The sequence below is a fragment of the Pinus tabuliformis genome, chromosome 1_2, assembly GCF_031772625.1.
Source record: "Pinus tabuliformis cultivar Carrire ecotype Pingquan chromosome 1_2, CPIR1, whole genome shotgun sequence".
In the NCBI taxonomy this organism is placed as follows: Eukaryota; Viridiplantae; Streptophyta; class Pinopsida; order Pinales; family Pinaceae; genus Pinus; species Pinus tabuliformis.
This window is the reverse complement of record NC_142298.1, coordinates 297746336-297818424: the sequence shown is the minus strand read 5'-3', so window position 1 is coordinate 297818424 and position 72089 is coordinate 297746336. Positions and strand designations below refer to the sequence as shown.

At 36.8% G+C, this 72089-nt stretch overlaps 1 pseudogene; it reads left to right on the top strand.

Moving 5' to 3' along the window:
* The first annotated feature begins 36875 nt into the window (after nt 1-36875).
* LOC149205516 (protein DWD HYPERSENSITIVE TO UV-B 1 pseudogene) lies at nt 36876-38304 on the top strand (annotated as a pseudogene).
* Nucleotides 38305-72089: the final 33785 nt, after the last annotated feature.

Genomic DNA, 72089 nt, shown 5'->3' with positions numbered 1-72089 from the left:
TCTCCATCTTCTAGTGACAATTCTTCTTCTTCTTCTTCTCATCACTCAAACATGCATCATAGGAATACATAAAACAAACCATTTTTTAGGCTAGGTGTAAAGTTTGATTTTCCCACATATAATAGAGAATGTAATGTAGAGAAACTTAACAATTGGATTAGAGAGATCGAGGTTTATTTCCAGATTCAACAAATCGATGAATATGAGGTGAAGAACCAATTAGCATCTCTTTGGCTGAATGACAATGCTCTCGTTTGGTGGGAGAGAAAGTTGCAGAAAGGCAGTAAAAACTTGGGTAATCTCCTTTCTTCTTGGTCCAATTTTTTTCTGCATTAAGAGATCATTTTTAGCCTTTGGGTTATCATAAAAGGGCTTTAATGGAATGGTAATATTTAAGGAAAGGAAAGGGTCAAAATGTGCAAAGATTCATAGAAGATTTTAGAAAACAAGCATTGAATTTGGGCATTTCACTTGATTCACCTAAACTATAACAAAGTATATTGGTGCTTTACATAGTTACATAAGACTATTTGAGCCTACTACTATTGATAGGACCATTGTGAAGCCCATTCACCTTGAAAGAAGGGGAAATAATGATAAAGAAGAGCATCCAAAGAAATCATCTTTCAAAGCTCATAATGGAAAGTTCAAAGGAAAAGGCAAGGGAAAGGACAAGAGGGTAGCTACAACCAAGAAATAGGAAGGAGAAAAGCCATCTTGCACAAATTGCAAGAAGGAAGGCCATGATGATGACATTGTTGGAAATTACATCTGGAATTGAAACCAATGAGATTTGGTTTAAAAGGGAAGGCCAAAGATGATGGCAACCACACAACAAGACCTTAGATCTGATTCTGGTGATGAGACATTGATCATAACAGTAGGCACATAAGGTACTCTTTCTCTTCATGCTAATGAAAATTATGAATCACATGCAAGTCATGGAAAATTTTAGGGGTGAATTTGCCCCCTTGGGCTAAATTAAAGGGTTTTATATTTTTATTGGGCGAATATTTTGTATCATAGTAGATTGTTACAAATCGCCTCAAATTTATTTTATAAAAAAATTAGGTATGGAGGTTGCCCACCTTATTTTAAGGGAGAGGGTAAAAAAAGTAAATTTAGCCCTTGAAATTAGGAGTTACAATCTTCCATTCGTCCTCATTTTCAAGAAAATGTATTTATGATAGCTATAAATAAAAATATAAATACAGTGGAGGTATGGTAAATAAATAAAAGCTTTTTTACACTTACTCCAAAGGTATGGTAAATAAATAAAAATAGAAATAAACTAGAGGTATGGTAAATAAATAAAACCTCTTTTTATATTTAGTCCATAACCCTCTTTCTACTTAAGAAGGCTCATAAACGAGGTTTCATTTAAGTGAATCCTATGGACCAAATACCGTATTTATAAAAGAGGTATGGTAAATTAATAAAAATATAAATAAACTGGAGGTATGGTAAATAAATAAAACATTTTTTATATTTACTCCATATGTCACCTTATATTTATGAATAAGCAGTGTAAATAAATATAAATATAAATAAAGTGGAGGTATGGTAAATAAATAAAACCTCTTTTTATACTTCAAAGGTATGGTAAATAAATAAAAATATATATAAACTATAGGTATGGTAAATAAATAAAACCTCTTTCTATATTTAGTCCATAACCCTCTTTATATTTAAGAAGACTCAAAAAAGAGGTTTTATTTAATTAAATCCTATGGTCCAAATACCATATTTATAAAAGAGGTATGGTAAATTAATAAAAATATAAATAAACGAGAGGTATGGTAAATAAATAAAACATTTTTTATATTTACTCCATAAGCCACCTTATATTTAGGAACACTCAAAAAATGTGTTATATTTAGATGAAGCCTATGGGCGAAATTATTATTAATACCATGCAAAAAAACATTATTAACCCTAATATTAGTATTAATAAAAACAAAGATGGCACATGGTATTGACCCATGGTATTCACATGGAATGCAACCTATTTAAAGGGGGGAATTAAACTAGCATAGATCCATCTTACTCTAGATCAAATATCATGATATGCAAACTAACATAGAGTGAAAAAAAATTTGATCCTCTCGGGGCTTGGTAGATCAAGAGTAAAAATGGATCTTGTAATTTAATGTCACTTAAACATTTTAACTTGGTTAAAATAAAAAAATAAAATAAAAATCAATTATTAATTTTATTAATTTTTATAAATTACTAATAGTAGCTTTTAAGCTCCAGGTTTATGATAACCCATGGTATTGACCCATGGTAATACCATGGTATTCATGTGAGCATAGACTATTTAAAGGGGAAATTCTGTCAGCCTAGATCCATCTTAATTCTGGGTCTACCAAGTGCTGGGGGGGATAAATAGATTTCACCCCTCTAAGAGTGGTAGATGTGGGATCTAGATGGATATAGGTTGGTTTTTATGATAATGAAGATATTAAATAGACTTAGGAAATTATATTGTAAAAAAAATCTTAAGGTGAATGGTTAATGCTACATTTAGTCACTTCACAAAATTTAGTAAAAAATATCGATATCTCCATTAATATTGGTTTTTTCTGATTTAACAAAAAAAAATTCGAAACAATGAAATCTTAACTCTTTCTGCATCACCCTCGTAGAAGAGAGATAGTCGCTGCCCAGATTTCCCACAATTTTTCAAACATTCTCAATATGATATCTTCATGAAAAAGTTAAGGTATTGATCTTGGATTAGTTGTTTGAAAAATATGTTGGTTTGTACAACCTTTCATCTTCTCTATTATTCTTAGTTTGTCGTAATGATCTGTAGGGGTTTGGTCACTACACCATATTGTCTTAAAATGCGGAGATTGTGCACCAAAAAGGAAATTAATACACATGTTACAACATTATTAAAAATGGTATGAAGGTAGTGAATTATGCTAATAAAAAATTTAGATTGGGAGAGATGTAATTAAATTTTATTATTTAATTGAATATTTCCAATTAAAATAATAATAAATCTACATTTATATATTGACTGGAAGGCTTCTGACAATGGTCACTTCTTTCCATTAGATCCCCTTCGGGCCTTTGGGATACCTACTACTTCATAATATTATATAGTTGGGGCTTGCTACTTGTTGGCGTGTTGGGATAAACAAACTTGATGTGTTTTTTTTTTTAATCTCGCAGTTGGAGTCTATGGAATAAGAAAGAAATTTGATAGCTTGGAAAAAGTGGTAGCTTGACAAAAGTGGTAGAGAAAACATTAATCTCTCCTACCATGACAAACATGGCCACTAAAACTTGCAACATTGTTTGTAGGAAGTGAAAATTATGTTTATTTTTTCCAAACATGTATGTTAGTATATTACAGTTTAATGAATATGTTTTATTATTATCATATATGGTTTCATACTTTAACAAAACATTCACCAAGACTTCATAATGTTTTATTATTCAATGAAATATTTTTCAAGATCTTACAAGATTTTATAATTCAATAAAAGATTCGCCATGACTTTACAAGATAATATAATCTGGTGAGAGATTCGTAAAATATATATATATATATATATATACATATTATATTAGTGATAAAATCGCCTCCCATTTTTCCTATGTATCATGGGGATTCGCCCATTTATTATACATATAAATTTATAGTGGTTCTTAAAGTTTTCCCTGATGCAAGTACAAGTTCTTTAAATGATCCTCCTGTTAATGAACGAAAGAGAATTGAATTGTTCCACATTAGAGTCATAATAAAACATACTAAAGTGGAAACCTTGTTTGATTCAGGCTCACAAGAAAATTTGATTTCATAATCCTTAGTTAAAATGTTAGGATTAGAGACCAAACCTCATCTAAAACCATACTCGCTTGGTTGGATGTGTGATAAAGCAAAATTTCATGTAACCAAGCAGTGTAGAGTTATATTTGTGATTACATCCAAACTGGTTGATGAGGTTGGTCTTGATGTTGTACCCTTGGATATATGTAGTATTGTATTAGGGAGTCCATATTTGTATGAGAGGAAAGAAGTTTTATTTCGCCATGAAAACAAGTATCACCTCACGAAAGATGGGGTGGAATACATTGTTAGAGATCATCGCACCAAATTTAGTGTCAGTCTTGTAAGTGCAGGTCAGATGAAGAGATTTATTAATTCTAGGAAATGGTGTATGCTCATGGTTGTGATAGGAAAAGATGTTGAGGCATATGAATCTTTCCAAGATTGTGATCCCATTCATAAAAAGGAATTGTATGAAATTGTTTCTAACTATGATGGGGTTTTCATGAACCAAGTGGGTTGCCTCCAAAGCGTGAGATCCAACATGAGATTCACTTATAGTAGGATTCTCCTTTACCAAACATTGGTATGTACAGGTTTTTAGCTATCGAGATGGAGGCAATAGAGAAGTAGGTACAAGAATTGTTGAACCAAGGGGTTATAAGACCGAGTTCTTCTCCATGCGACTCATAGATCGTGTTAGTGCTGAAAAAGGATGGCACATGGAGGATGTGCGTAGACTACAAAGCACTCAAAAAAATAATGGTGAAGAATTGGTACCCTCTCCCTTGCGTTGATGATTTGTTAGATCAATTGATAAATGTTATCTATTTCACAAAACTAGAATTGCACAGTGGTTATCATTAGGTCAGGATTATAGAATAGGATATATGGAAGATTGCATTCAAGACAAAATAGGGGTTATTCTAATGGCTGGTGATGCCATTCAGACTATGCAATGATCCGACCACATTCATGAGGGTGATGAATGATATTTTCAAGAATTTTCTTGATGATTTTGTACTTGTGTATCTTGATGAAATTATTATTTACAGTAGCACATGGGATGATCATGTGTGTCATGTTAAGAAAGTGTTTGATGTTTTTCAAAAATAATTTTTTTATGTCAAAATGTCTAAATGCGACTTGGGGGAGACCTCTTTGGTTTAATTAGGTCATATTATCGGTGGTGGAAAATTGAAAATATATCCTTTTAAAATTGATGTGATTGTAAAGTGGCCTAAACCCACCAATGTTACAGAGGTTCATAGCATTTTGGGTGCAATACAATACTGGAGAAGGTTCATTTCAAACTTCTCCCTCATTGTGTTCCCCTCACATGCATTGACAAGTGTGAAGCAAACCTTTCAGTGGGGAGGAAAGCAACAGAAATCCTTTGATTCACTGAAAGAGAAGATCAACACCACACCAATTTTTGGCCTTACCTGACCTCCAACAACCTTTTGAGATTAAGACTGATGCCAGCAGATACACCATGGGAGAAATTTTGATGCAGAAGAGGAAACCTATATGTTACCATTTAGAGACATTCTCCCAGTCTGTTGTGAACTATCCCACATATGATAAGGAGTTGTATGCCTTGGTTCAAATCATGAAGAAGTGGAAGCACTATTTGATCAGCAAGGAGACCGTCATTCACAGAGATCACCAGCCTTTGCAGTACCTTCACTCGTAGACCAAGCTTCAACAGACACGTCATTTCATATGGATGGGATTCCTTCAACAACTTCACTTAGAAATAAAATACAAGAATCGAACCAACAAAAAAGTGGCATATATTCTTTCTCGCCATCTTATTTCTGCATCTATAGTTTTTCAAAATGCCTCTTTATCTTTTGAAAGTTATGTTGAACAATATGTTGATGATGATGATTTTAAGGATATTTATGCAAAGATGACTCATGGATCACAGGTGGATAATTACCATTTGCAGGGAAAGTTGTTGTATCACCTTGGAAAAATTTGTATCCCCGCCAATGAACGAATACATGTAATTAGAGAGGAACATACCTCTCTTGTGTCAGGTCATTTTGGTGTAGGGAAAACTTTGTGTCATTTGCAAAGGTTATGTTATTAGCCTCACATGAAAAATGTTGTGACTCGATATGTGAAGGGATGTGCGTTGTGTTCAATTGACAAGCCCATTAATAGAAAAGTAGGGCTCTACACACTACTCCCTATTTCGAGTCATCCATGGGAAAGTGTGTCGATTGATTTTGTAGGCGGGTTTCCTTTGTCTAGGACAGGTCATGACTATTTGTATGTCGTTGTGGATCCAATTATAAAAATGTGTATTAATGCCTTGTAAAAAGAAGGTCACTGCAGAGCAGACTGCTCATCTCTTCTTCTAATTTTTATGGGTCCACTTTAGGCTGCCCACATCCATTGTGTTTGATTGAGTTCACTTTCTTGGAGAGTTTTGGATAAGTTTGAGGAGAATGATGGACACCAAGCTAAAGAGGAGCATGACATTTCATCCACAGACTGATGGAAAAATAGAGGTTGTCATCCGAACAATGATACACTTACTCCAAGGCTATTGTGTCAAGCATCCCAATCTTTGGGACGAGCAACTTCCTTGTGTCCAACATGCATACAACCGAGCAGTTCATTCATCCATGAAAAGCTCATTATTTGAGACATGATTTGGTTATTTACCAAAGGATCCCTTAGACATGGTCTTTGGGAGAGATGAATATTCTAGTGGGAAATATGTCAAGGAAAAAGTGTGGAAGTTCATTCAGCAGATTCAGCTGATTCAGCAAGCAGTGCAGGAGTAGTTGGAGAAGAGTCAAGCTCAATACAAAGCCTGACATGACAAGCATTGAGTTGATCACTAGTTCTAGGTTGGAGACAAAGTGTGGCTCCACATCAACAAAGACAGAATGAAAGGAGAAGGAAAGAAGTTGCGACCAATCCGATATGGCCCATTCACCATATTGGAAAAGATTGGAGACAATGCTTTTCATCTCGATTTTCCAGCATACAGGCATATGTACTCAGTGGTGAACATTGAAAACTTGAATCTTTATGAGTCTTTGTTGATCATGGACACCAAAGAGGTAGGAAAGGTTCCTATAGTGGACGATTTTTCACCTGAATACTTAGACAGACTGCCAGAGGACATCATTCTCGACGAGAATACCATGACTTCACGATAGGGAGACGCATAGTACCTTCATATTGGCTTCAAAGGGATGCATCCAAGTAAGGCTTGATGGATTGAAAATGAGAAAGTGATGGATAAATTCCCTCACTTTCCAATTGACTGATAAAGCTTTTGGTGGTCGAAAAGTTCCTTAGTGGGGAGGAATAATCTAGAAGGATCCATAAATACAAGTGGCCTTGAAAATAGCTCAAAAATAAAAGTCTTCAGATGGAAGTGAAACTAGGACCAGGTCTTAGTGCTCGTCGCTCTGATTCCAATAGTGCGAATGACACTCAAATATGAGCACTTATGCTCAAGTTACAACTAGTCAAAGTTCAGGTCAAACTTGGGAAGTTGCAGTCTTAACGAGGAAAAAAAAATGGCCGAAACCAGGCGCATGGAATCTGACCACTGGAATGGGTGAATTTATCGAATCATTTATTTGTCCAATATCCCTTATTTTCTGATCGACGATTTTTTACTAATAGGTCCTAATATATGTAGAAATTAAAAAATAATTATAAATAGGGTGGCGCGCTGCCACCCTCACCACCCCCAAACTGCATTATGGTATTATTAATAAAAAACCATTCTATAATGGGTTGGGGCCGCGGGTAACCCAAACCCCGCCCAACATCTATACGCCAGGATACAATGATACAGCACCGCGTGGAGGGGAGTTGACTGGGGTTGAACTCACCTGACCCACATTACAGCACCGCGTGGAGGGGAGCTGACTGGGGTTGAACTCACTTGACCCACGTGGGTCGGGCCCCAATGGGTGATCCCATTCAAATACATAACCATTACCATATCATACCACAAACAGAATGTGACCACCCCAAAACATTAACCATCGGCACCAATTACATAATGTTTCCGCTTTACAACAAAACTATATGCTAAGTTGGTCGGGCGGGGGTTGGAACCTTCGACCTCCCCCATCGACTTCAATGAATTTACCAATCCTCCCAACGGCCCATACATTTTGGGATCCACCCAATGAATATATATAAAATAAAATTATTTAGTCGACCAGGCAGTGGAGGTAGAGGATGGACAACGAAACCAAGAACGGTCTAGGGTGCAGAACCCTGAGCGAGGGTATAAAGTTGATGCTGAAAATATTCCCTTAGAGGGCCTGAGGTGTCAATGTTAGAATTGGTAAAGCTCATAGTCTATTTTTCACATTTTCTCACCAGGAATCCATATGTGTAGTCCGTTTTTCTAACTAAGCTCTCCATTTTTAGGTCAACATCTGGATTGGAGGTATAAGGGTCATTTTTTGTAAAGTTGTTTGTAACTAATTTCTTTGATGCCACCTAATAAAAGAAGTCCCCCCCCTTATTGAGAAGGGCCCAGATACATATCCCACATAGGGTGAACTCCATAATCAAATTGTTGTGTCCTTGATCTTATGTTTTCTGCTTATTTTCATGTGGTTTTAAGTTACTTGGTTAATATGCTATTTTCTATGCAATTATTAATGCATCCTTGAAGTTAAAAGATCTGGATAAGAAGCTCAACAAGCTCACTATTAAAGATATACTTCCCATTCTTATCATTAATGAATTGTTGGATTAATTACATGGAGAAATTTACTTCACCAAGTTGGATCTTTGTTTAGGATATCATCAAATTAGAATGAAGGTTGAAAAAAATTCTGAAAACAACATTCAAAACTCATGAAGGTCATTATGAATTTTTGGTCATGTCGTTTGGCCTTACTAATACCTTCCACATTTCAATTTTTTATGAATTCTATTTTCAAACACTTCCTTAGAAAATTTGTGTTAGTACTTTTTGATGATATAATAATCTACAACAAGTCTTGGAAGGATCATGTTCAACATGTTGACAGGGTGCTCAAACTATTGGAGAAGAAATAATTATATGCAAAAACCTCCAAATGTTTCTTTAGAGTTTAGGAGGTGGAATTTTTTGGTCATATTGTATCTCATGAGGGTGTTAAGGTAGACCCTAACAAAATTAAAGCCATTAAGGAATGGAAAAAACCCACAACCCTAAAGCATCTTTAAGGATTTCTTAGGTTGACAGGGTATTATCACAATTTTGTTAAGAATTATGGGAGAATAGAACCGCCTATAACAACATTACTGAATAAAGATGCATTTCATTGGATTCCAGAAGCAACTAAGGCCTTTGAATATCTTAAAGAGGCAATGTGCCAAGCACCGGCCTTAGCTACACCAAAATTCACAAAAACCTTTATTGTGGAAAATGATGCCTCTGGAAATGGAATTGGTGTTGTTCGAATACAAGAAGGAAGACCCATTTCTTTTGAAATTTTTCCAATCAAGAGAAATCATTTACGCAAACCTATTTATGAGAAGGAAACATTGGCAATACTACATGCACTAAAGTAATGGCGACCATACCTAATGGGAAGACACTTCAAGGTCAAAACATATCATGATAGTCTTAAATGCTTCTTGGAATAAATATTATCTTCATAAGATCAACCAAAATGAGTCACAAAGATGTTGGTTTATGACTTTGAAATCATCTACAGAAAAGGGAGGAAAAATGTTGTTGCAGATGCACTCTCAAGAAAGAATGAGGATGTGGAAGCATTGCTCTATGCCATTTCTATTAGCCAACCTAATTGGATAACTAAAGCAAGGGATGAATGGAAGAATGACGAAGAGGTGTGGACACTCATTCAAAAGTTGCAACAAGCTCCCAACACATCTGATACATTTATCTAGAAAAAATATTCATTATGGTACAAATATTGTTTATATATCTGTAAGAATTCCCAACTCAAACAAATGCTTTTGGAATTGCACACCTTCCCCTTAGAAGGGAATTCAATATTTTTAAAAACTTACCACAGGGTCAAGAAGGAATTTTTTTGGGATGACCTTAAATCTGATATTCAAAAGTTTGTGGCAGAATGTTTGGTTTTCCAACAAAATAAAGTTGAGAAAATTAAGACTAAGGTTTTGTTACAACCTTTAGCCATTCCAAGTCAGCGTTGGGAGGATGTATCCATGGATTTTATTATAGGTTTACCCAATTCTGAAGGAATGAGTGTCATCATGGTGGTAGTTGATAGACTTACCAAGTATGCACACTTTTGTGCATTATCTCATCCTTTTAAATCTAGTAAAATTGCTATTACATTAATGAAAATAATTCAAAAGCTACATGGAAACCCAAAGATTATTGTAAGTGATAGAGATCCCATTTTCTTTGGAAATTTTCGGACGGAACTATTTTCTTGTCTTGGTAGTCAATTAGATCATAACTCATCTTATCACCCTCCATCTGATGGGAAAGATGAGATAGTGAACAAATTTTGGAAGGATATATTTGTTGCTTTGCATCCGATAAACAAACACAATGGGTGAAGTGGTTACCTCTGACTGAATGGTGTATAACACTTCCTTCCACACCGCAACAAAAATGACCCCATTTATGGCACTTTATGGAGATCATCCACCGTACATAAAAATTCTAAGGTTCAAGCAGTGGAAGATCACATCGAGCATCAACAACAAGTTCTCTAACACTTAAAGGATAACCTCACTCTGGCAGAGAATTGAATGAAACAATAGGAAAATCAACATCTTAGTGAAATAAGTTTCGATGTAGGCGACTGGGTATTTTTAAGGCTACAATCATACAAACAAATGTCCCTCAAGCAAGCTAAAAAGGATAATAAATTATCGCCCAAGTATTATGGTCCTTACGAAGTGTTGTAAAATATTGGTACTATGGCATGGAAAATTGGAGATGCCTACATCTTCTCGAGTACAGCCATTTTTCTATGTTTCATGCTTAAAGAATGTTATTGGTGACAAGCTCCCAGTTCAAACAGTATTGCCAAAACTTGACGTAGAAGGAAAAATCATATTGGAGCTTGAAGAAATCACGGAAACAAGAACCCGACAACTAAAAAAAAATCAATTTCAAAGTATCTCATTAAGTGGAAGAACTTACCTGCTGAAGATTCCACATGGGAGGATGATAATTTTATACAGAAGCATCCATAACTACTCAAGCATTGAGGACAACACTTTTTTAAGGAGAGGGACATGGTGGGTCACTATAATATTAGTGTAGGCCCTTATTGTTATTGTTGTGCCCATGTAGCCCCCATATTGTTATTGTTGTGTCCCATAGAATCCCACTATTATTATTATTGTTCCCTTACATTATTATTATTATGTAGGCTTTGATTATATTGTGACCCCTTAGAATCCTATATATACCAAGGATGTCTTGTCATTTGTACCATCCAAGAATTGTTCATTTGTGATGTAAGGAGGTTGTGCCCTTGAATATGATACTTTTCAAGTCGTTGATCTATCTTTTCTTCTATTTTGTGATCTAGCTGCATAACATGAAGGTTTTGGACCCTCAATCTCCAAGTTGTAACATGCCCTAAAAATGAGCCTTGCAAGCCAATTCCTCCAATTTTTCCACAAAAAAAACGTACCAAGATAGATGACAATTTATATAATGATCCATTTTGGATAATATCCTTTCATACAGTCAACATGGTTCAAATAATGTTCCAAAAGTAATGTACCTATGGAAATGGTAACTAAATGTCATCTTTAAATTCTTTTGGCTATGGGCCATTCCTATCATTACATGTTCAATGAGAAATGTATGTATGGGGACAATGAAAAAAAATCATATGATTTTATTCAAATTGAGTTGTGCTCAACAGATCATGTTCCTAATGCAATGAAGCTATGAAAACAATGATTATTAATCACCAATTTAGAATTTTGATGATGACATATATGATGATCCACGTTCATTATTTTTGGGTATCAAGAATGATGACTCTTTTATCATTGTGGAAATAATGAAACTTTTTATGATAATGGTTTTGGTGATGGTTATTTTTAATGATGAATAAATTTTGACCATCATTTTTGAAGTTATGCTAATGAATTTTGAATGTTGGCAATGACCTTTCCTATATAGTAAGTCATAATTTTTTATGGATCCTTATTGTATTCTAATTTAAATACTTATACAAATGCATCTCTTTAATGTAATGGAATTTTTTGTTTCTATTTTCAACCTTTGGATAAAGTATATATCCATAAATGTATGTCATATGATAACCATGCACATACAATGATAAAATGTTGTAAATTAATATTAGAATTTGATATATACACATTGGAATATAAATTCAAAATATTGAAATATAAATATACACCATTGTAATTTGGTGTTGACATCTTTGGATACAAAATTCACAATTTTAAAGTGAGAATTCACAATTTCAACATCTAAGTTGGCACTTTCTAAGTCCAAATTCATAATTCCAAATCAATATTGACCCGTTTAGAATCGAAATTCACCCTTCAAACACTTTGGGAATTTGATTCTCAAACTTTTAGATCTATTATTCACACTCTTTGATCCATTATTCACACTAGAGGAACTTAATATTCACACATCTAAATACAATATCCATACTTTCGTATTCAAAATTCTAGGTGCTTAGAGAAAACTTAATGAAACAAGAATTTAATTAATTCCAGTTTGTAATGGGGCATCATTTTTTAATGTGAATATGATGGAGGATTATGTAGGTTATAAGTGAGATAGAAGGGAGGGATAATAGAGGGGTGAACCTCCTTCCCCACTCCATATACTTACTACTTCTTAGCATTAGATTGTCAAGTTCCTTGTGACTCTATCTTATCATGAAGATAGGTATGCATATATGGGATGAGTTGGAGGAGATTTTAAGGATTTGTGCTAAGTAAGAAGCTAGACTATTATTTTTGGTAGAAATGTGATTTCAAAACTCTATTTTAGAAAGGTCATATATCTCTCTTGTGTTGTAGAGACAGGATCCAAAACTATTATAGTTGAGGATGTTGGAAATATGTTGTCATTGATGGAAACATGGTGTCAATTGGTGGCAAAGTGTTAAAGGGATGCCTCATAAGATTAGGTTCCAAGCAAAATAAAAAGGTTTAGGATAAACACGATAGTAGTAATGATGCAAATAATTTGGAGCCAATTCTATAGAAACGTATCATCTCAAAGGCATATGAAACCCACTTGGATGTAAAGAGCTCAAAAAAAGATTTCCAGTGATTTGTGGAAATTCAAAAATGGCCTCCTGGTTTGCGATATAGAGTTAGTCAAAGAGGTATGACCCCAATTCAAAGTTTAGCAGGGTAGCAGGACTTGAATCCTGGAAGCCTGGAACCATGGAAGGCCCGAAAGCCTCTAAGAATTATAATTTTCCATTTTAAAAGTGTCAGGCACCAGGGATTCATTTATCGACAGAATGAAAGGGGACAAGAACCTTCCAGTTTCCCAAAACTGTCAAGCACAAAATAATTTCTAATTAATAATCAGGCATCACTAGTCGGTTGACAGGTGGAGTATTAGTGGTGTAGAGGAAAAAAAGGAAGAATGGGCCATACCAGGAACCCCAAAAACCCGAAATCCCAAAAGAAATTTAAATAGGGAGTCAATCTCACGTAGTTGTGTGGGACCAAGAGTGGACCAAGTGTGCAATAGACAATGGGTTCTATGGCAAAAAACAGAAAGACACCAAACAAAAGGAGCTAAGGGAAAATTTGACGGTATTGGAAGCAATTTCTTTTATAAAATAAAAGGGACATGAAGTTGTTTTGGAAGCATGTTTGGTAGTGAATTATTAAAAGGCCATTGATCCTATAGTAAAGTGCAATGGGCATGTGCATGGATGAATGATTTAGCAGCTAATCTTAGGAGAATTGTTAATAGAGCCTTTGGACTAGCAGATGGATCAATCAGCAACTTTAGTTTAGTGGCACTATTTGGCAGTTAAGACAAATTGCATAACGTGAATTGCATGAAAGAGTTGACAACTCGATTTGGCACTAAAAGAAGACTTGGAGTTTCAATAAGAGAAAAAACTATTAAGAGGCATATTTAGCAGTGTTGACAAATATGGATGATCACCAAAATTAGAAAACCCTCACTAAAACCTATTAAAAGGACATAATGCTGAAATCAAAAAAAAAAAAAAAACTCAGTTTAGTTTGTAGAAAATGATGGTTAAGGTTTGGAAACTTCATGCACATAGTTAGAGGATAATTTGTGAACAAGACAAAGGGAAAAATAAGGATGCATGTAAGATTACAAGTGAAGTTAGCAAAAAACTGGAAGCCAAAAATATCAAGCCGAAATTATTTATAAGCAGGCTTGAGAAAATTCATTGAAGAAAGAAGAAGAAAATAATAGAGTTCTCATGAGCAAGTTGAGGTGAAGTTGTTGGTGTTCTCAGTAATCAAAGAATTCTGATGGTATTGGTGATCAAGGAGAAAATTGTTTTACTTTGAAAGTAGAGAAAGCATTCATGGATGTAGCATGAAAATGGATGAAAGATGAACCAATGAGTGTCAAGCAAGTTGTAGCTTGCAAATCAAGGGTTGGTGCTCCTTTCAGTGGGTGCTGCTAAATATTTGGGGTTGTAGCTCCATTTAGTTGTAGCAGATAAAGCAGAGAGTCGTAGCTTCCTCCTGGTTATAGCCAGATAACTGTAACAAGTTGTAGCTTTCCTTGTGAAGCAATTAAAGAGAAATTTTGAAGAATTTATTTATTCCTTGTGTGTTCCATTGTGATTGTTGATATTGTTTCTTGTCATGCTAATTTTAATTAATTGTTGAAGTACTTAATGACGTACTAGTATTCTAACACAAGTGAAATAAAGTTTTTAAAGTGGTAAAAGTTCTACAATATTGATTCACCCCCCTCTCAGTATTGTCCTGGTTTCCAACAATTGGTATCAGATCCAAGTTACTTCAGATTGATTAAATAGCCGGAAGAAAGATCAAGGACCATGGAAAACCAAGAAGGAGGGTTTAAGAACAAGGAACCTATGTTCAATGGAACAAATTATGTGTTTCAAAAGGTCAGGATGAAGACCTAAATTCAATCACTTGGAGCTAATGTGTAGGATGTTGTGGAAGAAGAATATACCAAAGATCAGAAGACGAAGTTCACATGCAATGCTAAATCATGAATCCTCTGTTTGTTGGCCTACTTGATTCAAATATTGTCAAATTAATGGATTGCACATCTTCCAAATTTATCTAGGGCAAGATGAATAGCTACTATGAAGGAGATAACAAGGTAAATAAAGCTAAAATCCAAGGGTATAGGATGCAATTTGAGTCTTTACATATGCATGATGAAGAAGATATTGCAAAGTGATTTTTAAGAGTTGATGAAGTTGTGAATACCATAAGGGGGCTTGATGAGAAGTTAGATGAAGCTATAATAGTTCAAAAGATGTTGATATCTTTTCCGAAAAGGTTTAATCCCAAGGTATCAACCATTGAAGAAATGACCAATATGAACTCTCTTACTCTAGATCAATTACTTGGAATACTCACTACCTATGAGATGAGGATTTCTAAAGGCAAGTATGCAGCCAAAGAATCAACCTTCAAAGAAGAAAAGAATTGCAAAGAGGAGCATGATGAATCATGATGTGAATCAGATGAAGAAGAAGCCAACTTTGTGAGGAAGCTCAAGCAAAGTTCAGACAAGTATAAAGTTAAGTTTCCCTTTAAGTGTTTTAATTGTGGAAAAGTTGGTTACTATAAATCAAAGTGTCCTAAAAAGAAGAAGAAAGATTACAATCCTAAAGAAAGATTCAAGAAAGTTCAAAATGACAAAAATAAGGCTAAGAAGAGGGGTTTTTATGTTCAAGAAGGGAGCTCCTTGGAAAGTGAACTCAACCAATCCTTAGATGAGGAAATAAATGATGAGAGCCCTAAAGAATTTATGATGTTGACTATAGAAAATATGCAAGTCGAGGCTATTAACTCTAATCATGAAGAGGGAGAAGTAGATCTTGAAGGAGAACTTGTAAGTGAACATGAGGAAATAGAGAGGCTAAAGAAGAAAAATAAGTCTCTAAAGGAGTCTTTGATAAAAAAGTTGAAGTTGTTGAGCCATTTATTTTTCAAATAGAAGAAGGTAAGAATATTCAAGATTCATTGAACAGTTGAATGAAAAATATCAAGCATGTGAAAGGCTAGAAGGAGAAATCATGTCGCTAAAGAAGGAGCTAGGTAGGACCAAAACAAAAATTAATTTCAATTATAAATTTAGTAAAGGGACTAAATATTTGAATGAAATATTGGAAGCACAATGGGTCTCTAAATATCGTAATGGTCTTGGATTTGAAGTAGATTCCAGCTCAAAAACTTAATTAAAGGACAAGAAACAAATTACTTTTATTCCAGCAGCAAAAGAAGGGCTTGTGCAACAACAAAAGGAGATTATGCAGCCCAAGAAAAATAGGCAACAAAAAATAAGAATGTTGGCCAAGCAAAATGTGTTGCTAAAAAATCATCCCAATGCAAAAGGAAACCTTCTAGGTATAATAACATATTCCCAGGGTATTGTTTCACATGCACAAGTTGCGACCACAAGGAAACAAATTGCAAAGTCAACCCTTCTTATAGGAAACTCATATATGGAAGAATATTTTAGCAGAGGAAAAGTAGAACCAGGTATAATAATTATTTTTCTCCTCTGAACTATCTGGTGCAATGTTTTAAATGTAAAACTTTTGGGCATATAGTAGTAAATTATACACTTAAGGAGAAGAAGAAAGAATCAATTGAATAGAAGCCCAAAGTCTGGAAAGAAAAGGAGAAAACAATGCAATGTGATATTTCTTTGTATGCTCAGAATGAAGGGACCCATTGGTATGTGGATAGTGGTTGTTCCAGGCACATGGCAGGGGAGAGAAGAAAGTTTTTCACATGGAAGGTAGTTGGTAAATGTAATGTGACTTTTGGCAACAATGCTCCAAGGAAAATTGTTGCAAAAGGAGTGGTCAGTCTATCAAATGGAAAAGGTAAAGCCAAAAATTTTTATATGTTGATAGGCTGAAGCATAAGCTGCTTAGTGTATCTTAGATGTGTGATCAAGCCTATGATGTGATCTTTAAAGCCAAAAACTTTCAAATCAAGTCTATAGGCATAGGCAAGATAGTTGCTAAAGTTGTGAGAATGGATAATAATGTCTATGTGCTCAAAGATAAGACAAAGAGGTGTTGCTTATCAAAGTTTGATAAAATATGGTTGTGGCATAGGAGACTTGGACATCAAAACTTTGATCATATAGTCAAGATGAGCAAGAATAACTTTGTCAAGGATTTCCTAGGTTGTCAAAACCATAGAATACAATTTGTAAATATTTCCAATTGGGCAAGAAAACTCGTGTTCCATTCAATGAAAAAGAGAATTCACCATCAAAGCCATTGTAGCTAGTACACATGGATTTGTTTGGACCATCCAGAACACAGTCACAAATAGGTAAATTATATTTTGTGATAACAATTGATGATTTCAGCAGGATGTTGTGGGTTTCCTTCCTTAGAGAGAAATATGAATCTTTTGAGAAGTTTAAAGAGTTCAAAGGCATGGCCAAGAATGAAACTGATTGAAAAATAAAAAGCATAAGGTCTAAAAATGGAGGTGAGCTCACTTCAAAATAATTTGATGAATTTTGCAAGAAAAACGACATCAAAATGAAATTAATCATAGTGGAGACTCCCCAACAAAATGGTGCAGCAAAAAGAGCAAATAGATTGATGCAACAATTAGTCGGAGCCGTGATGAGCAAAAGCAATGTTCAACAAAGGTTTTCGGTAGAAGCTATTCATATAACATTGGTTATCCTCAATAAAGCTCATTTTGGACCAAACAGTGACAAAACTCCCTATGAGTTGTGGCATGGTAGACTCACAATGGTTAATCACTTCAAATTTTTTGGTAGAAAATGTTATAACAAGCGAAATGATGAGAAACTTGGCAAGTTCGATGCAAGAGAAAATGAAGGTATTTTTCTGGCATATTCATACAATAGAAAATGACACATATGCTATAACAAAAACACCAAGAGGATCGTTGATTGTATTGATGTCAAAGTGGATGAATATGGTGAGCATGAAGAGAAATAACCAGTAAAAACCAATGCTAATGAACCAATCAACATTACTGAAGAGTATAATGAGCCATATACAGAGGAAGAAAATGATGAAGAATCCTCCAATTCTCAAGAAAAATATCCTTCAAGGTATGTGCAAAAAACATCACTCAGCTGATCAGATTGTTGGAGAATTAAATTATGGTGTGTAGAAAAGAAGGAAGTTGCTTAATCCCCCTGTGCAAACACATGTTCCCCTGCTATCCATGAAGGAATCAAAGGATGTTTTACAAGTCACTCAAGACCAACATTGGTTAAAATCAATGCATGAAGAAATGAATGAAATGGAGAAAAATCGAACCTGGGAACTCGTTCCAAGACCTGCTAATAAGAATGTCATTGGCACAAAGTGGGTTTTTAGGAATAAATTGAATGATCATGGAGAAGTGGTAAGAAACAAAGCTAGATTGGTATGCAAAGGCTATGCTCAAATAGAAGGACTGGACTTTGATGAAACTTTTTCTCTTGTTGCTAGATTATAAGCAATAAGAATGTTTTTGGCATTTTCTTGCTTTAAGAAATTCAAAATATATCAAATGGATGTCAAATCTGCCTTTCTCAATGGAGAACTACACGAGGAAGTTCACATAGAGCAGAAATAACGTATTTAGTTAACAAAGAGACCATATTATGTTTGCAGACTCAAGAAGGCTCTGTATGGTCTCAAGAAAACCCCTAGAGCTTGGTATTCCAAGCTAGAGAACTACCTACTCAAGTGTGGATTCAAAAGAGGTGCAACTGACAACAACTTATATGTCAAGTCAAAGGATGGAAAACTTTCCATGGTGGTTGTATATGTTGATGAAATTATCTTTGAAAGTGATTCAAATTTTTTAACCAGTGAATTTGCAGCTAATAGGAAGGTCGAATTCAAGATGTCTATGCTTGGAGATATTTCCTACTTCTTTGGATTACAAATTTCGCAGACACCCAAAGGAATTTTCATCTCTCAAAACAAGTATCTCAAAGAAGTGCTGAAGAAATTTGGCATGAAATAATGCTCTTTACTAAGCACACTAATGGTGATAGGTTGAAAACTTAGCAATATGGATGAATCTCTAGCAGTAGACCAAGCTTTATACGGATCTTTTATTGGTAACCTCTTATATTTGACAGCTTTAAAGCCATACATTATGTAGCTCATTTCTACAATTATAATATTCCAAACAACACCTAGACAAAGCCATTTACTAGTAGCCAAGAGGACTCATAGATATCTCAGAGCGACAATAGATTATGGATTGCAGTACCCGAGAGGTAACAATTTTTCATTAACTATTTATACTGATCTTGATTGGGCAAGTGATGTAGATGATCAAAAGAGCCCAAGTGGTGGTGCTTTCTTTCTTGGAGAATGTCTAGTTTCATGGTTAAGCAAGAAGCAAGCATCCATTTTCTTATCTATAGCTAAAGTAGAGTACATTGTAATAGCCTCTTGTTGCACTCAACTATTGTGGATGAAGAAGACCTTGCAGGATGTACAAGTGTTCTATGATCAACCTATTCGCATTATTTGTGATAACATAAGTGCAATAAGCATGTCAAAGAATCCAAATTTTCACTCCAAGACAAAGCATATTCCAATCAAGTATCATTTCTTATGAGAGCGAGCTGCAAATAAGAATTTGAAGCTAGAGAATGTACCTACAAAAGAGAAAGTTGTCGATATTTTCACCAAGCCACTTCCTAGAGAAAAAAAATTGAGTATTTGAGCTGAAGATTGGGAGTTGTTCCTCTTGCCTCCCTACACTAGCTCTTCCTTTAATAGGAAGAAAGTCAGTTGTTGTACTTTTAGCATATCAACATAAAGCTGCCAGATCCAAATGATCCTCGTGATAGAGAAAGATTATTGACAAGAGGAATACGGTGACAGGGGAAGCATGTTGGTGCCATTGCCATTGATGCCAAAGGGGAAGAGATCCATAGTCATAAAACATAAAAAAGTAAAAGAAGAGGTGATATCACATCAACAGAAAAAGAACTAAGAGAAGTGCATCTCAGGGAGAAAAACACTCAAAGGAGACAATTTAAGTTGATATGTTTTGATAAGGATGTTTTGTTTTATCTTGGTGTTTCTATCAATGCCAAATGGGGAGAATGTTGGAAATATGTTATCATTGATGGCAATAGGGTGTTAATTGATGGCACAAGCATCAAAGAGATGCCTCAAAAGATTAGGTTCCAGGCACAAGAAGAAGGTTTAGGATAGGCATGGTAGCAATAATAATGCAAAGACTTTGGAGCCAGATCTGGAGTAGCAGATCATCTCAAATGTAGATGAAATTCACCTGGATGTAAAGAGCTCAAAAAAATATTTCCAGTGAGGTGGAAATTCGAAAATGGCCTCCTTCTTTGTGAGATAGAGCTAGTCAAAGTTATATGACCCCAAGTTAAAGTTTAGCAGGGTAGTAGGCCCAAAAGCCTCGAAGAATTATAATTTTCCATTTTAAAAGTGTCGTGCACCAGGGATCCATATATCGACGGAATAAAAGGAGAAAATAACTTCCTGTTTCCCAAAATTGTCAAGCCCGAAAGAATTTATAATTAAGAGTCGAGCATTTCCAGTGGGATGACAGGTGGAGTATTATTGGAGCAAAGGAAGACAAGGAATAGTGGGCCATACTCGAAACCTTGGAAAATCAGAAGCCTGGAAGAAATTTAATTTGGGATTCAGGCTTACGTGGTTTTGTGGGACCAAGAGTGGACCAAATGTGTGATAGACAGTGGATGGTGACGCAACATAAACATTGATAAGTGGGCCATACCTGGAAGGCTATGGGCCCATAACCTTTTAAGAATTAGAATCTCACAAAAGCGTTGGGTATTTGGGCACCAAGGCTCCACTCTAGAGAGAATATATATGTGATGCAAAGAATATCGAGGAGGATATATATATATATCACAAGCCAAAGGAGTATCTAAAGAACAAATTGTAGAGGCATTAAGGTGGGCCATGCCTAGAAACCCACAAGTGCATAACAGAATTTTACAAAAGTGCGAGGCAGAGGGGCTAAGAGCATTAGCATTGGAATTTGATCATTTCATGCAGGCATGAAGACTAAGGGTGTAGAGCAATTAACAAAGGGAAATATGCGCCCAAAAGGCTTTAAACAAGCTTAGTGCCTAAAGGCCTAACTAGAGGTCATAGGACTTGGTCCTATGGAGAAAAGCGAAAGGCACCAAACAAAAGAAGCTAAGGGAAAATTTGGTGGTATTGGCAACAATTTCTTTTATAAAATAAAAGGGTCGTGAAGTAGTTTTGGCAGCATGTTTGCCAATGAAATATTAAAAGGACATTGGTCATATAATAAAGTGCAATAGGCATGTGCATGAATGAACGAGTCGACTAATAATCTTAGTAGAATTGTTAAAAAAGCCTTTGGGCTAGCAGATGAACGAGTTGACAACTTTAGTTTAGTGGCACTGTTTGCCAACTAAGCCAAACAACAGAACACGAATTGCATGAATGGGTTGGAAAATCAATTTTGCACTAAAAGAATACTTCGAGTTTTGATAACATAAGAGACTATTAAGAGGTAGATTTAGCAATGTTGAAAAATCTGGAGGATCACAAAAATTAGAAATGCCTCGCTAAAACCTATTAAAAGGTCAGAATGTTGAAATAAGCAATTAAAGTCAGTTTAATTTGAAAAAAAGGAAGCTAAGGTATCAAAACTTGATGAAAATAGTGAGAGGACAATTTGTGAACATGAAAAAGGCAAACATAAATATGCATGCAATATTACAAGTGAAGTTAGCAAAAAGAATTGAAGCTAAAAATATCAAGCCAAAATTCTTTATAAGAAGGCTTGAGCAAACTCATTGAAAAAAGAAGAAGAAGAAGAAGAAGAAGAAAACAATAGAGTTATCATGAGCAAGTTGAGGGGAAGTTGTTGGTGTTCTCAGTAATCAAAGATTGTTGATGGTATTGGTGATCAAGGAGAAAATTGTTTTACTTTGAAAGAAGAGAAGACATTCATGGCTCTAGTATGAAAATGAATTTGAAAAATTTATTTGTTCCTTGTGTGTTCCATTATGATTGTTGATATTGTTTCATGTCACGCTAATTTCAATTAGTTGCTGAAGTACTTAGTGGTGTCCTAGTATTCTAACATAAGTGAAAGAAAGTTTTTAAAGTGGTAAAGGTTCTACAATATTGATTTAGCCCCCCGCTCCCCCTCTAAGTATTGTCTTGGTTTCTAACAAAGGAGAAGAGTTTCCTTCACATGGAGATGATCAAGTCAAATTGTTGGAATCTTTCCAATGGGACAGAAGTGGATGATCAAGAATAGAAGAAAAATACATGAGAGGGTGAGGAGATCATTATGCCTAATTTAAAGAGAAATCATGGGTGACGAAGGAAAATGCATCTTTCCCCTCCACAATATAGCTATGGAGATGAAAATTAGAGATGCTTCATCTTACTAAAAGTTAAACTTAGTTTTCCCCATTCCTCTCAATAAAGAAAATTATTCTACTAACTAAAAATGAGGAGAGACTTTTCTGTAAGTTCTACAACCTTATATGGAAAATAATTTTGATGGGGGAGGGGAGAGAAAGAAAGAGTGTGGATTATTATCATCCTCAATGCTCCCATTTATGACACATACAATACTATATGAAGAAAAATATTGTTTTCTTAAACCTAATCCCTATTTTCGACTATAAACAAATTCATGGCCATAACTATGAAGGATTCTAGATAGAATAGGTGTGGGTTAAAATGTTCAAAGGAAAAACATAAAACTATAATTTTTGAGATAAAACTTGATAATGTAAAATCAAAGAGAATCTTCTCAATATAAATATAGCATAGATTGAAAATAAATATAGCATAGATTGAAAATTCATATTGATGAGAGATAATTTGTTAACACTTATAATTTTCTATTTTCAAGCTTTATAATTTTAGTTTCTATTATTTTTCCTTCTATGGCTTATTAGGTTGGTTATTTTGAAACTCTATTTTGATTATAAATTGCTAAAAACTCTTTTTTTAATCGTCCAAACTAATGATGATAATGATTTAATAAATAGAGGGGTTACATGCCTTTGATTTAGATATACAAAAACTAAATGTATTGAGTTTCATGTTTTTGTCTGAAAAGATATATATTTTTTTAATTTTTTTGTTAATTTAAAATAATTGGCACCTTATGAGTTGCATTTATATAATTATTTATAATTTAGGAGGACTTCATCGGTTGTTGACGAGACCCAACTCTCTATCCTTCTAAATATGGTGAACAAATTATCATCACGTAGTGAATAACAATAGCACAAAACATTAGTATATATACACTGGATATTAAGAATAATATTTCAATAAATAATATCCACCGTCACCACCTTCTTGGTGAAGGAAGAAATACGTACATTTATAGTTAGAATTACCTGGTGTTATAAAAGCACGGAATTTTAATCTACTAAATAAAGTGATGATAGTTACCAAAGTAAGTGATGTTTTTTTTTTCCTATCAAGTTTATATTCAGATAAAATTCCACGTCCATAAATATCTTCATGGCCAACCTATCTTGCTTAAAAAAGACCTTCTATTTGAGAAAAATCATCTTACAAAATATCTATAAACAATGGTTATACTATTTTTCATATTTAAAATCATAGTGAAGGTTAGACTTTTTTTTTTTGAATCTTGATCCATTATGAGCATGTATAGGTATACACCTATATGGGAAAATAAAATAAAAACAATAATTTAGTAATACATTAAAAAAAATACAATTTAGTTTCATAAATTATGGAAAACATTTTTAATATTGTAAATAAAAAACAAACAAAACAAAATCGACACTTTTTATAATTAGGTGTAAATTATGTCGGAAACTTTTAACCATTGTTTAAAATTTCTAAGATAATATGCAAATAATATTTATCAACAATATATTAATTTATGCATTTAACTTATTTTAAATAGTTTCAATGTTTACAAGTACCAATTTAAAGGAGGAAACAACTCGTAGTTTACCAGCACCTACTAGAAAGAGGCACCAACCTCCTAATTTATAGGTTTCAACCTGAAGGAAGCCACATCTCCCTTGTCTTGCTCCACCTTGCAACCCTTGCTTTAATAAAGAGAAATAAGAACTCTTTGTCACACGGAATAAGTCGATCTTGCGGACAAGATAGACCTTCCTAGAATCTAAAGAAGACCTAATGACAAGCAAACCAACCAGACACTATCTTTCTCTAAATATGCTTTGATTAACAATGGCAAACAAGTGTTTTTAGGGCCTACCTTAGGTCCAACGCAAGCTTGTGGATGCCCTCGCTCCTTCGATCCAAATGAGCTCCTTTGTCGCGAATGTGCAAACACAAACAAGGCAAACAAATTAAATAGCACCTGAAAAGCCAATTGCATAAAACATATTTAACATGAAAGTCAACGAGTCCATGAAACAAATAACATGAGATACTTGTTGAGAAAAATGAGTTTGATTGTATTAATTCAAAAGAAGAACTTTACAACCTTTGTCTTGACGTTGTACAAACTCCTCCCAGGGTCCAGCAAGAAGTCTCCTCTACTTTGACAAGTTTCACTCACTCCCCAATGAAGCCAAAAAGGTATGTGATCTCTCCTCTTAAGCTCAACTAGGAAGTCTTGATTTCACTAGCATTTACCCTAAAAAATGTTCAGCTTCTAACCTCTTCAGCAACTAGCCCAATGCCTGTATTTATAGTGCAATGGAGGGAGGTTACTAGGTCCTCCTTCAAAGGGATAGCTCCTCTCATCAAGGGATTAGTTCCTTCTCTTTTGGGATGCATGAACCACCTCAGAGCGAACAATCCACGTCGAGATTCCTTCTAGAAACCTCTAGAATTAACCCAAAGTGAGTTTTTTAAGATAAAACTTGCACCTTTTGACTTTCACAGGGGTCCGCACCTACACCGTTAGGGACAGAGCGGGCAGGTCCGCAGTTTTTGTACACAGAAGGTGCGGGACTGCATGTGACAGTGAGAGAAAGTGCGGAACCAGAGTTACATTGATTTTTAATGTCTTTCTCTCATTTTCAAAGCTTGATTTGAAGAGCTGAGGTCTGAGACTTGCTTAGGAGGACAGTACAAGTGATGATAGACCCATACTGACTGCAAATAATCATGGTGACGATATTTTTTGTAACAGATTTCCCCCTAAAGTGTGAAGTCTGTAGTAGATGAGGACTTCTTATCATTTAGGAAGAGTGAAGTACTTTATCATTTCGAGGATCATCTTGTGGAGGGCCTGGTTGGAACCTGTAAAAACATTCAATGCAAGATATATATATGAGATCATATCATCGCTGAGATAGGCATTCCCATACTCAGATCAAAACTGACTAGAAAAACTAACTACTGCTCTGATATAGGAATGATCTTGTAAAATATCACAAGTAAAGACTCATGTGGACACAGTATGGACGCAGCCATCTGTTTATGAATAGCCCATTATATAATGAATACAAAATTCCTCACAGCCTGGGTTGTGGAAACTAGATCCAGGGTCTTCATTTCTACTTCCCGAAAAAGTACGATTCTATCCATGTGAATGAATGTGTTGATGTCAAACATGGTAGAAACCACTTGATTACCAGTCAATGATGTAAACTGTTAACAAGTGTGAGAGAAACCACCAGTGATGTCAATGGCTCTCAAAGTACCCAGTATAATCCATGAGATGTGAATAAATGTGTTGATGTCGAACATGTCACGGAATCCTTTGATCGAAAGTCAATGATGTAAACTGTCATCAAAGGCGAGAAACCTGCCATTGAGGCATGCAGATCTCAAGGTACTGACGATTCCTAGATCATCTTTCTAGATAATGAGCTGATGTCGATAGAAAGCGATCCGTCGTAGGCAAGCCCACAACACGAAATCATAGATCAAGTTGAAGAAATTTAGTTGCAAGGACTGACTCAGGGATGGTCAAGATGGATGACAGATATTTTGCAGATGAATGGCTTATTGGCAGTGACCTCTTGAACACATAACGACACGACAGATGGCTTGGTGACAATTGACCCAAAGTTAATACCCAGAAACCGGCTGAAGACTTTCAATGTGGTTTGATCAACTGTCAGGCAAAGGATTTCCCAACCCAGGTGAATAAAAGTGTCGTGTTCAAGAGTGGTTACAAAGTATGACAAATAGGCTCATTTTTCTCTCTTTTCCCCCACCATTTATGGCAAGTACCTCTTTATTTTTGACAAGCTTGAGGAGGATAACATTTGCTTGATTATAAGCTCATCCTTCGGATGAGTCCAACTTAGTTTAAATTCGAACCCTAAGAAGGAGTGGTTCGTTCCTGTTTGTAATTGAACAGTCCTTTACTGTGAAATATTAACGAGTCCAGTATAGGAGAAACTCGGCGTTTTTCAATTTTAGAGAGTCTGAAAAAACTTAAGAAGACTCCAGGGTTGACCTTTTTCGTAAATTTGTGTTTCCCAAGCCCGAAAAAGTATAAAATAATACTTGAGAGAACCGCTTGATCTTTTACGACCAAGGAGTGCTTTTTGTCATTAGTGCCTTTGACCCGAAAAAGTAAAAAAACGATCAATGACACGTCGTTTTATAACCAATACCGAATTTGAAACGACAAAAATTCGGCAATCTTTTCATGTTTTTACGGTCGGAAAAGAGTTGTAAGTGGACCATCTTTTAATTTCGTTTTAACGAGTTTAAAAGAAACACTCGACAATCTTTTCATGTTTCAGGAATTAGAAAAGATCTTAAAGGTGACTCTACATGTTTTTTCGTCGAAAATGATAGATTTCGCCTGAATAATCCTTTATTCTGCACAAAAACACAAACATTACTCATACCTGTTTGAAATGGATAAAAATGTTGCAAAAATACCTTTCCAAAGTGAAACATAAATAAATTTGCAATTTATTTACTCAAAAAACTTATAAAAAGGGTCTTTGTCAATTCATTTTTACCGTTTGAGTTTGGGTGAGAAAATAGTGCTTTTGCTCAGAAAACTTCCCGTGAAGATTGCAAGAAATCCAACCGTCGGAATCGAACGTCGTCTTCTCCAGGTAATCCACATCATCCCACTCTTCATTTTTAACCTTTTAATTTTTTGTTTTAGTCATTTATTTCATTTTTGGGAGGGTTTTTAGGCACAAAACCTGTGCGCGGGGGCCCGCAGGTTTACCATTACGGGCCTGCGGACCCCGACTTTTTCTCCATTGGGAAAAAGCTCGGGGTCCGCACCTTCCATGTAGACAAAGTGTGGTCCCACGCACTGTGTCTAACCCGGAGGGTGCGGTCCCCATCGCAAGGGTTTTTAACCCAAAAATTCTCAAAAATGGACCACACAAAATAATATTTAGCAATTTAATTAATCTTTCTAATTGATGCAGAGAGTACATCATGCTAGATTGGCATGAACGAGAGCATGAGGACGTGGATGCTGCCGCATGGAATCATCAACCTTCACTTGATGCTTTGAGGGCGTGCGGCTTGTACAAATTCTGGGCCATTCTTGGCATGAGGGCTCAGGTGGATTTCTTACAGTGGTTGGTTGACAGATGGAGCATACAGGACCAGTGCTTCTTCATTGGTGGCCACCAGCTCAAAATCAAGCCGGCGGACATATATTTCTTGACCGGTTTTCCTAAGAGAGACAAAGAATTGACTCTATTTGGGGCTAGGCCAGGTGGCCAGTTTGTCTATAGCCTCAGGCTAGAGTACTGCAACAGCCAGGCTAGAGACAAAGGGATAGACATAAAGACCATATCCCGTCCTGAGCTCATGGTGATTGCGTTCACTGTCACCAGACTTTGCGGAGCTTCCGCATTACATATTTCCACCGGATCCCAGATGCGTATGGCAGTTGATTGCTTTCGAGGCACCATCTTCAACTGGTGCGATGCCGTGTTGGCCAATCTGAAAGGCCAACTGACCAGGGCCAAAAACGGACAACTAAAGACCTTTGGTTATGGGGCTTTGGTTGTGAGTTTTGGCCTGGAGAGGGTTCCTATACTGATCCCGCAGCACCTTACTGTTGGAGCTGGGCTTCCTCGAGAGCCCAAACTGATGCGATGGGTCGCAGTTATGGCCCGTCACCTGGACGAGAGGAGAGAGGTTGCTCGATTCAAACCTGAGTATTTCCAATGGCTAGAAAACCAGGTCTTTTCTATTCGGGACTTCTCTTACGCTGGGATAGATTTTCGTGGTGACCCAGACATGGTTCTTCCACCAGGAGAGTAGTGGGATGAGTCAGGTAAAATTCTTTTCAACATTTTTCCTATTTTAATTTTTTTTGTTATTTTTTCATCGTCTCAAAACTGATAGTAAAAAATTTCAAATGCAGATGTGGGTCCACAGCGACTAGCCGCTCTCTGGCCTTATGAGAGGAAGCAACCAGTTGCACCCGCACCAGCCCCACAGGACGAATCAGCAGAGGTTTTGGTCGAGTTGGAGGGTCATCTCGAGCGCTTGACAGGAGACATTCCTGAGACCACTATAGATGACATTCCTCGTCGACTTCAGCGCTATGTGATTGGGGTCCCGGGACCTTTTAGGAGGTTCCTTTGCAAGGTGGCCCGTGCAGTGGTTTCTTATAGAGATCATCACCAGTGATAGGATGATCGCCTATTGTGGGCACATGTGACATTTTTGTTTTTTGTACTTATCATTTTTACCGATCATAAGGTGTTTTTCAACCTATGATCGAGGACGATGTATTTTTTGACACACTCCTATATATATATCACTATTACCTGCTTATCTTGTAAATCATGTTATGGAATGGTTTTAAATTTACGTGTATGATTATTGCAAATGTCTATTTAACATTCGAGAAGCAATTGCATCTGCTAATGTATTTAAAGATCTTGGAATATGCTGATATTCAATATAATCAAATTCACGTTCCAAGAGACGCACTCTCAAAAATAATCTCAATAACACTGGATTTCTAATGGCATACACTCTATTAAGCTGTAATACAACGAGTTCAGAATCTAACCTCACTATCAAACTTCGAATCCCAAATGAAATAGATTCAGATAATAACTCAATCACTGCACTATACTCGGAAATGTTGTTCGTTGTTTGACCGAGGCTTACCCTATGCATAGATACTAACTCGTTAGAGGGCGAATAGATAACCCAAGCTGCGGAAGAGATGTTCTGAGTATTACGACAAGCACCATCAGTGAAACCAATGTATGTTTGGAAAGGCATCGACATCTGCAATATCAAGAGTAAAACCAAGATAAGTAGGAATAATGACGAAAAACACTCTCTAAGCTAAGCACACTGTTTAAACTAAAACACACCAGTTAGAAAGAAAAACTATCCTAACTACAAATCTCCATACCCATTCTTTTAAGCATAATACCTCTTCAAGTAAAGGCCATTTCTGGGTTTACCCAAAGAGTCCCCGTCAAAGTCTACCAATTCATAGGCCCCTTTGGCTAGCTTTCGCTTAACAACATAGGGACCATGCCACATAGGAACGAATTTTCCAGTGCCTAATTTATCATTGGCTTGATCATAAACTAAGACTAGGTCTCCTTCCGAAAAATTTCGAGGGGTCACATTTCGATCATACTGAGCTTTCATTCGTTTTGCGTGAGTCTCGATTGCCAATGCAGAATCACGTCGATTCTCATCTAATTGAGCCAAGTATAACAAACGCTTTTCTTCTTCGGAAGTGGCTGGAAGTAACTCGATGGCCATTTGCAGTGACGGGATTTTGCATTCAATGGGTAACACAGCTTCCAAACCATAGACTAGCTGGAAAGGAGTGAACCCTATTGATGTTTTTACTGAAGTTCGGTACCCCCAAAGCGCTGAAAATAGCATGTTGTGCCAATTAGATCGATGAATCCCAATGATTCGTCGGATCATGATAACTAAAACTTTGTTGATGGATTCAACCAGACCATTCGCTTGTGGATAATAAGGGGTTGAACTATCGTGACGTAAACCAAGCTGGCCTGTAAGTTCAGTCATCATAAAGTTTTGAAAATAACGCCAATGATCAGTGATTATTGCTTGTGGGACACCAAACCTAGCATTTATATGATTGAACACGAAAATTGCAGCTGTCTTGCCGTCTGCCTCAAACGTAGGCATCGCCTCGGCCCACTTAGTAAAATAATCTACCACAAGGATGATATACGCATACCCCCCGGCCGAGTGAGGGTTACATGTAATAAAATCGATACCCCATTTGGAAAAAGGACCAACGGAAATTATAGGGTGGAGAGGAGCAGGTGGAGCGCGCATCTTACGATCAAAAATCTGGCAGTTGTGGCATTTTTGGACCGCCGTAATACAATCTTTAAATAAAGACGGCCAGAAGTAGCCAGCGCGCAATATCTTTTGGGTTGTGGCAAACCCAGACATATGACCGCCACATGCTCCAGAGTGACAGTCATTTAGAACCCTTTCAGCTTCCTCGTGAGTTAAGCAACGTCGAAAAACGGAATCTGCCCCACGGCGATAAAGAGTATCTCCAATAATCCTGAATTGTTGGGACTGGAATCAAATCTTTCGACGTTCTGACCTTGAAATGTCTGGCCGAAAGGATTGGGTCTGGAGATAAATGATGATATCCCCATACCATGGATCTAAAGTGCTGATTAGAAACAAGGATTCGTCCGCAATGGGCTCCTCCGCCACAGTTTCCGTGTCAGCAGGCGGGAAGTCACACATTAACTCCGCAAAAACTAAAGATTTCTTAGACTTAGATTTCTCAAATTCCAAGTCGAACTCCTGCAAGATAACGATCCATTTAGAGTACTTGCCCCCTAGCAATTGCTTGGTCAAAATGTAGATCATAGGGTTGCAATCCGAAATTACTGTAGTTTTACGTAGTAGAATGTAGTGACGAAAACGTTGGACAGCTTGAACAGCTCCAATGCCAATTTCTCCACATGTGAGTATTTTAGCTCAGTTGGATTTAAAGTTCGACTAAGGTAATATATCACATGTTCAATTCCGAATTCATCTTCCTGAACTAAAACCATTCCAATGGTGGAATGAGAGGCGGCGAGATACAAGAAGTAATCCTGGTGCAACAATGGTGCATGGGTCAATGCGTGTTAGAGTGCATCAAAATATTTCTGAGCTATCTCAACCCAATAGAATGGAGTATTTTGCTTCAACAACCGGGTAAAACCCTTTGTGACCTTGGCGTAGTTAGGAATGAATCGTCGTAAAAAGTTTGCTTTCCCCTGCAAACTTTGGAGTTGGCGAAGACACGAAGGAGGAGGCAATTTGATGATAACTTCGACCTTCGAGGGAGCGACGCGAATGTCGGCTTTCGAAACTACAAACCCCAGCAATCGACCCGTTTCTATACAGAAGACACATTTGTGTGGGTTCAACCAAATATGATAATGCCTACACCTCATAAAGATTGCTTGTAAATGGACGAGGTGATCAGCTCAATATAATGAATGAGCAGGCAAGTCATCGAGATAGGGTTGCACAATGTGCTTGATGTCATGAAACGCATAAGACATCGCCCTTTGAAAAGTTTCTCCGGCATTCTTAAGCCCAAAAGGTAACTTGCAATAAGCAAATGTCCCCCATGGACAAATGAAAGCCATTTTTGGTTTATCGGCAGGTAGAATATTGATTTGATTATATCCGGAAAAACCGTCCATGAAGGAGAATATTTCGTTGCCAGCACAATCATTAATGATTTGATCGATATAGGGAGTTGGGTAATTGTCTTTTGGACAGGCTCGATTTATGTCCCTATAGTCGATGCATATTCTTATTGTTCCCTGCTTTTTGTTAACCGGAGCAATATTCGATACCCAATCCGTTAACGGGATCGGATAAATGAAACCTGCTTTCAATAATTTTTCAACTTCTGCTTTAATTGCAGCAGCTTTTCGTGGGTGAATCTGACGCAAACGTTGCCGAACGGGTTTAGCGTCCGGGTAAGTCTTGATCTCATGAACAACAATCGCGGGATCAATTCCTGGCATTTCCTCATAGGACCAGGCAAACATGTCACGGAATTCTTGAAATAGGGCCTTATATAGTTGAATTTCGTCATCTGTACACGAGGCACCTATATGAATGTTCTCAATAATTCCGGGCTTAACCGAAATGTCAATAGGAATAGTTCGAGAGATGTTTCCCAAATTTAACTCTGAATCGGGATGTTTCATTGGATTCTGAGGTTCCTTGACATATTCAGTTGTAAAAATTGATGAGAAATCATTTTCAAAACAATCATCCTCAGGTAAAAACGAAGATCTATGATGGAGATCTTCCCATGGTAAATCATCTACACATAGAATTTCACGAATTTTCTCATCAGAGTGAACAAGTTCAGAAAACGTAGTTAAATCCGAGGTTGATGTGAAAAGTGATTCCTCACGGACCACATTCATTAAGTCATTTTTGGTTGAACATGGGTCGGCAAACGACTGCACGACTTCATAGGCAATTTCATATGGACTCAAAGGCATGGCATTACCAAATGAGTCTATCTCAAATTCAGAAGGGACAATCCAAGGATCATCGTAAATAATGGTGTCTGATGTAATCATATGAATGGTTGCAAATGAAGATGATGCGTTGATTGGAGGAAAAGGAAAAGTTCTCAGTAAACCGGCATCTTTAACTAGTCCTACTCCAACATCCTTATATGGGATAGTTGTTTTACCAACATGCTGAATACTCTCCGAAGAGGCTGGGTCGGATGAAAAGTAACCCAGCTGGTCTATTGTTACGATCTTTCCATTGTGTGGAAACTTTATTACTCGAAAGACCGATGAAATGACCGCTGTCATAGTGTAAGACCAACTTCAACCCAAAAGAAGGTTGTAATCTAGAGGGGCATCAACCACCTCCACATCTAGACTAATGGTTTTTCCTTCAACCCCTATAGGCAAATCATGTAGAATGCCAAAAGGATGAAACCCACGGCCATCAAAGGCCTTTAGAATCATCGGGGATTGATTTAGCGAAGGAGAACCAAGCGATCTCCAACACTGTATCGACATAATACACGTTGAGGCTCCCTCATAAATTACAGTCCGATGAATAGGCCTGTTTTTTACTATCACTGGTATCTGGAAATCCATTTGATGAGGCAAACGTGGTGTACTATTTTCTAGATCGAAAACCATTAGGTTCGAGTCCTAAACATCAACAGCTCCTATAGCCGACAAAAGTAATTTACGTTGTTCTGGACATGATTGCAGCACTTCCAAAGCCGACATTGCTGAGGGTGAAACAGCTAAATCCTCAACAATGTTATAATTCTGAGCCGCTCTCGCATGTGGATTGAAAGCTGACTTTCGAAGTATACCCTTGGCGGGCGGTTTGATTACCAAGTCTGGATTAGGTTTCTTGATCTGTAGTGGATCGGAACCGGGAGCTGAGGTTGATGGATTAGAATGAGAAGATTCTTCTTCTTTACCATCAACAGGACTTTTACTACCATAATCTTGCGATCGAGTCGCAATCCTAACATGGGACATCATCAGTATGGGTTCTTCATTGGCATTCGAGGATGAACCTATCATCTTACTGTCTTGAGCCGGAAAAGGATCCTTCAAAACAGCAGGAGTTTGGGAACCCTTGACAATCTTCGCAACCTCTGCACAATGAAGGCAGTCTCTTGTAAAATGTTCATCGTCACAAATGAGACAAGGATAACGAGGTTTGCGCTTTTCATCATTGGATTCCACCTTTTCAGGTTTCTCCTTTGAACTTTTGCCCGTTTTATTTTTCTTCTTCCCACCGGATTTTGATTTGGCTGTAGATGACTCCACAACGTGAATATCGGCGGAGATCTCTGCAGAAGAATCTCCTGTTGGGGAATCAGGCAAGGTTATGATAGGCAAAGAATTCTTGGAAGACTTCTTCTTACTTTTAGTGTTAACCGTGCCAATCGTACCATCGGCGGCATGAGATCCCGAAGGAGCTGCAGTGATTTGATTTTGCTTGGGAAGATCGAGGATTTTTTCGTGTAACGTACCTGACTGAGTATAGACCAAGTCAAGGTACTGTGCTTGAGCAATTACTTGCTCCTCAGTAACAACTCCAGCTTTAGCAACATCTTCAGTGATCTTTGGCTACAAAGATTTTACAAACCACTCGGCCAAGATCTGATCCGGAATAAATACCTTCACTAAACGTCGTCGACGTCTCCACTCATGAATATGATCTGAAATGTAAGTGGATGTCAATTATTTTAGCGAAGTTAACAATTCCATGCCATTGTCATATCGTACTGGCAACTGAAAATGAGTTAAAAACGAGGTAGCTAACTGACTAAAATTATAAAAAGTGCCTCGCGGTAACTCAATGTACCACTTGGCCGCGAGACCAATTAGAGTGTGCTGGAAAAGTCTAAGACGGATTGAATCATCTGTAATGGACTTAGATGCACACTATAGGTGGTAAGTCATCACATGGTTCGACGGGTCCTCTCCTGATTTACCTTCGAACTTGGGAATGTCACTGGGCAACTTATTCGGCATTGGCGGCCAAAACGGAAGATAATTAATGGGATTGTTTGTTAGGCGCGACAAGTCAAGTAAGTCCAAAGTTGTGATAAACGGTAACTGCCGATTAGGATCCCTAAAACTCTGGGTCATGAGACCAGCCCCAGGAGGAGGATATCCAGGATAACTAGGAATAGGAATGGCATTCGGGATATTGTATCCTCTCGGAAAACCAGGATTAACCAGACCGTACTGGGGTTGTTGAGGTTGTTGATAAGTGTACCCAGGGTATGGTTGATACTCATCGATTGGCTACTGCACAGCAGGACCGAATTGGTACTGTCCCTGGTACGGTTGATAAGTGAATTGTGGTTGACTTGTGACAACCGTACTTAAACCAGGTTGTCCTACAGGCATCTGAACCGAAGTTTGAATCGTAGATCCAGATGGTGGTAAAGATGTCTGAGGAGTAGATACAGGAACAGTAGAAACCGGAGTTGTCGATACTCCAGAAGTAGGTGGGGTAGATTGAACAGATGTTGCGGCAATTGTAGCAATCGTTTGAGGCGGAGTACGAGGTGCACTAGGCCCAGGCTGAGAAACTACCAAAGGTACAGAAGTTTGAATGTTAGACTGGACTGGTTGCTGGGGTGAACCAGAAACTAAGGGTTGTCCAGTTTGAGATGACAACTGTACACTTGGCTACAATACCTGTTGAGCTTGCGATGGATCCCACACTATATTCATTTCGGGGTACTGACCCATAATTGGTTGAGAATACTGAGGACCATAACCGGATTGAGGGTAGGATTGATAATTGAAAGGTACATTTCCCATTCCTTGAACATACATTTGACCGGAGGGTGGTTGGAAACCTTGGTTTGAGTATTGACCTTGGGATTGATACCCTTGAGGCACGTACTGATACTGGGGTTGACCTTGAGGTATAAATTGATACTGGGGTTGACCTTGGGGTACATATTGAGTCTGGGGTTGACCTTGAGGAACGTACTGTCCCATAGGTATGTACTGTCCTTGAAGTTGCCCCCCAGATGCAAACTGTGTACCTTGAGGTTGCCCCCAAGCGTTAATTGAGGCTGCCCCCCAGGCGGTAACTGGCCACCTTGAGGTTGAGGATTGGGAATAGAACCTGACATCATGAGAATGTCTTCTACGCTCAACGGCTTAGTACCATTGTTTCCAGTTAATAGCTCTTGCTCAATGGGTTGAGGAGATGCTCCCGAAAAAGTACCAGAAAGTGACTGATACCCGGAGGGAACAGAAGGACCGCCGTACAAAAAAGATTCGAGCGATTGAGTGAACATGGATGACTGTCTTGACATATTTACGGGAGTATAAAAACCTCTAGGTGTTGGGTGATAAGGAGCACGAGGTGGTGAAAAACTTAACCCTGAGTTTTCTAAGAAATTAGTCAAAGAAAGATACCAAGAACTGCTCCTAGGTGGTGTTATCACTGAAAATGTTGTTGCCAAAAATTTTTAGCCTAGCTTAAAGACAGGGTGTTTTCGCAGCGCCTGAATTCTTTTTTAACAGTTTCGCAGCGCTACATGTTTAGGTGTTTTCGTAGCGTGCTACGAAATTGGGGATTTGTTCGAGTTTTCAGTAGAGGTCAAAATCCTAGCAGGGCTGTTGATCCAAAATGGCCAATGGAAGGATTCATTGAGTTCAACCAAGTTATGTTGAGATATATGCCATTTTTGCCACCAGCCCCGCGAGCAGTGTCATTTACTATAAATGCATGTGAGTAGGTTGGAATAGCTGGAAGAACAGGTCTAGTGTCCTTAATGCCATATTTTGCCTCACTCCAATCTCGGATGGGAAAATACTTATTGATAATGTGGATATATCAAATGTCTCTCTCAAAGAACTCCGCTCCAGACTAACTGTTGTCCTCCAAATTCAGTTCTTGTTTGAAGGGTCTTTATGGGAAAATTTAGATCCCTTTGGTAACATTAATCCAAATGGAAGATTTGTTGTTGTATGTGGTGATAGTGAATACATAATTTAAACAGCACTGGCATGGAGGAATAGATCCTTTGGATCTGCACTCCAATTTGTTTGGGCCTCAGATGGAGAATATGCAGTTCGAGAAAGTACTCCCAAGATCAAGATTTTTAGCAAGACATTCCAGGAAAAGAAGAGCATTCAGCTAACATTTTCTGCTAAAGGTACCGGGGGAATATCATTATGTGTAAGGAATGGAAATGAGCTGCCCTTCTGTATCACTCATGTTCCAAGTTGGCGGTAATGCAACATGTCATAATATGGGTGCTTGCAAAGAGACGGTTGACAGTTGTACAAGCAAAAGTTGCGGTGGTTATGAGGTGGACATAATGCACTTTCAATAGGAACCGCAATTCCAGGTCGTTTGTCTGGCACCAACATAAGTGATAATACAAATGGCGCTGGAGGAGATAGGTTTGCCCATTTGGTTGATCTATATGCATCCACATAGTCGGTGTCTTGATGGATTGGTTCCTCTTTGTGGCAGAGTCTAAGGATATTTTTGATCAGAAGGCAAGTAATAGATATTGGATTGATGTGCAACTTCGGTGGGGAGATTATGATTCTCATGACCTTGAACGGTATACGAGAGCTAAATTCCTAGACTATACAACAGATATGTCAATTTATCCATCACCCACTGGTGTTATGATTGCAATCGATCTTGTTTACAATTTACATTCTGCATTTGGTAATTGATTTCCTGGTTCAAAGCCTCTTTGGGCCCAAGCTATGAATAAAATAATGAGAGTTCATGATAGCCTCGTTACCTGGTTTAAAAGTTCTTGACAATTTACCTGTCACTCAGTTGGAGAGAGAGAGAGCACGAACGGTATTTGAACAATATTTTGAATCTCTTCCATATAATAGAAGAGAGAAAGAAAGTGTTTTCAACATTTTAAAAGGGCGTGAAACTGGAATAGGCTCTGGAATACTTTTGCCATGCAAGCGAAAGCGACTAGGCACAAGCAATGGTAATGCTATTTCATTTTCCAGATTTATTTGTGCATGGCCAGCCATTTACCCTATTTCCAAATTGAAAAGGAACTCTACTGAAAATTCTACAGAAATTAACAAGAAGTTTCGGCCCAGACAATTTGAGTATCATCCATCTGATGCTAGTTTGATGGTCTTCGGGACTTTGGATGGGGAAGTGGTTGTGATCAACCATGAAAGTGGTAAAATTGTCGGCCATGTTCAGTCAGTTGGAGCAAATCATAGTATTCTTGGTCTCTGTTGGTTCAACAAGGACCCTTCCAAGCTTATTGCTGGCTCTGACAATGGCACATTACAACTGTATGATGTGAACCGAATGCGCTCAACTGTTCTTCCTTCCAGATATGGTGCAGGCAGCAGCAGTAGAAACCCTGCCACTTACACATATGAAGAGTTTGAGAAATTAACATCTGTCCATATTAATGCAACAGATAATTATTTCCTTGCTAGTGGATATTCAAAACATGTTGCTCTGTATGATGTGTGCAGTGGAAAACGGTTACAAGTTTTCGAAGATCTCCACCGTGAACATATAAATGTGGTAAAGTTTGCTCATCATTCCCCATACTTGTTTGCGACTTCATCATTTGATCAGGAAATCAAAACGTGGGACTTACGACAAAAGCCTTCACATCCTTTGTATACAACGACCAGCTTAAGAGGGAATGTGATGGTGTGCTTTTCTCCTGATGATCATTATATCCTTTCCTCAGCTGTGGATAATGAGGTCAAGCAACACTTAGCTGTGGATGGAAGGCTACATATGAAATTTGACATTGCTCCTACAGGAAGTGCTCAGAACTATACTCGGGCATATTATATGAATGGGAGGGATTACATTATTAGTGGGAGTTGTGAGAAAAAAGTTGTTCGTATATGCTGTGCTCAGACATGATCTTGGCAAAGGTGGCCATGAACTGAGTAAGAGCACAGGAAATGTTGGTGGCAGACTTGCTTGCGGGGTTGTCGGTCTTCAAGGATGAATATGAGCAGTTGGTTATTTATAGGCTGGCTTTTTTCAAGTATGAATAGTTCAAATGGTGAACCGTGAAGCCTAGCAAACAGCAGCTATTCAATTTTGTGAGGAATTTAGAGGAAGACTGTGTTTTTTAAATCACACAGCAGTTTCGTAGCGCGCTACGAAACTGCTGTAGGTGATGTTTTTCAATGCAGAATAAACAGTTTGACCGGGAATGTTAGAAGAGAGACACTTGTACATCAATACAGCCTACAGCTCATCTGGAGACATGGTGTTTGGTAGCAGCGTTCCATACTTTGAGTTATTAAAGAATTGGGAACATGCTGCTACATTTTCGGAGAATGTTGGAAGACAGGGACCGTGAAAACAGGGCACTCATCTTTACTAATTAATGAGCCATCCACACAGCTAGTATCCAAGGCCAGCTTGTTCAGTGAATGCTCCTCCAACATATCTCGGCCACAACAGAAAGTGTACAGGTGTCAAAGCTCAAGAAAGGCAACATGCATACGAGGATATGGAGTTAAAGTTTCAATGTGATTAGGACTCTATGTAATTACAGCTTAATACCTTATGTATTTAATGAGTTTGTTTAAAAATAGTTAAGGTTAGTTAATGATAGGCCATCGAGCTCCCCTCATGCTGGAGGAGGAGACTCAAAGTAGTTTAGTTTGTTTTCCTATATATAGTGAAAACTCTGATGTAACAGGGGTTGGAGATTTATGAAAAAAACAGAGTTTTTATCAGCTCATGTAAAAGACTTTGACAGTAATATAAAGATTACTTTTTCTTCCCAAGATTCATCATGTGTTCAATGCTCAGAATATGTGTGGTTTTGTCATTATCCTTTATATATTTTACAGCTCACTAAATATGCAATCACTCTGAATTCACCTAGTGCTCAGACTTCCTGTGTATATTTATGAGTTGTGGTTCTTTTGAGAAATGTTTTGAGTGTTAAACATTATATGCCTTGGCTTCCATGATTGAGTGGTTAATATTTACTGCAGAAGTGTTTGACTACATGAGCCCAATGGAAGAGGTGTTATTTTGTTGTTCCAACCAGCTTATTTTCATGTACTGTTTGAAGAGTTAGCCATCTTTTCTTATTATTAATCCATATCAAAAATCTGTGAGAGAGCCCTCTCTGACTAAGGAGGCTAAGCCTTAGTCTAAAGCCTGGTTTGAAGTAGTTACATGAGATCTTGCTAAGTAGCAGCCCTTAGTACACGATTTTGTGATAACAGGTGGACTGTAAAAAATTGATTAACGCTCCCTTAGTCCAATAACAGGTTGATTTTCAGGGATAGGGATGCCTACTTCTTCTTCCGGAGCAAGTTCTTCAATAGCAATAAGTCCAGAAGGAAGATCTTGGGTGATTACTCTTTCTACCCTAGGTGAACCAAGACCACTAGAAGTTGGAGAAACAAACCCCGATGTCGGAGTAGCAGCAAATTCACTTTCAGGCTCGGATATTTCAGGTTCCTCACCTATATCACTAGTAGATGAAAAGCTACCAGCAATTTCAGAAACAGACACTAACTGTGGATTATAATCTGCTACTAACGGTTGAAAATCAGGATGTACTATCAAAGAAGATTCTCCTTCCTCAGGTGACCCAACTCTACTGTCTCTAGGAGTTACGAGGACTTTCAGGCCTTCAAGCTGGCTCGGTACTTCCTCAGGAGGTTGGCCCCGAAGTCTACAGGACTTCCTCAGTAACTCAACCACGTTTACAAACTCAGGAGACTGGCCCCGAAGTCTACGGGACTGTCTTGGTAATTCAGCCACAGTTGAAAACTTTTAACTAATTCACACACAAACAAAGTAAAATCTCAATGAAAAGCACCTAAAGTCTCTAAAGAACCAAACAAATTTGAATCACACGCCTAAAGAATCTAGGAGATCAAACACACACCAACAGTAACTTTCCGTACTGAAAACACTAGTTGGTGATGAAATCCAATGTCGCAGAGTTCAATACAGAAATGGCGGTTGGAACAGTTACCCCGGCAACCCGCTTAATGAATAGACTGGCACAAGTTCCTCCACTTAACCGTCTCGAGTGAAGAGAACCCCCCAAAAAATCCAAGTGAGTCTAGCCAACGTCTGCTCCAGGTACAGTGGGATCTTCCCACCACTGTCACCTCAGGAAGAGCCCTAAAGAATATGGCCACTAAGGTTACCAACTGAGACAAATATACCTGGGGGAACAGTCTACGATCCGATACACACGCAAGGGCAGAGTAGCAAGCTCAATCCCCTTGAAGGCTCCTTGACATAATCCAAGGTTTACCAACAAGTGACCCCAGGCTCCTCGACAATGGTTAATCCGAGGTTTACCGTTTTTAATACGTGAATATCTGGTGTCGTTCCCAATGAGGAAGGATTGATTCCCACACTAGTTCGGACATAATCTCGTGCTTCTCCTTTAAGAGGAGCTTTCCCAGAGCATAAATGCAACAATTGGATTTCTTCCCTACCACAAGATACAGCTACTTGTTTGTTTTTACTGTCTTGAAGAGTTAATTACTCTCCTACTCCAAGACACTACCCTAAGCTAAGTTGGTGTATCAGAGCCCTAGAAATAAAAATGTTACTAGGTGAATTTTACTTTAAGCGTTAATTTTTAGTGGTTTTTGTTTAAGTCCAAAGGTGCGGAGATGAAACTCGTGGTATGAATACTCGACTCAAAATCACTAAAAATGCACCTAAGATGATCAAAACAATTTTTTTTTTCTTCGATCAACTTCTAACTAAGAAAGAGTTTGAGAATGCAAATAGTTTGTAAACACAAATCTTTCTCAATTCAACAAATTAAAAGAAGAGTTTTTGTCCTTTTCCAATGCACTCAAAACGAGACAACTAGTTATTTCACAAAAATTTCCCTTTTTCGTTCCAAAGCACTCAACCACTACAAAAACAAACTTTTTCAAAAGAGATTTTTTATATTTTTTAATAAAACACTCAAAACTATGAAAATGACTAACTTTGAGATCTACAAATTATAAAAACCTATTTGAAGTCAAAGCCTACTAAAAGTCTTTTTTAAGGATGTTTTACTTAGCTAGATGTAAGCTAAGGACCAATTTATGCAGAATCACAAATAAGTCAAGAACAACCAATTTTGTTTTCTTTTTGAAAATGAAAATCCAAACTCTCAAACACAAGCTTTTCGAAGTTTTGTAAAGATAAAACTCAAAGTGGATTCCTCAACAAGGGGAGATTTCATAGATGCTCAGACTCATAAGAAGGCTGGTAGACACTAAGGTGATCTGAAGTCCCTACAACTTCTAAGCTCAGAGCCACTACACAACCAAAATGAAAAACAAACCCAACAAGCAAAACTCCTAGGAATTTCACTTAAAACCCTAACACTAACTAAATCAATCTAAGGAAAGCTTCTGACAAGTTATATGCAGGTCTAGGCAGTGGATAACAATTTCTAAACAAACACTAAGCTGACTAACAGAGGAAATCTTAGGGTTTTTCAAAATTTTGACAGGGTCCGCAGGCCCACAGTTGACACAGGTGCGGTCCCGCTCTATGCTAAAAGCCAAGCTGTGGGTATGTACGCACTGTGTCAAACGGCTAGGGTGCGGTCCTCTCCCAAAGCTATGAAAAATAAAAAATAACCCTGGATCTACAAACTCTACCCAATTTTACACACAACAAGCCAAAAACAGAAACAAAAACACAATTTCTCAGGTCAAAGTAAAAACAAGGAAAACAATCAAGTCCCCAGTGGAGTCGCCATTTTGTCACACGGAATAAGTCGATCTTGCGGGCAAGATAGACCTTCCTAGAATCTAAAGAAGACCTAATGACAAGCAAACCAACCAGACACTATCTTTCTCTAAATATGCTTTGATTAACAATGGCAAACAAGTGTTTTTAGGGCCTACTTTAGGTCCAACGCAAGCTTGTGGATGCCCTCGCTCCTTCGATCCAAATGAGCTCCTTTGTCGCGAATGTGCAAACACAAACAAGGAAAAAAAATTAAATAGCACCTGAAAAGCCAATTGCATAAAACATATTTAACATGAAAGTCAACGAGTCCATGAAACAAATAACATGAGATACTTGTTGAGAAAAATGAGTTTGATTGTATTAATTCAAAAGAAGAAGAACTTTACAACCTTTGCCTTGACACTGTACAAGCTCCTCCCAGGGTCCAGCAAGAAGTCTCCTCTACTTTGACAAGCTTCACTCACTCCCCAATGAAGCCAAAAAGGTATGTGATCTCTCCTCTTAAGCTCAACTAGGAAGTCTTGATTTCACCAGCATTTACCCTCAAAAATGTTCAGCTTCTAACCTCTTCAGCAACCAGCCCAATGCCTGTATTTATAGTGCAATGGAGGGAGGTTACTAGTCCTCCTTCAAAGGGATAAAGCCCTCTTTCAAAGGGATAGCTCCTCTCATCAAGGGATTAGTTCCTTCTCTTTTGGGATGCATGAACCACCTCAGAGCGAACAATCCACGTCGAGATTCCTTCTAGAAACTTCTAGAATTAACCCAAAGTGAGTTTTTTAAGATAAAACTTGCGCCTTTTGACTTTCACAGGGGTCCACACCTACACCGTTAGGGACAGAGAGGGCAAGTCTGCAGTTTTTGTACACAGAAGGTGCGGGACCTCATGTGACAGTGAGAGAAAGTGCGGAACCAAAGTTACATTGATTTTTAATGTCTTTCTCTCATTTTCAAAGCTTGATTTGAAGAGCTGAGGTCTGAGACTTGCTTAGGAGGACAGTACAAGTGATGATAGACCCATACTGACTACAAATAATCATGGTGACGATATTTTGTGTAACACTCTTGTACCAAGGATATTGGCCCTCTCACATACACTACACGAGAGACAAAACTATAGTAATACCTATTGTCCAAGGTGTAGGCCTATAATAGTCTTCTAAACAGAACTAGAAATCTTCAAAAAGTGTGCCAAACCATTTTTAAAAATATGCCAAAAGAACTTCAAAAATTATGCCAAATCCTTCAAAAATGTGCCAAAAGTCCTTCCATAGATAACTTCTCCAATCTAACTTCTCCTTACTTTTGGTTCATGAGATATGACCCCAGAAACCCTTCTTTTCTTTGCTTGTTTAAACATATATGAATTTTCCTTGAGCGAATTGCTAAAATTTCTCTTCACACCTATATATAATGCTATTTGGGGTGTTAGCACTCCTCAGTGTCCCAAGGCTGAGAAAGGAGATTGACGACTGTAACCTCAAACCAATCTTTAGACTTGACAGCTAGCCCTACCAAATTAGAGAGGGCTCTCTCAAGAATCTCACAGCAAATGAAGTGACTGGAGAGGAAATCAGATGTTAGGCTAGATAGTTCAGCTCAATTTGGGGTTTTTGATTTTAGGGTTTTTGTTGTATGATGGTCTAGGTCTATGGGGCTAGGTCATGGTTTCCAAAAGACGAGTTTGCAGAGATATAATGGGGTAAGGTAGGCAGGCTTAGTTAACATTTTTTATTTGTCATTATGTATAGGTTAGAAAAGTAAGGTTTCAAAATGAGCATGAGTTTCATGAATTCATTTATTAGAGGAAAATGTAACAACAATATGAGAGTTTCATCAAAACAGAGCATTAACATATGAATTTTGTTTAATACTTATGAAACAATCAAAAGAAAGCATTAAGATGGAAGAAGAGAGGAAAATACATTCATATTGATGATAACAGAAGAAAAAACACTGCTAATGAACATACCACATGAATCCCACTATAATAGTTGCAACTCCTATATATTACTCCTGCAAATAATCACAAGTACACTAGCTCCACAAAGCCTTGACTAAACAGCATCCAACCCCTAATACTTCGAAATCTGAAGTATTTATACAATCATTTACAGAAATAAATATCTTGAAACAGAATTCAAGATTTGTTACAAAAATTTATAAAAATAGTTTCAAACTGCTAATAATATCGGTCAGTTGAGCTCTGGTGCTATTTTGGGCATTCTGATAGTAACTAAGGCCTCAAATAGACATTGTTGTTAGTCCTGCTGGTTGATGAACTACGTTGTTGTTCCACTTTTCATTGCATTCTGTTTTGAAAACTGTTGTGATAAATGTGCAATTATGTCCTCTGTCCTTTTTCTATTTAAAACGTGTTGGAAAGGTCCTTACTGTCCTCTAAGCGGAGGTGAAATGGATGATTTGGTGCTCTGTGAATGGAGGTCGTGATCATTTAGTTTGGAAAATATGGGAATTTATATGAAAACAATGAGAAATCATGGCCAGGAGCGTGAAAAAATGAATTGATTTTAACCATCCAGGAGGATTATGAATCGTTGATCTGGGCTGGCTAATCCGGGCCGATTAAATTTGGGCCATTGATCCGGGTCATTGTATTATCATAGTCGGAACAAGGAGAGGGGCCTTTTATCATGCTTCATAGTGTTTTGCCAACGAGCTGGACCTCAAACTTTAATAACTGCAATCTATAAAGTATCGCATTCAGAAGAGATCTCGCACATCACCATCGGGGAATCGAAAGGGGCTTGGCGGAGGAGGGACTTAAGAATTGTGCGGTCCCCAATTGTGATATCGTGATCGGTAGGGGAGGACTTATTGCAATCGACGAGCGGAAGGGTTATCACAATCAGAGAACGGGGGAACTTGCGATATCAACGGGGAATACCTTTACGATATCGATGATGTCCTAATCACAATCAGGAAGGGGAGACGGACAGTTGTTTGTATCACACAAGGGAAAGGGCTGATAGCGATACGGTCTGTGGGTCCTAGCCCTTAAAAGAGACTTTAGAATGGTTTATGAATATTTTAAAACATTTCAAAGGGAAATGGGGAACACAGCTAGAGTTGGAATATTAAATGGATTTTGGCTAGAGTTTCAATGTATAAACAAAATGGAAATGTGGCTAGAGGGATATACAAAGGGATTTTGGGATAAGGCTAGAGTTTGAGAATTTCAATATGGAATAAGGCTAGAGTTAAAAATGAGTTTTTCCAAAGGAGAAAAATGGGTTTTGGCTAGGATTTAAGGATTTTCCCAAGGAAAAAGGGGTTTTAGAGGGAATGAGGGGATTTATGAGGGAGGTTGAGGGAGGTATATGAAATATGAATGAGGATGTTGAAACAAGTCAAAATCTCTTTGAACATTTTTTTCCCCTAATTACTACTCCCATGATGATGACCTAGGTGATGTCATGACCCCTACATAACTCATTGATGATGTGACCAAGACACTCTTTATTGAGAAGGCGTGATGACAAGACGATGATGGCATTTATTGACCTTGATAATTGAGAGAGTAGTAATGACCAAGAAATGACCAATGAGCAAATTTTATTTGAATTTTCTTTTGAAAATATAACAATTTGACCTAATAACCCAATCAACAACTTTCAAAGAGTACATTTGATCACTGGTGACTAACACGACTAATAGACACTAACATTGGCTCCAAATGGGGATGGAAACTCCTTTAGGACGTGTCAAGGACATGACCAGGTAGCCTCATCCGTTGGGCAATGGAGTCAAACATAAAAACAAAACTCTACACTAAAATGACTGACTAACAAAATGAAACTGACTTGACTACAAAACACTGACTTACTTATGGCAACAAACCATCGAGATCTTAGGGCCTTCACCTCGGGCTTCAAATCTTGATGACAACCACCACCTACTGAAGATATATATACAATCATGTGAAATGATCCCTCCAATGTAACCAATTCAGGAAATGGCTAATTACTTGAATCCTTCTCACACTTTCCTTGAGCAGGAAGAAAAAACAAAAAGGTAGGAAACTCAAAGGGTCCACTGAACATGTGCTCATGATCCATAAATACAAGATAATTCATCTTCCCAGATGGCTACAACAAATTGGAAAAAGGGTCTTCAATAAGCTTCTCTTCTTCAGCAGACTCTTCATTTTCTGAACCTGGAGGAAGATTTTCATCGGCAAGAGGCTCTAAAAAAACCTCTTCTTTATCGTTGCTCTCTTCTTCATACTATGCTTGCAATGTTTGATGGTTATTTTCTACCATAATTACACTATTTGAAACCTCCACACATTTCAATTCAAAATTATGATTTGCATGAATCTTCCCTTGAAATAGTGCTTCAGAAAATGGATGATCTGGGGAGACATATGAGTGGTGAATGTCTAGAGATCCTTGTTCATGCATTTCATCAAAAACCTCATCTTGGTCTTCACAAACATGATCTTGAAATAAAAAACCAGAAAAAGAACAATCTGAAAAAACAAGTGAATGATTGTCTTCATACCTCTCATCCAAGAGACAAGGTTTTGGATGCTCATGGAAAAATTTAAATGCAACAACTACTTCAAGTATATTTGATTCCTCATGTGCTTCAATGGGAAGAATATCAATTTGACTGTCACAAGAATCAAGGAAAACAACTTTGTGTTCATTATTTCCTTGCAAAAGTAGATGATCATTGCCATAAGATAGTTCATTGCTTAAGTTTCCTATACATGCAATTTCATAATTCTCACTCTGACCAATTTCTTCCTGCTGTTAGGATGCCAATCTATTTCATCTTCAAGAAAAGAAGGAGTTGATGTGTGGTGCAAATGATCCTTTGTATCAAAGTAGATAATCTTTTTTATTTTATGTTGGGAAGAAAATTCATAAAGGGCATCTATGATCTCATAATCCATACACTCTTCATCACCAAAAGCCTCTTCAAGGTATTGAATGAAATCTTCACAGGATTCACAACAATCTTCGAACAACAAAAATGAATGATGAGATTTTCCATAAAACTCAAAGAATGTTGTGTGGAAATATTTAAGAGAGAATAAGCTACCTGGCTTTAACCCTTCATACTATAATCTTGCTTTCCCTTCCAAGATATCCATAAACATTTTCATCAAACAATCCTCATGAAAACTAATCACAAGCTTATGTATATGCCAATGAAATTTTATTAGATGCAAAATAGCCTCATCCTCGTTTCCATCTATAAATTTGGGTAGATCAATTTGCCAATATATGCAAGGAATTCGATTTGGAAAACTAGGAATGTGAACACGATTCATAGGAGCATACCTTCTAGCAATTGAATCCATCTTGAGAAAAATATATAAACTAAAGCATCCTTTAGGCTACTGATACTTTTGCCGGTGGAATCACCAATAAAACCCTGATTTATAGATCCTAATTCTAGCAGAGTCTTTGAATCAGATTGGAATCGCCAGGTGAATGATTTCATCCTTCCTGTGTCTTATCACTGTCCACCATCAACCAAATCAAATCTAAACTTTGACGATTTTTCCCGGGGAATATGAAATTGTTCACTCCCTAGTATGGTCACCAAAAATGTTAGCACTCCTCAGTTTCCCAAGGGTGAGAAAGGAGACCGACAGAGGTAACCTCAAACCAATATTTAGACTTACAAGCTAGCTGTACCAAATCAGAGAGGGATCTCTCAAGAATCTCATAGCAAATGAAGTGAATGGAGATAAAATCAAATGTTAGGCTAGATAGTTCAACTCAATTTTGGGTTTTTGATTTTAAGGTTTTTGCTAGATGATGGTCTAGGTCTAGGGGGCTAGGTCAAGGTTTCCAAAAGATGGGTTTGCATATATATAATGGGGAAAGGTAGGCAAGCTCAGTTAGCATTCTTGATTTGTCATTGTGTATAGGGTAGAAAATTAAGGTTTCAAAATGAGAATGTGTTTCATGAATTCATTTATTAGAGGAAAATGTAACAAAAATATGAGAGTTTCATCAAAACAGAGCATAAACATATGAATTTTGTTTAATACTTATGAAACAATCATAAGAAAGCATTAATATGGAAGTAGAGAGGACAATACATTCATACTGATGATAACAGAAGAAAAAACACTGCTAATGAACATACCACATGAATGCCACTATAATAGTTGCAACTCCTATATATTACTCTTGCAAATAATCACAAGTACACTAGCTCCACAAAGCCTTAACTAACCCCTAATACTTTGAAATCTGAAGTATTTATACAATCATTTACAGAAATAAATATCTTGAAACAGAATTCAAGATTTGTTACAAAAATTTATAAAAATAGTTTCAAACTGCTAATAATATCGGTCGACTGAGCTCTGGTGTTGTTCTGGGCATTCTGGTAGTAATTGAGGCCTCGAATAGACATTTTTGTTAGTCCTGTTGGCTGGTAAACTATGTTGATGTTCCACTTTTCACTACATTCTGTTTTGAAAATTGTTGTAATAAATGTGCAATGTTGTCCTCTGTCCTTTTGATGTTTAAAACGTGATAGAAAGGTCCTTGATGTCCTATGAGAGGAGGCGAAATGTACAATTTGGTGCTCTGTGAATGGAGGCCATGATCCTTCATTTTGTAAAATATGGAAAGTTATATGAAAACAATGACAAATCGTGGCTGGGACCATGAAAAAAATGAACTGATTTTGACCATCTGGGAGGATTATGAACAGTTGATCTAGGCTGGCTGATCCTGGCTGATTAAATTTGGGTCGTTGATATGGGTCGTTGTGTTATCACAATCGCAATAGGGAGATTGGCCTTTCACCATGCTTCATAGTGTTTTGCCAACGAGCTGGACCCGAAACTTTAACAACTGCAATCTATAAAATATCGCGTTCGGAAGAGATCTCGCACATCGCCATCGAGGAATCGGAAGGGGCTTGGTGGAGGAGGGACTTAAGATTTTTGTGGTCCCCGATTGCAATATCATAATCAGTAGGGGAGGACTTATCGCAATCAGTGAGTGGAAGGGTTATCACAATTGGAGAATGGGGGAACTTGTGATATCGGTGGGGAATAACTTTACGATTTCAACGATGTCGCAATCACAATCGAGAAGGGGAGGCGAACGATTATTTGTATCGCACAAGGGAAAGGGCTGATAGCAATATGGTTTGTGGGTCCCAACCCTTAAAAGAGACTTTGGCATGGTTTATGAATATTTTAAAACATTTCAAAGGGAAATGGGGAACACGACTAGAGTTGGAATATTAAATGGATTTCGGCTAGAGTTTCAATGTATAAACAAAATGGAAATGCAGCTAGAGGGATATACAAAGGGATTTTGGGATAAGGCTAGAGTTTGAGAATTTCAATATGGAATAAGGCTAGAGTTAAAAATGAGTTTTTCAAAAGGAGAAAAATGGGTTTTGGCTAGGATTTAAGGATTTTCCCAAGGAAAAAGGGGGTTTAGATGGAATGAGGGGATCTATGTGGGAGGTTTAGGGAGGTATATGAAATATGAATGAGGATGTTGAAACAAGTTGAAATCTCTTTGAACAATGTTTTTCCCCTAATTACTAATCCCATGATTATGACCTAGGTGATGTCATGACCCCTATATAACTCATTGATGATGTGACCAAGGCACTCTTTATTGACAAGGAGTGATGACAAGACCATGATGGCATTTATTGACCTTGATAATGGAGAGAGTAGTTGTTGGGTAAAATTAATTGCTTAATAAATAAAACAACTAATCACCTAGACATTAATTATCAACCCGAGGAGTTTCTTTTTATTTCAAGGCAATCGGAATAATATATGCATAACAATACCAATAGCTAACACTGGTTCTATATGATTGTGTTCTATATTATCAAGTTCATTCAATAAGAAATAAAATCCAAGACTTGAATAATAAAACTAAAATTAAAAAGAAGAAATTAAATGATAATAAAAACAATTATGATAATCACACAACTTGAATCATTGCTAGATTAAACCACACATTGTTGAATTGGAAATTTAAGTTATTGCACTCAACATAATTCGAATGCTAATCTAGATCAGCAAATTAAATGAAATCTAGAAATTGGATGAAATAACAAATTTGGAAAATGCAGCAAACAACAAATTAGTTAAAAGAAATGAAATTTAATTTAATGAATGACAATTGAAATTCAAATAAACAAACACATAACTACACTAATTGCAACACCTCGTCCAAGGTAGTGGGCCCAACTTCCCAAGACTCAGTTCTGCCTTGAGAAATAACTCAGATCAAATTACAAATAATAGATATAGAACTCAATGGATAACTTCCTTGATTAAAACATATGAGAGAAATAATTACAGCACAATGAAGCTCTTAGCTTTCCTCAAATTCAATAATTGTCCATCTCCCATCTCTCATCTCTTATCTCTTCTTCTACATCCTATCTAACAATTGTCCATCTCCTATATTCTATTTATCCTTCCATTATCCTCCCTATTATCCTCTAGTTCTCTAGTTCTCTAATTCTCGCCCTATTCTCCTCCTATTCTCCTCTTCTCTTTGATTTCTGTTTTCATTTAAATACACAGAGAGCAAAGGGAAGTTACAACAAAGTTGATTACAAAATGATTTCCATTACAATTTTGGGTTGATTACATAATATTAATGAACAAGATCAGATATGAAATATATTTCCATCATGATTCAGTTGGAACAAGTCAAATATGGTATTACAATTGGAAGAATTTGGAAAACGACCGCAATAGCAAATCTGTGAATATCATCTTCGAAGAACCTTCCATTTCTCTTAATGCAAACCGAATTTTGGAAGACTTCTCATTGCAAAACTAATTTGGTCCGTTTTGGACAAAACCCATGTTTTTTATTTTCTAGACTCTCCTTCATTTGTCCGAAACGTCCAATGCAAAACTATCACTTATTATTCCAGTGAATTTCTGAGTTGGAATATTTAATTATGAGATGGAGATCAAATTTGCAATCTAGAAAAGATCTTGAAGGCTAAAATCGTGAGTGATGTTACAACAAATCCATTAATAAACCATCATTGGTAAAATCATGAATAATAATTATCAACTTATTAAAAATAAAGGTGAAAAGTAGTATTTATCCATAAGAGCATAAATAATTATAAAATGGAATTATATGATAAATTATGATAAATGACATGATAAAGAATGGTAGAAATGGATGAAATAGACATTAAAAAGTGATATTAATAATGACAAATTAGTGGCCCAATAGTAGTAATGACCTAGAACTGACCCATGATCAAATTTTATTTGAAAATATAACAATTTGACATAACAACCCCATCAACAACTTTGAAAGGGTACATTTGATCATTGGTGACTGACAGGATTGAAAGACACTAACATGGGGTCCAAACCATCATTGTGGAGCTGAATTTTAAAAGGTAGCATAATTAACAAACTTCAAAAATTCATATCCCCTCAATTGTGAGGAGTTAGAGGGAGTACCTATACAATGCGAAAGGTATTAGAATGAGCATTCCAACCATGTATGTTATGCTTCCATTTGAGCTAGGTAAAAGGAGTAAAAATGCATTCAAAGAAAGGGTATCAAATTCTCTTTTTCTTGGACAACCTTTGACATCAATGGAAACTTCTTTCAACAATCTCCCCCTTTGTCATTGATGGAAACCAATATACTCCCCCTATGATCATGCTCCCCTTGTCTCCATGCTTCCTGTTTTTTCTCTCCCCTTTGACATCAACGAAAAAGGGTAATTATTCTCTTTGGGGTTGTTCCTTCTGAACTTATGGCACTCAATAGTACTTGGCCTTTATTTTATATCTTATTATCCTTTCCTTCCTTGTTATCTTTAGTATTCTTTTGTGTGACTTGAATCTTATTTCTCTCCTTTTTGCCTCAGATGTGTATGTTATTTGATCTTCTTGCTATTGTTGAAACCAATATTCATGAGTCTTATTCTTTGATTTAACATCTTTGGGAATCAAACATGATATTGTACCCCTAATCACATGCTTTTCTGACACGAAGGAGTTTATGCTTCAATTATTCAACCTGTAAGACATTTGTTTCTTTTACATTTTCACTTCCAAGACTTACTACACCATTTCCAAGTATTTTGATAGAGTATTCATTTCCAAATGCAGCACTTTCAGTTTTTATTTTCTCCAAAAAGATGAATTTGTTTTGGTTCCCAATCATGTGTGTTGAGCACCCAATGTCCATGCACCATTCTTCTTCTTTATTTTTAGCAATAAATTCTAGCTTGCAATCTTCTTTCTTTTTCTTTTCCCATATTACAACTGATTTCTCTTTCTTTATGATAGGAGAATCTTCTTTTATATTTCTACAATATTATTCCTTGTGACCAAGATTATTGCATTTGTGGCATACAAGGTTCCAATCCATCAATGAATCAAATGGATTATATTTTTTGTTAACAAATCCATGAACATTTCCAGACCTATGGTCATCCTTTGTATATTCATAATCATTTATGTTTTTTGTATAGTTGTTTCTTGCATTGATTTTACAATGAATTACTTTATGTCCAAAGTTTTTGCAAGAATAATAATGACCAAGAAAAATATAATTGGTAGGAATGAACCTTCTTGGTGGCTCACATTCCCTGAATTCTGATATTTTATCCTAGCTAGTGGTGACATGATCGTGTTGTTCTTCAACTCCTTTTTGTTTGTTGTTTTAACCTTTCAAAGAAGTAGCATAACTTCTTTACTTTTCTTCATTTTCCCTTATTGGTGGTTTTGTTTCTGCTTCATCTATGGTTGTTGTTTTTAAATTGATGTCATAACCAAGTCCCTTATTATTAGCAGGTGCTCTTTTTTTGTTGTTCATTTCATTTGATATTTCAGTACTTATTTCAAAATTCATTTAATCATTTAACTTTGTTGTTTTCAACATCAACTCCTTTCTTGTGTGATCCAATTATGCTTTCAATTCCTCATAATATTTGGCTCTCTTTTTTCTTTTCTTTTTTGAGATTCATATTCTCTTCTTCAACATCAATTTTTCTTCAAGATTCTCTTCATCTTCCTATTCGGTATTTATATCATCTTTGATTCCCCAAAAGGTGTCTAGTTCCATATTTGTTTCTTCTGCATCAAAATTAATTTTATTGTTTATGAACTCTTCTTTAGAATCAATATCATTTCTTTCAAAAGTTTTATGTACATCATTATGGGTTTCTTTAGTTATGAAGAGAACTTCCCTTAAATCGCCTTCCTCTCCATCACTTTCATCTAAAGAACTCTTCTCCTCTTTGCAGTAAATATTCTTTGTCTTATAGAATATATTTTTTTCTTCAAAAGTACATCTCTTAGCACATTGCCATATTTTACCACAATCGAAACATTTAAAGGTTAACTTACCTTTGTATCTCTTGGTTCCCCATTTTAGCTTCCTTAAGAAATTTGTTTCTTCTTCATCTAATTCGTCGCTTGGTCTTCCATCTACCTTGCATTATTTGTTCCTTATCTTATTTGAGGCTTTAAAGGTTGCTTCTCTGTTTGGATATCCATATTTTGTATCTATTCTCATTTCATATGTTGTGAGGGTGCCATGTAGTTCACCCATTGTCATTTTGGTCAAATCCTTGGTTTCATCTATGTCAGATACCTTAGCATCATATCTCCAAGGAAGCAATCTAAGTACTTTTTGTATGATCAAGGATTCTTGGACTTCTTCTCCTAATCCTCTGATAGCATTGAAAACTTCATCTACTTTGAGTAAATATGTTGCAATATCTTTTGAATCATTATTTTCATATTTTCAAATTTTGCTTTGCATTATTGAAGCTTGAACTATTTGACCATTTGATCTCCTTCATAAAGACTTAAGTTTATCCAAAACCTCTTTCGCCATGTTGCACCCCATCCCTTGGTATTAACAATTTTTGACAATCCACACGTGATAGCATGATGAGCCTTTGAATTAAAACTAAAAAATTTCTTCTCATTACGAACAGTTGGAGGATTTTTTGGAACTTTGTAGCCATTAACAATAGAGAGCTAGACATCCAATCCTAAAGCCTTAAAGTAATTTTTCATGTTATTGCTCCATAATGTATAATCATTTCCATCAAACACCTAAATTGTGTTTGGAGAGAGACCTTTAATTTCATCCATATTTGTTCATAATCATTCCTCCAATGACTAGATTGTTCTGAAGGTAACCTTCTCTGATTCGAATTGTTGGAAATATTACCAATATTGAGATCGAGATGAATCAGTATTGGACACTTTTTAAAATTGTTTAAAACTTCAAATACAACATACACATAATACTTATCAATAACACATTAATTTATGCATGAAAATGATCTTAAATAATTTCAATGTTTTAAGTGCCAACTTGAAGGAGATAATAACCCCCTAGTTTACTAGCACCTACTAGAAGGATGCACCATCCCCTAATTTATAGGCTTCAACTTGAAGGAAGCTACAAATCCCTTGCCTTGCTTGAACCTTCCACCCTTGCTTTAATAAAGATAAATAAGGACTCTTGTATCAAGGATATTGACCCTCTCACATGCACTACACAAGAGAAAGAGATACAACAGTTCATGTTGTCCAAGGTGCATGCCTGTAATAGCCTTTTAACCAAAACCAAAAACCTTAAAAACGTGTGCCAAAACCTCTTTTACAAATGAACCAAAAATAAATTCAAAAATTTCTCCAAAAACCTTTAAAAATGTCCCAAAAGTCCTTCCATAGATAGCCTCTATAATCCAGCTTTTCCTAACTTCTCGTTCATGAGACATGAACCTAAAAAACACCTTCTTTTCTTCACTTGTTTAAACATATCTGAATTTTCCTTGAGCAAATCGCTAAAATGAATCCTCCTCATGACTATATATAGTGATCTTTGTGGTCTAAATTTCCACTGTGGGGCTGACTTTTCACTGGCTGGGGTTGACTTGCCAAAGGCAACATAATTAATATGCTTCAAAAATTCATATCTCCTCAATCATGAGGAGTTATAGGGAGTTACATATACCCTTGGAAAGGTGTCAAAATAATTTTTCCAACCATCTATGTTATTATTCTATTTGATTTGGGTAAATGGAGTAAAAATTCGTTCAAATAAAGGGCATCAAACTCTCTTTTTCTTGGACAACCTTTGACATCAATGACAACTTGTTTCAAAAAATGATGAAATTTTTTGTTGACGTGAGACCTTTTATATTGAAAAAACATGATGATCCATAAACCTATATTGAAGGAATATATATTTGATGTAAAGTATGATGTCATCTCTGACTCTATAATTAATAAAGATTCCACCCATATCAAAAAATATATATTTTTTAACTAAGAAAAAATTATTGTAAAAAAAATAACATTGATTTATTAAAATTTATTTTATTAAAAAATCATAAAAATAAATAAAGTCCTAATAACATCAATTCAAAATATGAGTATATAATTATAATTAAATTTAACATCTCATATCCTCCCTCTTTAAACGTTCTCATCTCCTTAACATCTATAATTTTCTTGATATTTCTCCTCTTATACACCTCCCTTTCCTCCTTCCTATTCCACACTTCAATAATCCACATTTTTTTTGTAATTTTACTTAATGTAATATATTTAATTATTTTAACATAATATAAATTTTGTGCATTATGAGGGAGATATACCGCATATGCCAGACGTGTCTACATGAATATCTCTCATCGAGCTATTTAAACCACACACTAAGATGAAATATGGAACCAACCTCTAGATTATGAACATGTTCCTTATCGTTGTTGAAAATACCATGAATATGGCCATTTGTAAAAGAAATTCTTCATGCATCATGAGGTGGCTCAAATTGAACCCCAAACTATTGATCCAAAGGGTTTCAAAACTTAAAAGGGTACCAACTAGAAGAAGAAAGCCAAGGAACCAATCTACTCAACAATAGGCAATCTCAATACCAACCATGAATAAGTACTCGACACTCACAAATCAAGATGAAGAACCAGACCTACCTAAGGAGATCATGGATATGGACTCAAACATAGAGTAGAATCAACCAAAAGCCTCATATAAGAGGAAAACTCTAGAAATGAGATAGGAAACCCCTATTAAGGAGGATGAATTCATTTTGGAAACAACAAGAATAGACAAAGAAGAGGAAACATAGATCTTGAACTTAGACAAGAAAATTATGTTAATTTGATTGGGGAATGGAAAAATAAATATCCAAGCACCTTGAGCAATAAATAATGCAATATAGCCAGATATACTTAAGAGTGAAAGACCGATTACAGGCATCAACTTGGGAGTTGGGATCAACAATTAAGGGTCTGTGAATACATTCACAAAATGGAAAGGAAAAAGCTCAATCACATAAGGAATTTTAAAAAAGAGGACAAAATACAAACAAAGCTTCAATCCAGATAGTAGGGGAGAATTTGGTCAATATAGGGAAGGTGACATTGTTTTCGAAGGTGTTTGCCTCATCAAAACATTCCACACAATGGAAATAATTTCATAGAATATTCATGGCCTCAATAGTAAAGGTAAGTAGAAATATCTCAAAGATCAAATTAAAAAAGGAAAATTCAATCGTTTTCATGATACAAAAAACTAATATCAATTGAAAGAGTTAAGGAAATAAGCTCTCAATGCTAGAGGGGAGGTGAATTTGTAGCTTTAGATGTTATATGAAGTGTTAGGGGCTTAAGAATTCTCTAGAAACCTAAAAAAATATATTTCTTTGATTGGATGGTGCTCCCTTGAGTCCTCTCAAGCATATTCCAATATGTAGGAGTTAGGGGTACAAGATGTTTAACAATGGCATATGACCCACATATACTTGCAAAGAAAATATCAAGACAATAATGTTAATTCATAATGAGGAGCTATGGATCTTAGGAGGAAATATCAACCTTATCAAAACCCTTAGGGATAAGTGGGGGATCAAAAGATTAGAACCAGAGGAATAATAGTTCAATGACCTCCTTTACCAACTTCAAGTGACATATTTGATGACTAAAAATGGGATCTACTCTTGGAATAATCGCAGAGGAGGAAAACATCAAGTTTCCAACAAATTGGATAGATTTATAGTTTCATAGGCCCTCCTAGAACATGATATTTTTTTCAAAGCCTCTATCCTTCCACGTATATGCTCTAATCATTATCCCATCCATCTAGAATTGTACCTCAAAGTGGATGGTCAAAACCATCCTTTTATATTTGAAATTTTCTCGCTACAAGACCCAAGATTTCTTTTAAAAGCCAAAGGTTGGTGGGAAGAAATAATTGTCCAAGCTGAAAATAATATGCATAAATTTCAACTAAAGCGAAAATAATTTAAATCCAAAATAATAGAATGGAATAGGGAATAATTTGGACACATACTCGAGGAGAAGTAAGTTTTGGAATCCCTCATGCAGCAGGTGCAATAAAATATCATATTAGGAGTTCACATAGACTCCTTGGTGTTGGAGGAGGGATAATTAATCCATCAGATTGAGTAGTAGAGAAAGTAGGAGATCCTCTGGAAATAAAAATCAAGAGTACAATGGATAAAAGAAGGAGAGAGAAACTTGAAGTTCTTTTATAAGGCTATGGTGAAGAATAAATCCAACAATAGAATATTCTCTCACCTCTTAGGATTGACAACTTTCGTGCAACATGCATAATTGGAACAAGAACTAGTCTCCTATTATCAATCCCTCTTAACAAAATCTACAACTAGAAGAGAAAAATAAATCCAAAGGATTACACCTCACATTCCAATATTAATACATCAATCTCATAATGAAGCCTTGATGCAGGTAGTATCTTTCACATAGGTGGAAGAAGCAGTGATGGTGATGTCAATTAAAAAAACTCCAAGACTAGACGGTTTTACAATGGACCTTTTCCAAGACTTATGGATTTTCCTAGGTCCAAATTTACATGCACTAGTAGAAGAATATTGAATCTCACAATCAATATAGATAGGCCTTGATGTCACTCTCATCACTTTAATCCCTAAATTTGATAGAGTTTATTCAACTAGTGGCTTAACAACAATAACCCTTTGCAATGTCATCTATAAGGTTATATCAATTGTAATTTCCAATCATTTTAAACCTATTTTTAGTTCAATCATATCTCCTAAACATAATAGTTTTGTGGAAGGTCATCAATTCTTGGAGGGGGTAGTGCTCACCCATGAAGTTATTCACTCACTAAAAAAATTCAAGCAAGTAGGGATGATGATAAAAATTGCTCTCAAAAGAATATGGTTGCTTGAGTTGGGAATACCTTCTCTGATTCCTCCATGCCTTTGGGTTCTCAAATTGATGGATTTCATAGACTAAATCCTTGATTTCTACTACTATTTTTTTCTATCCTTTTGAATAGTTCTCCAACATTGACATTCAATCCATCTAGAGGGCTATGACAGGGGATCTAATCTCCTCATTTATTTTCATCATGTGTTATACAGTATTTTGTCACACCTCATGTTCACTTCCTGTTCCACATCCAGAAGTGCCAAAATATTGACAAATGTGAAGTGTACTCATCATGAAACACATACTAAAACATTCCAGAAGAATGGAAGAAAAACTACCTTAATCAATTATGGAGAAGATTGACAGAAACCCTAAATTTCAAGACCAACTCTCTTTGCTCCACTGCTTGCCCGCAGTAATGGCAGGCTATAGTTCTTTGACCTAGCACTGCTAGCGCAGGGTTTGATATGAAAACCCACGTTGAACCTCTTATGGAAGGGTTTCTCAAAATGGAAGAGAAGCTTTGTATGCTGGAAACTTCGAGAAACATTGAGTTAGATGTTGTTGGGTAGATATATGGTCGAGCTCTCTCATTTGGAGCTCTTGATCCCACCTTTAAGGGCCTCCCCCTTGAGATTTAGACGTTCCTCCCTTTTTTGTGGATCCCTAACTCCCTCTCCTTTCCTATAAATCAAATCCCCTCCATTCCCAAATAGTTGGTCATTGATTGCTTGCATTCCTATGCTGAGATTATGCCTAAATGTTGCCCATCTAACTTGGAGAAGGAGTTCTTGAAGAGCCTTGGCTTGGACTTGGACATCCACCAAAAGGAGGTCTCCAACATCAAGGAAATGGTTGTATGATTCCCTTTTTGATTCATTAATATATACATCTGATGTTCACTTTCCATAAATGTCTAAATATTTATGCATTTATCTTGATGCTCCTTTATCTATCAAGTAGTTTATGTTTGATATATACTATGTATGCTCTTGTATCTTGTATTTTCTTTTTATCTCTTTTATATGTACTCGGATGTAAGGAACAAGCAGGGAGCGAGCTTGGAAGCTAAGGGATCGAAGCCATCACCAAAGGATTGAGCAATCAACATCAGAGCATGGTAGGTTTCTCTCTCTCTCTAAATTTTTAAACATAAGCTAGGAAAGTTTGCATTAATTTGTTCACTTTGTTGCTAGACCCACTCATTGGGCTAGAGAGACCGCCTTTGTCCATAGAGAGGATTTATCTTCACAACACATAGTAGTGGAGGGATTGGGTAGATATATTAAATCAAAGGGAGTAGAAAGCAATCTTAGGGCACTCTATCCATATGGCGTAAATCTTCCTATCACTCATCAACGGTTAGTTGATGATATTATGCTATTTGGATTACCAACAGTGGGTGAGATTAATACATTGAGAACAATACTAAATCAATTCATGGAGACCTCAGGTGTGGTAATTAATACTAGAAAAAAAAGTATTTTTCAATACTAACACTACTATACACAACCATTTGGATTGTCTGATGGATTTTCAAATAGGTAAGCTCCCCGCTAAGTATGTAGGAGCCCCTTTAGTTGAGAACTTTGTATGTGTTTCTCATTGGCAAGGAATAATACAAAAGATTTCTCAAAAGTTGGATGGTTGGGTGTTTCGAACACTCAACTTGGCAGGACACCTCACCCTCCTCAAATTTGTTCTTCAATCACTCTTGATATACCAATTCTGTATAATGGAAACTTCTAAAGTAGTATATAGGGAGTTGAAAAATCTATATAGAAACTTCCTTTAGAGAGGGGAAAAGAGAGAAAGAACATGGCCCTTGCTTTCCTAGTGTTATCACTTAGATTTTCCTAGAAGTTGTAAAAAGAGGAAAGGGGTCCGAGGTAACCACAAACCAACTTTTAGATACAGAATCTAGCCAATCTGTATCCAGAGAGGGCTCTCTCTTTAAGGTTTAGCTTTGTTTGAAAAGGTTTTAGGCTAGTTATGAAGGCTTTGGGATTTTGGTTGAATTTGGTGGTGAAATTCAATAGCAGAGGGGTACAACTAATTATTTTAGGCCATTGGGCTAATGGAGTCAACATAGAATGGCTAAACTGGATTTTGTTTCTCAACAAAAGATGGTTTCATAGGGCAAGATAGCTAAAACAGGGAGCAAATGATAACTTGATAGGATGGAATGGGCTCAAAGGGGGAAGAAGGGAAATTAAGAATCCTTCCACATGTTTTGAGAAGAGGGAACTTGGATGATCACTAATAAAAGCAATTAAGGATTTTTACCAAATGATCAATAATGAGTAAACTAGGAAACAGGAGCAATTAAGAATTCACTGTTCATGCTAGTTTAGAAGAAAACATCAAGAATACTAACGATTGAAAACAGATTGCACTGAAGCACTTTCTGAATTAAGCATTTTCGTTTGATATTCAGACATGAAACATAATTGAAATATTTAAACAAGAGAACAATAACACATGAGTTATAAATACTTATTTGTCTGATGTATTGCACATGAATCCTGAGAAAAGTCCTTTGTATTAATTCTTCATCCAGCCAGCCATGCAAAATTTGTCCAACAACACTTTATTCCAAAATAATCAACTTTACAACAATGTCTAAGAATCCACCCTCAATACTCCGAATGGGGGTGTATTTATACAAAAAACTTTACAATAAAATATCTCATAACAAAGTGAGATATAATCTGAGATGACTAACTAGAAGTTACATGAAGATAGGGCCAGATGGTCTCGTTGATAACAGATAGAGGAAAACGGATGGTTTGTTGTCCCTATTCTTGAGAGTGCACTGGAGTTAGGCCCTATGATTTGGAATCTTGTTGTCTTTGATGTAATTCTGTGTTGGCTACTCTATTTTTATCTTCTTACTGATACACTTTACCCACAACTGATACTCTTTACCTGTATCTGATCTCTGTTTATCCTCTTTCACCACCATTCACAGTAGTAAATAACCAAAATTTTCCTTTTACCAAGGATAAATTACAAAATTTCTAACATTTCTTCCCACCATTTTGGCTGTCGTATTCTGGTTTTCTGAAGTTTTCTGAGAGTTTCATCAGTTTCGGTATACCTGAAAAAGGTAGGCTGAATTGGAAACAAGTGCTTTATTTCGTGCTCGACATAGAATAGATTCTCTAGGCTGTCATAGAGAACTCTTCATGTAGGCAGTTCCTTTGATGTTGATGCACTTGCTAATGAACTTGCTTGGTTGCCTGCATATTGATTCAATTTGTCCACATAATCTTTATGCCTCATTAATTTGTCATTAATAACTAAAGGACTAGGTAGCCCTTTGCTCTACAAAATACCAAATTTCTCCATAAAAGCATTAATTTCTTGCTGCATGTCATGGCATCTTCTTTCTAAATTTTGCATCAGGGTCCTTTTAGTTAATACCCTTTTAATTTCTAGAATGGTCTCTATTCTGTCTTCAATGCCAAGTTCTTCAAGCTGGTACTTATTCTTATTATTCAAAAAATTTATGAGCCTGGTGGCTTCCTCAGGCATTTTCCCTAATTCTGCTCTTGTCCTTTGAATTTCTTCTTGGGCTGCCTTTACTAAATCAATATGCTCAAAAATTATTTGGATGGATGGCCAAACATCATTTATTGATTGAGTGATGTTTGCCCAAAGAATTTTTCTAATATCTGCCAGAGGCTTGTCAAACGTAAGGTCCTTTTCTAATGATTTCACTTTGTTTTCTAATCCTTTAATCTCCCTTGTCTTTTCTACAACATTTATCTTTGAGAGATTGTACCTTTGTTCTAAGTTGGCATACTGATATTTTACCTTTTTTAGCTCCAAAACTTGTAGTTTCATGTCCTCCATTGATTTTGTCAGCTCCTCTGTGCTCAAACTTGTAGTACTTTCCTGTGTTGTTCCTGTTATTGTTGTTGTTGTTGTACTTGTAACTACCTCTGTTGTGACTGCTGGAATGTTTGGCACTAGAGCTGTTCCAAGGGTTGAAGGGACTGCAGTTGAGACTACTGGTATCACATTGGGAGGCTAAGAGGTAGACTCTCCCTGCTTGTCCTTCAATGATTTTTCTAGTTCTTGCTCTGTCTCATTCAGTCGTTCATTAAGTTTTAAGAGTAAATCCATCAGCTCTTCTTCAGATTTTTGCTTTATGATCTCAGGAGTATGTGGATGCCTTGAAGGAGGCAACTTTAGCTACTTCCTCAAGGCAACAACATCTTCATCTTTCTTTTTGATTAAGGCTTTTGCAACCTTCACATCTTTTGGATCATGACCTAATCCAATCACTAATTCTTCCAAAGATTTAATCCTGTTATCTTTAGCCTGCGAGGAGGCTCTCTCCAGCTGCAATTGGGTAGTTGTATTATTCAAAGAATCTTCAAGTCTGTGGGCCATCATAGCCTTACCAGTCAATGTAGAATAGATCATTTCTTCTGTTTGTTTGTGCAACTCAATTTGGTCCAAAGGATGAATGTCCTTTGCCATGACCTAAAAATTGGTCCTAATATAGTATGTTGTTGATTGAGGTTGCTACACTTTAGGTTTGAGAAAACCTATTATCATTTTACCCTCTTTGATGTCATAGGCTGACATCAATCTATTTTGATTAGTGGGCGCCATTTTCAAATATTGATTGTAAACCTGAAGCCTTAATGGATCATTTCTGGCTTTTATTTCTATAAATGTTTTCTTGATATCTGAAGTATCTTTCCCTGGTGGCCTGAAAGATGATACTTCTGCACTTTGTTGTCTTTCTAGCTCCTGTCTCTGTGAGCTAGTGGATGTCCCACCTACTGGGAAAGTTTGATGACTATCTACTCCTTCTTTCCTTTGACTATCAGTAGTCTCTTCAAAAAATTCCTCCTCTGAAAGAGGATTTAACCTTTGCCTTTTAGTACCAGGCTACTCTGAGGGTCCACTGGTAGGGGTAGCTACTTCCCTGTCTCTCTTTTTATTCCTTTCCTCATTCAGAGGAGTCTGCAAGATTGGAGGTTCTCCCACATTGATTTGAGTTGGGGGAGTTGGCATTTGGGTCTGTTCCTTAGAAGTTTCACGCTGTTTAGACATTGTAGATTGTTTAGTGGCTTGGGCACTGGTCTCTGGTCCCTTTCCCTTGGATGTTTCTGTAGCTGGTGTGCTGGTATCCTGTGAATGCTGCTGAGAGGTTCCAGTTGTAGAGGCACTAATCCCTGATCTTTGTGAAGATTCAAATCGTACCTGCCCAAAAGAATCCAGGTCAAGTGTTTTCTCAAGATCTCTCATAACATTTTCTATATTGACCTGTTCACTATCAGCTTCTACTAGGGTCCCCTCCCTCCATTCATCCATATTGGCAAATTGTTCAATCTCTGGGATTCTATGGTGTATATATGGTGACAGTCTATTCTTCATTCTTCTATCATAGATAAAGCTATTAGGGTCATATGGCCTCCACCCAAAACTTTTGTGCAGCTTAAGATGATCTTCTAGAATTCTCTCTACTTCTCTCCATGCTTCTCTATCGTTGCAAACAAAAGGGCCTAACTGATTTTTGATTCTGAGTTGAGCTTTCTTTTTGGCTTTATGAAAATGGACCAAGTATGAATGTATCATTTGTCTGAAATATTCCAATGCAAACAGTCTCATTGGAACGTATTTTGGTAACTTGAAAGGGCAGAGCTCACACCCATATATCCTTATTTCTGTATGGTTGTTTTATAGGTATCAATCACCTATTCTGTACTGCTTGGAGAGCTGTCGGATTCTCTTAGTGTCACCACTGATCCTAAGAGGGGAAACCCCTGTCAATAAGGTGGTTTTTGGATGAACAAACTAATCAATGAACTCATTATATGAGTAAGGGGATTCAAAGGATGCATGGAAGATGGGACTCCAAAAGATAATAGACCTTGGATTGCCTTTAGTGTCAAGTTTCATGATAGGGAAAGGGAAGTTTTCTGACTAATAATACAGCATGAGATGATATATAAAGGTGATATATTTGAAAACTCCTTCATTTTCTAGTCTCAAGAACTGGTCATGAATCTTATTAGCAATATAGGAGGCATATTCATATTTAACAGCAGGGGGCTGTCCAGGAGTAAAAATTGACAACAATACTAAGGTTATCTCATCAACATACTCACTAGTGTTGAATCCATAACTAAAGATATCATATCAACTATGAGTCTTCCCATATCTGTGAAGAAAGTTTGCATATAAGGAGGTGGGCCCTTAGGCTGATGTTTCTACAATATGAAAGTCTGACAGATGCGATTCAGTTCTGACTGGGATAATTGAGTTGATTTCTCAAGTAAATATCACATAGAAATGGGAGTGAGAGCTTGACTGGAATGGAATTGCAACATTTTTTTGATGGATTGAGCAGTTATTGGAAAGAGGACTATTTGGCTTGGGGACATAACTGCTCTGCGGTTAGGGTCATAATTGGCTTGGCATTGATGAATTATATCAAGGAAAACATGGACTAAGGGGAGAAAATACATGGGAAGGTTAGGTTCCCACAATCCTAGGATGTCAGTGCTATTCAGATAGTTGTCTCTACTTTGGAAAAATACTTTAAGGTGGTTTTAATCAGTGGCTAAGTCTTTTATCTGGAAGTCTTTATCTGCAAGAGGTAGATAGTCTAAATCTTTATGCGGAGCATTCATGGGTGCAACATTCAAAGCTACAGGGGTTTCCATTTCTGGTTCTTTTGGATTCATAAAGGGAACTTTAGGTTTTCTTTGAATAATGGGAAAAATAGTAGGTTTGGGAACTTATAAGATTAAACAACGACTGAATTGTACTGAAATTGGGTCTTTTCTATCAAATTACAGTGGAAAATGAGAACTTGCAGGATTTTGTCGGGAACTTGAATAAATACCTATGTTCAGGGATGAACAACGAATTAACAAGTGTTGGTAGTGGTTAACAGGCTCTAGGCTGCATCGGCTGCAAGTATTTTAGCAATTTGGCGATTGAAAACCTCGGGCAGTTGACCTCGACGTTGTTTGCATGGGAGCAAAGGTTTGCAGTACAAAGTGATTAAAATGACATTTGTTTGTTTTATTTACAAAGTCAAGGGTTGGCGAGGGTTTTTGGTTTTCAGGAGGGTGACGTCAGTGGGGAGTGAAGTGATGTTTTGTTGCATGCGAGAAAGTGGTAAGCAGTTTCGTATCGCACCGATTTTGCGGATGGGCGGCAATGAGCCGGGGGCCAGCGATTCCACAGGTTTCTTGACACGTGGCGGAGGCGTTGTACGAAAACCACTTTGTGATCGTGCGTTAACGCGCGGTCACAAAGGTTGCACGATATCGTTAATAGCCGTCAGATGTGGGAGGTGCAATAAGACGGCTGACAGGAGGTGCGATGTGATGGAGTTTAACAACAGCGGGCCCAACACAATTAAGGTTTAGTTAATTGTATCGGGGGTGATATGATAGGTCGGGGAGGTTTTTAATTAACCATGAGGGTTAATTAATTCCTTACTAATGCAACAGGGGATTAGGGTTGTTAACTAGTTACGAGTTAACTAGTTAATCCGAGTTAAAATGTATTTATGGTTATAACTTAACCAAAGGGGTGGGATATATAGAAGTTTGGGATTTTTTAATAGTTTAAATAATACGGGAAAGGGTAACGTTGTGCGGGAATCATATAATATAGGTCAGAAATTAATATGGTAATGTAATGAAAAAGCGCCAAGTAAAAAACATTAGAGTGTGTATTTTAAACTTAGGCTAAGGTGAAAAAGGGGTTTTATGGAGGAAAAGACTTATGAAGGTGAATGAATGATTTATGGATGGTTTTAAGTACTTAGGCTTTTAAATTATTGGGCCGAGGGTCCGGTCCCTCCAGAAGTCAGAGAAATGCTCTGAGCCCCTCCAATTTAGCAAATACCTTAGTACTTAGGGGAAATTAGTGAATAATTAGGGAAAATGAGAAGGGGAGTTAATTATTCTGACTTTTCTTTGCTTGAGATGCTTTCAATGTATTGTATGCCTTGGCCTTGTGATGAAAGTGAAATATTAACACATTTAGAGACATTATTCATCACATGTGATTCTGCAACATCAACTACCTACCCTACCTACTTTAACCTAGCATTTTTTCTTCTTTATTAGGGTGCACTTAGACTGGAAAACCCTTATCAAATCTTCTTTTTCTTTTACATGGCAAAGCCTATCTAAGTCTGCACTTATTACATCCAAGGGCTCAGATTAAACTGTTGAGCTCCTTTTATTTACTCTACCTATCTACTTATCTGCCAAGATTACACTGTTTGGTTAGATATTTATTCTCTATTTCTACAACATGAAATTGAAAAATGAATTAGTCAAGTTTAAAGAGTTTGACTATTCATGAATTGTGGCATAAATGATAAGCTGCACACAATGGTTTATTTAGACAAAGTGAATAAGTAGTGGCATTTAGACTTGCACACTTTCCTCGTCTATCTTTTGTTTGGGGTTCATTTTCTTTCATTTTTTTTTTATCATCTTTTATTATTTTTACCCTTTAATTTTTCTTTTAGGGTATACCCTCTTTACATTTTTTAAATTTTTTTATTTTTTGAAAATATGGAAAACCTTTGTAACAAAAAAAGGTATGAACATATTACATAGTTCATCAAGTCAATCATGACATATGACACCTATTGGTATAGGGGCCGAAGACCTGGGAGAAAATTTGTATTCCTAAGATGGTAGGGGGCTTAGGGATATAAGACCTGAACATTCTCAACAATGCAATAGGATCTGAAATCTGGTGGAGATTGTTGAAGAATGTAACTAGTTTCAGTCTTCATAATTGTACTTTTAAAAATAAATTCTATTATTAAAGAAAATGACTTATTAAAGCATGAGTTTCATGCTTGGGTCAATGTTTTCTAGGTTAAAGCACCCATTGAAGGCTTCTAGGTTTTGTCTCAATTCATTAGATTCATTGTCATTTTTATTAGACCCTTCTTAGGCTTTTGTATCATGTAAAAATAATTATTTTTGGGTCTAAAAGGATATTTTGCACCTCCACGTCAAGTTGGGCATATCCCCATGAAGTCAGCTTAAATTAGGGAAATTTGACCTAGTAGAAAGGCCATATATAGAGAGGCAATTTGACCTATTTTGAGAATTCACTCAACAAGTTCGATCTTCAAGGAAGAGAGGCAGAAAAGAAAGTGAAATAGATGGAGAAAGACAAAATTTGTTGGGAATACCTGATTCGAGTTTCTGGGCTATATATCTCTCACATGTGCAAAGTTTTTGTGCAGATGTTGGGGTGGAAATTATGTGTCTACTACAGGTATAAAATTATGTTGCTCGGGATCAAAGTTCTACTGCAGGGAGGCTGAAATTCTAGATCAAAGCTGTTACTAGGGAGTTGTTACTTGGATACTTTGACATGGATCATCTATTGAAGGGAAGAGTTGACTTGATTGTTGGAGGAGGTCTCTGACTAGGTCTAATAAGTTTGGAAGTGTCTCATCTTGATTTGGATCTACTAAAGGAAGAATTTGACTAGGTTTTCCCCTTATAGGGGTTTTTCCTTGGTTAAGTGCCTACATCTTTTGTTTTTTTTTATTGTGATACTCATATAAATACAATTCGGTAATTGCTGGATCAAAGATAAACTAACAAAGAAGTGAAAGAAGCCAACATAATTCACAAGTAACTATCAAGAAAGAGGAATCAAACCTTAATTCCTATAAGCATTGATTTCTCAACATGGTATCAAAGCTAAGGCCAAAGAAGGTTGAATATCATTTTTTTGGCTTGGATGAAAAGGTTACTCCCTTTATGGAAAGTTACTTGAAGATGGGATTCAATATTGTAAGAATTACAGGAAGCTGGATTAGAAAGATTGTCTACAATATATTTAGAAGAGTCAAGAGTGAAGGATTCTTGGCCACACTTACAGGTACTCTTGATGATGATAAAACATGGATCATTGATAGTGGAGCCTCAAGATATATGACAGGAGAAAGTGGATAACTTCATAATCTATCAAGAGAACCATAATTACATGAAGTGGATCTAGGAGACAACAACAATTATGCAGTCAATGGCCTTGGATTTACATCACTAAAGATGTAACGTGGATCAAATCTACACCTCAAAAACATACTCTATGTTCCAGGTTTGAAAAAGTATTTACTTTCCATTTCTTGTTTAGAAGATAAAGGAATAGGGTTGCCTTTGTAGATGGTAAATTTTTGTTTTGGGGAAAGTATTCAAGTATTGAAAAGGAAAAATTAACTTGAGTTCATGAAGGAAGGCTATATAGAGTCATAAAACCATCTCCTCAAGGCCTAGTTCACATGGAGATCAACCCTATCGAACTATGGCATAGAAGATATCGACATATTCATTACAAGATAATACCCTCTCTTAGTCAAATGGTAAAAGATGTTGAAAAATTCAACAAGAAAGTCTCAATTTGATTTTGCCTTGGTCAAATTGAGAAAATTCGAATTTCCACATCAACAGACAACTTGGATGCAATTAACTTGTGTGACATGGCTCTTGTCACTCAATTAGCTCAGTAAATTCGAGTTAGAGGGCTTGGAGTTCAGTTAAGCATGTGTGATTGCTAAATTTTAGTAATCTAGTTTAGTTATATCCAGTTGAGTTCATTTAAACTAGTTCTAACATTTGGAGGAACTAGTGGAAGGTCAGTTGTGTAGTGAGACAATAGTCTAACTCGCGATCATCTAATTATCTGATCAATCAACCAAAAATAGCTAGTGCATGTAGAGAATTTGAGTTCCCCTTTTGTGGTGGATATTCCAAGATGGTGTAACATAATTATGTACACTAGTCTTGAGTGTACAAGTATTGCATGCAGCAATAGGGGCCTAATTACTCGAGAATTTCACAAGGAAATAGGGGATCAATCTGAGGCAGTAATTGACTAAGTCTGGGTTAAAGCTTCTCATCGAGAAGATAGATAGGTTATTCACTTGCAAGTGTGCTTAGAGTGAGCAATTAATTGTAATGCATCTATATTCATATGATTTAATGCAAGCAGGCTTAAGGGGTTTTTAGCGGTTTCTTTATCGTAGAAAAATACTGTGCATGTGTGATATTTCTTATTGCATGTCTGAGATTGTCATTATAAGTTGTGAATTAATGTCCACAAAATAGTAGAGTAAAATTATGTCTCTTGATTTAGATTAAAATTTCTTAAGTAGTTACAATTATACATCATATTTCTACATTGTATCAAAGTAGGATTCACATTAGAGCAGGAATTTCGAAGTCGTTTCCCAGGGGGTCAAATTTGCAGCTTCAGTGTAGCAAGATATCTTCGGATTTGGGAAAATGACCTTCAACGAGCTAAGATTAGAGTATTCCTTGAAAGGAAGCTTGACTTTCATTGCATGGAAGGATCACATGGAGGTGGTGCTAGATGACAATGGATTGTTAGAATATGTCAAGACAAATATTGCAAAACCACAGGCATCTGATGCACAAAACCTAGCCCAATGGAAGAAAGATGTAGCCAAAGTGAGGAGAATAATCTTGGAGGGAGTGCGAGACCACATTATCTCAAATATCTATGGGGAAGAAAATCCTTTCACAATGTGGAAGGCACTAACAAAGCTGTTTGAGAATAGTAGTGACCACAGGAACTAGCCCAAAAAGACAAAAGTTGAAATATCAAGATGTAGAAGAATAACATTATTCCACAGTATCATAACATATTTATAAAAGCTAGTGATGAGCTTTGAGGGGTCGGTGTCAATGTTGTAGAAGATGACCTGGTGAGCCTAGCTCTTCTAGGCCTTCCCAAGATCTGGCATAGCTACCAGGACAAGGTGAATGGAAGGGAGAAATTACCGATTTGGGAATTCTTTTGGTATGATTTGGTACAAGAAGAGATCAAGAAAAATACTAGAGATGGAACCTTATCCAAGGGCGAGGATGATTTTTTTTTTTTTTTTTTTTTTTTTTTTTTTTTGCATTGGGTTAAAAGGGAAAGAAAGGAAAATGAAAGAAATGTCAAACCAAACCAAGATCCAACCAAAGGGGCAAGAAGAAAGACTTGTCCAAAATATATTGCTTCAATTGTCATGAATTTAGGCACTATGCTACAAAGTTTCCACACAAAATGTCTAGAAAGAAGAACTCAGGAGGAGCAACATGTGAGGCATTGGATTCACAATTTGAGCTAAAATTCACCCTTATCATATGCATGACCAACACTGTGATGGGGAGTGTGTGGTACTTGGACTCTAGTGCCTCATTCCACATGAAAATATGTAGAGAGTTTTTCAATCACCTAGAGGAGAAATATCTCCAGATGCATATTGGGCTTGGGGATGACAGAAGGTAAATTGCTACCAAGATTGGTACAGTAACCTTTTAGAGGGGTTCAGGATATCCTCTTCACCTCAAAGATGTCATGTTTGTTCTATGCCTAAAGAAGAATCTCATCTCTATAGCAGTTTTGGAAGACCATGGCTATGATGTGATCTTCAACAAAGCGAAATAATTCTTAATACACATAGCAATTGGATAGGTGAAGCAGATCAAGGTTCGTGTGAAGAACCTGTACAACCTAGATGTGGAATATTTTGTTGCTTTAAGAAGTAAGGAAGAGAAAGTGTAGAGTCGCGATGTTGGTGAATTTTGGCATAGGAGATTGGGTCATTTGCATCGTGGCACCTGAAAATTATGTCGAAAATATCCACTGGCCTCCCTAAAGGAGAACTTGAGTAGAAAGATGTCTGCAAAGGTTGTACCTTGGGGAAGTATGTGAAATCCACATTCCATGAGCGAGACAACAAAGCACATGCAACCTTAGAAAGAGTCCACTTTGATGTTTGTGGACATTTATCGACAACCTCCACTGCCAGACACAAATATTTTGTTATTTTTATTGATGATTATTCAAGGAAGTGTTAGATATTCTTCACGAGGAAGAAGGATGAAATATTCTCAAATTTTGTGGAATTAAAGGCACTAGTTGAGAAATAGACTGACAAGAAGGTGAAGGCGCTTAGGAGTGACAATGGAGGTGAGCATGTTTCGAATGACGTCAAAGAGTTATGTGTGAAAGATGACATTCAAAGAGAGCTGACAACACCCCACAACCCACAGCAGAATCAGGTAGCTAGGAGAAAGAAACAGAGCGTTGTTGGAGTTGCGAGATATATGCTACATGACCAAGGCCTAACACTCCATTTGTGGGTAGACGCATGTAACACAACAGTATACTTGTAGAACCAGAGTCCTCATCAGATTCTTGGTATTACACTAAAGGAGGCTTTCTCAAGGAGAAAGTTGGATGTGTCACAAAGTTTCGATTTTTGTAGCCTTTGTTTACTACCATTTCTTCAAATATTCAAGAAGAAGCTCGAGCCGAAAATAGAGTTGGGATTTTTTGTGGGATACACCAAAACTCCACACAATTATCTTGTGTACTTACCTTCCAAATTTGATGAGGAGAAAGTGATGTGGTGCTCTCTTGAGAGGGAGCTTCATATCCCATAAGAAGAGGAGATTTTAGATCGAAAGGAGGAGCCTTAGGAAGTTTTAGAGAAGTCACAAATAGAGGAGAAGAGAGTGGAGACATCCACTCAAGTAGAACCATCCAAAGAAGCCAGAGAAAGAACCAGGGAAGTTTATATATTAGTGTAGGATGTGAGGGAGATTGTGGGAGCTCCTTCAAATTTGTGTAGGAGAAGGAGGTGTAGGAAAAGGAGGTCCCCTGAGAGGTACACTAGCTACATGGCTCTA